The following is a 72,089-nucleotide window of genomic DNA, read 5'->3' as shown; positions in this document are numbered from 1 at the left end:
TGACTTCATCAAGTCCTCCGTGGTCTTCATCTCTGAAACATTGAAGGCCACCGTTGACACAAAGCTTAACTGAATAGTTCCCAGTGCCTTTCGATCAAGGACAATCAGTCCATGCTTCATCTGCCATTGTTGCGGGCTTCTTCGCAAGACCGCCTAATGACAAATAGAGGTCCTTCTGGTAGAGATAGTCTTCAATCTGCATCTTCCAATGTTGGTAGTTTTCGGCGTTGAACTTCTCAATCTTGAGCTTCCCTTCCTCCGCCATAACTCCCACTCAATTCAAGGAATCTTTTCCTTGAGATACTTTAGCTACGAGCAAACCTTGCTCTGATACCAGTTGTTAGGGAATAAGACGTAGCTAAGTAGATAATTGAGTAGATTACTTAATGGAGAGAGATGAGAGTACACACGATATACGTGGTTCACCCAATGTGGGCTACGTCCACGGGAAAGCAGCCACTCGATGGCTTTAGTACTTCAAAACAAGAAGTAGGTTACAAAGGGATTATACCCTTTTGGAGCTCCCGCCTTGCTTCACTCTCACCACCTCACACCCACCTTGTTGCATCAACCTCACATTCTAAAATGTGTGTAGAAATGACCTCCTTTTATAGGCCAAAAGGGCTGCCCTCTCTCATGAGAGGCAGCCATGTGTAGCCGCCCTTGTGTAGATAAGTCCAAATCGGACCCTCCAATCTGCCCATGTGTGGCCGCCCTTGAAGACAAGCCCGCTTTTGAATTCGGCCACCGGCCACCGATCATTGACTTCCGACCACCGGCCAACCGACCGACCGGTCATTTTCCAACCACTTTTCGACTGTCGTCCGGCCATAATATTCCGGCAAAAAGGAATATTCCGGCAAGGGCGTTATAATTTTGGTTTCCGACGAGTAATTTTATTTTTCGACGAGTTATTTTTCTTCATGCACGATGGCTTCTCCTCATAATGGGGGCCTTACAAATGTGCATTTTTAACACAAAAAATTACAAGGGGTAAATCAGGCTCCATACTTAACATTAGCTAGTTTTGGTGGAATGCAATTTCGGATCCACTTTTAAATGCTATCATGAGCAAAGAGTTAAATTTTTTTCACAAATTGATATCTTCTAATAGAAGATGGTTTTGAATATGACTAGTCCATGAAGTACTCTTAAAATTGCCAAGCCTATTATTACATGCTTCACATGGAACGTCAATCATGGGACCACATTATGCTCGATTGTCAAGCATTGGATTTGTGACCTCTTTTGCATGCGGATGATCTGGGCTTCACTCAACATAATGCTCGATCTACATATCGTGCTTGACTAGACCGCTGGTATCTTTTCAATATGCAATAGTATGATGACTTTGTATGTGATATGAGGATTGATTATACGCTTGGTCTTTTGGATCATGCTCCTGTATGCTTGAAGCTACATTTTGGCTCCTTTGCTGCAAATGACTCCCTACCCAAGAAGCAACTTTTACATGTGAACAATGCTTATCTTAAGCATGATCAGTTTCGCACTATGATTGAGACGTCATTCCCCCTTTGTCGTTCCAAATGCTCCTTGATATGGACACAACTTGGTTTCGATTCGTTATGTGCGTTCAGGATTATAGAAAGTCTTACTTGTCAAAAATGAGAGGGAAGTTATGCAAGCAAAGGATATCTGTCATAGATTGATGCAATCCGCCAACACCTCCTCTCTTGATGAGACTCAGATGGCTGAGTTGTTATCTACTCGCACGTTGTTGCGGCATAATGATGAGAGGAAACTGGCTAAATGGCAGCTTGCCAACAATCTCTTACTGACAAAGGTTGCAGTTCTAAGCAATTCTTCCAGCATTTGCATCATTCTAGGCAATCCCAAGCTATTAAGAGAATCAAACTTCCATTGGGGGAGTGGAATCCTCTTTATCGGACCTGGATCAAGTTCTACAGTCTTATTATCCCAAGATCTTTAAGGCTCCTTTACCTCCACACACGAAGTTTGCCAAGCACGTCGCTTATTTCTTTCGCATGTTACTCCCATTCTTTCGACACAACATGCACAAGACCTAGAGGTTGCTTTTACTGAATCGGAATTCTATGCCAGCCTGCTTGATTTGGGCCGTTGGAAAGCTCCTGATTGGGATGATCTTATTGTGGAGTTCTTCTTGTTTTTTTGGGAGTTGCCACTATTGATGATGATGAATACAACCTATGAGTAGCAATAGTTACCCTCCTCTTGGAAAGAAGGCCTCCTCAAGTTGATACCTAAGCAAGCACTATGTGAAGAGTTCTCTCATTGGAGACCAATTACGCTCATGCCTGTGGTATATAAATTGATGGCTAAAATGATTGTTAACCGTCTCAATGGCTTTCTACAGGAAGGCCCACATCAATCTCAATATGGCTTCATTCCGCGTCGCCAAATTACTAATATTCTGGACAATATCATCATAGGCATGGAATATTTGAAATATACTCAACATGATGTATTGGTCATGCAGGTTAATACGGTTCTTTGGGACTACATTGTAGAGGTTATGAAACAATTGGGCTTTGGGCCCAAGCTTTCCTAAATGGTCTTTTTCTTGTATGCGCATAGTTCTTCTGCGGGTTTGTTGGAGGGTTTTCTCACAGAACCTTTGCCCCTGGGATGATCATTAAGACAAGGCTTCCCTCTCAGTGCTTTGCTCTATGCAATTGCTTCTCACCCCTTACTTGTGTATCTTGATTTCCTGATTTCTTCTGGTCGATTGCATGGTCTCGCGCTGCTATCTAGCAAGCATTTTGTTCGTCAGGCCTATGCGGATGACTCTTTGTTTATGCCTCGAAATCACTATGATGATGTGGAACTCATTATGCAGACCCTTCACTTGTTTGGATTGGCGGCAGACCTCAAAGTCAATTTCCGCAAATCCAAGGTATTGCCTTTGAAGGAGTGTGATTGGCATAAGCTATTATGGCTAGGAGCGATTGTTCCTCCGCATGTCATAGTTCACCACCTGGGTTATCTGCTGGCTTGAAATATATCGGCTGCTCATAAATCGGATTGGGTGCTTCAACGTCTACATTCTAAGTTGCATTATCGGAAATTGTCCAGCTGGCCATTACATGTGCGTCTTTGGATTGTCGAATGCATTCTCATGGCCTATGTGCAGCTTTTCTTACCTTTGTTATCTTGGTCTCGGTTGTGCTTGCAGTCCCTCAAGTCTACTTTTTTGGAGCACTTATGGCATACTTCATTTCACAAAAAAGGTCTCTGACTTTTGTCTTTGGACAAGTTGTGTTCTCCCAAGTGCCTTGGCGGATTGAATATTTTGGATTTGCGCACTCATGTTCTAGCTCGAAAAGCTATGTTGTTACCAATCTTGGTGCAACAACAACGACCCTGGACACTTATGGTGTCGAATATGTGTGAGCATATTGTTACACCATCCTTTGGTCATTGGCATCCGACATATTGGGAGGTTATTTTTGGGCGACTTGAAGGACACATTCTAGGATGCCCCTTTACTTATTCTCTCATTGTGGACTGGAAGGTTGTCACCTCGCATATGCAATGGCATGGTCGCCAACACCTTCTTGGCATTGCATTGGAGCAAGGATTTCTCCTTGACTTTAGCTCAGTGGTCTCCGTGTCAGGCCTATTTTCTGTCACAAAAAAGGAATATACTAGGTGCATTAGGTGGTAGATGATACTGGTACATGGTCTTTCATTTCCTGATGAGGCATCTCGCTTTAGCTTGGGGCACCATTACTCTTCTCTCTGGTAGGAGATTCAAAGGTTGCTTGCTGATTTTTCCCTCGTTCCTCCTTTGAATGTGAATTCACGTTTTTATGATTGGAAGCTTGTTGATTTGAGGTTGGATTGCATTTATGTTGCCAATGTTTATGCTCTATTGCAATCTAATGTATGGATTCTGCGGCATGGTAATCAGATGTGGTCCCTTTCCAAAGCAGCCTTATGGTGGAAGCGAACTTTGGCTGGTATCTGGCGAAATCATCTACCTTTGAAGGAACGTATTTACTTGTGGCACTGCTTGGTTGGAGTTTTACCTGTTGGCAGCTTGTTGCGTGCTCGGCATATTGCATCTTCTCATTGTCTTAGATGTCATGATGTTGAGGAGACTATGTTGCACTTATTGTGGGGTTGTCGGTGCTCTCAGTCCTTCATTCGATAGGTGTTGGCGGTTGCATTTTCCCTCCGCCACTTTTCATAGGCGGTTTTGGCCTTTTCGGGAGCTTCGGTCTCTGTGGTCTCAGTTTACAATCTTTTTTGGATGGGTCAGATTTTGGGTTCTGTGGACCATCTGGCACCACCGCAACTCCTTGATGTTTCAAGGCATTGCTGTTGACCCGTTCCCCTACTTCAAATTTTCACTGGTCAAGCATTGCATTTTGCGTATGATGCTGGGGACATCACTCTTGATGCCCATAGGATTTACTTTTGACCGTTTCTAGCCCTTGGAGCCTTATGTTGCTCCACTTTTTGTATCTTTTCTACTTGGTGGGTTTTCCTTGCTTTGAGGTTTCCACTTGTAATTTAAATCAACAAGATTTACTCTTTTAAAAAAAAAGAAGTAAAGGGATCGCCTTGGGCACCTGTTGAGCACCCATGGGCTGTGTGTAAACACCCCGAACATATAGTGGGAATTGGTCACAGCCCTAGATCTTTCATTTCTCCTGGCGTAGGTGTGAGAGGTGGGAGGCGACAACGCTAACAGCGGCAGCCATGGTGACCCCGCTCGTCAAGCCCAGGATTGTGAAGAAGCGTGTTAAGAAGTTCAAGCGCGCTCAGAGTGATCGCAAGATCTGTGTCAAGGTACCGCCTTTCCTTTTCTCTCTCTGTGTGTGTGTGTGTGTGTGTGTGTGTGTGTGTGTGTGTTTGCTTGGCGGTTCTTATCATATGGGCAGAGAGAGAGAGAGAGAGAGAGAGAGAGAGAGAGAGAGAGCTCTAATGCTTACCTGTTTCTCGTCAGCCAAGCTGGCGCAGACCAAAGGGTATTGATTCACGTGTCAGGAGGAAATTCAAAGGGTGCATTTTGATGCCTAACATTGGGTATGGCTCAAACAAGAAGACAAGGCATGTGCTCCCCAATGGGTTCACGAAGTTTTTGGTGCACAATTCTGCTGAACTGGACCTTCTTATGATGCACAACAGGTTCGATTTCTTTGTCTGCCTTTTTTTTAATGAAAAGATGAACTTGAGACTTCTTTGCCTTAGGTAGCGGTGGGCTACAATATGTGCTGACGGTAGTTTTTTAACGTGCTTACGTGCTTGCAGGAAGTTTTGTGCTGAGATTGCTCACAACGTTTCCACTTTGAAGCGGAAATCAATTGTGGAGCGAGCCGCTCAGCTCAACATTGCAGTTACCAATGGTTCTGCCAGGCTTCGTAGTCAGGAGGATGAGTAGGTGCTGCCCGGTCCTAATGATCACAGCATCAAGGATGAGATAGTTTAAGAAATTTTGGAACTGTAATTTTGTGTTTGTGACAGCCATGCTCTGCTGTACTGGTTTTGGAATATTCAATATCAATGATCATCTTCTCGAACTGCGCAATTTAACTCCTTAGTTTTCTGTTAAAGCTTATTGTGAGCTGTGCAAACTTTAACGATTGATTTTTTTTGGGTGTATATGAAAGTGCCGTTTGTCGCATAAAAACTTACACGTAGAACTTTTATTATCTGTTTTTGCTTGTAGGTTTTATGGTGGTTTTGGTGCCTTTTCAGCTCTGGGACCTGGGCTCCTTTAAGTGTTCAGTTTTGGACTGGACTTTTATTATTTAGGTGTTGATAATCTGCTGGTTGCATTCTATCTGAGATTAGCTTTGGAAGTATTAATTGCAGTGCTTTTATGGTGGCAGAAGATGGCTGCCCTCGAGGTGATGGCCACATGCTAAATTTTCAAGTGATGCTTTTGCATGTTAATTTATACCCATAGGACAGAAATGTATGATGCTAAACTATTCTGAAGTTATCAGGCAAGTTGTGAGTTGATAACTATGGTTGATGTAATGTAGTGCTAATGATACCTTACCCAGGATTGAACCCTCGAAGGATTAGATCTTGAAACTAACCGAGACACAGTATCTGTTCATCAAGGATAATTAGCCTGTAATTACAACAAGTGTGAAACAAAGGGTGCCCCTTGCTAAAATATGTATGATGTGAACTTTTTATTTAAATAATCTATTTTCCCACACTTGTACTTGATCTTGATGCCTTTTTCTTCGAACATAGTTGGTTATTGCTCAATCTACAATGCATTACAATGGATCTGCTCCCCTTAAAATTCGAGCATTCTTTATGGGTCACATGCTCGCCTCGCAACTATACTGAATCTGGCATATTTTGGAATTGTGAAGGTCCTAACTCATATTATGGATCCCTTTTTTGCTTTAATTTTGCTCTAAAATTATCTAATTATGTGCATTTGGAAACTTGATTGCATTTATCTCTCTATGCAATCTCTACTTGTACTAGTAACAAACTTGTGGATTGGTGGTTCTCTTAACTTTGGAATTTCCAAGTTGATAAGACGTTACCTACTTGTTCCTGATTTAGGTGGATTCAGGTCACAATAAAGTATCGATGCTGGATTTCTGTTGTTTTAGAAGAACAACAAAAGTTGGGGGTTGCTTTCTACCTGTGGCCGCACTTCTTGTTGAATGATTTCTTTGGGAAATCGCTTCCTTATATTTATTGACTTCCTTACTACTTGGGGTTTTGGAACTTGAGGATCCTTGATCTTTTCTAGTTGGTTCCTGAACTGGTTTATATTGTTAGTGCATAGCTGATATGTGCCTAACCGATTCTAGAAAAGGCTCCTTACACGCCTTATGTACACACCTTGTTGCATAAAACTTATTATTGTAGTGGCCTATTGAATTCTTTGACTGAATTAAAATGTAGGCTTTCATTGATTAATACATTGTTTGGGCTTCATGAATGTTTAGGCTTGGTTTGTGACTCGAAACATGAGCAAAAACTAAAATAGCTTCTCAAATCATTATGAAAACATAATTAAGGTTGGATTGGACAAAATTAGTTTACTTGGGTTGAATAAATGATTACTTTAATATTAGGATTTCAAAGATCTTCTGGACACTAAGAACACGGTTTTAACTTGGAAACTTCAAACTTGAAATTGGATCTTACTATTTAGAGAATAAATAGAGCTTGTTGCTTTCTCACATTAAAGAAAAATACTTCCATTTGCATCAGAAGAGTTGATGGCCTTCCGATGCATTATAATTATATATATTTTTTAATCTATATACAAGGAGAACTTTTTGGATAATAGTTAAGTTAATAAATTTTAAGTAGGACAAGGATAACAATTGATAGGTTCTTTGACACTTGTAATATGTATTCAATGCTAACAAATCTGTTGTTTTGTTTATATGGATGCAAGTGAAAATACTATCTTTACTTAAAATGGTTTGGTTTAGCTGTTGACTTTGAAGATCCCTTCTAATTTCAACCTAAATGACCTCCACAACTCTCTTATTTTTGTTTAGGATCATTGGAATGATGTTTCATTCTTATTAAGATAAATCTAAGAGTGAGTCATTTTTATATAAATCATTGTCTAGTAATCTAAAGCCAGTTGTCTTTTGAACGTTATGTTCTTTTGTGTATATGTATTAAGTTTAACACACACACACACACACATGGGTAATACATGGACTTTTAAACTTCCTTGATATTTTTTCTCTCAAGTCTTAGCTCCTTTTTGTCTTGGATATGCTTGATATTCGCATTTTAAAGTGTCTAATGTAACCCCTTTGATTGTAGCTTGTCTTAAAGATCTAACTTTTTTTGATTCAAATTGGTGATTTAAACCCTAAACCTTTTAATAAGGATTCTATCATTATCTGTTAAACTTCTCATGCATTTTTTGAATTTTTTCCTACCTTGGGCTCTAATTTACGTTACTTATTCTTGTCCATGGTTAAAGACCTTCATAAAGGTGCTCTATTGATGGAATCATCCCCTACCTATATTCTTTGGGTTACTTCTTCTTTTGAAGCTATTCTTTGTTGTGGGATCCTCTAAGGTGGTGTACTATGTAATCATGTTAATGTATCATGTGAGTTCAGTAGGAGGGGGTTTTTAAAGAAAAAAATTTAGTGAAATTAACATAAATAAATCAACAAAAGGGAGTTTTATATTTCATTTTGAAAAAATCCTAAAATAAGGGTCATTTAATTCATTCAAACATGTTAAAAAAAGGTTTTTTTAAATACCCCTTGAATGCACACTTATATAAGGAGTTTCTCAACAGTGTACCCCTCGAGGGGATCCTATGACCCCTTGTGAATGTGAGTGCTTAAAAACCATATCATGAAATGTGACCCCTAAGCTTGGGTTAGTTAAGCCTAACAATGGGTGCTATCCCTAGAAAAAGGACTCCATAGAAATGCTATCTTAATTAGGTTTCTCCCCTATAAACTTTTGTGTTGTCTCTCTGACTCTTAACGAAGTTGCTTATTCTGGATGGGAACCTTTTCTTGGCCTTCATTCTCCTGGGCCACCTTTCCTTCCTTGGAATATGGTGACACATTAACTGCCTCGGCCTCAACTTATGACCTTACAGAACTTCTCTTTCTTTGGCATGCGTGTATACACCATGGTGACTTTCCTTAGGAGATGCCATGCTCTCATCCTTTTGTATACCTTGGACATTACTCTCACCATGTGCATTGTCGACTGGTTCTTCCCCCTGGGTGTAAGTATCATATCGTAACTTTTTTTTGGATTAGTGCTCCTTGCTTTGAAAGAGTCTTAAACTTCAAGGGATAAGCATCCCTTCTCTTGATCTAGCTTGATTTTTGTTGAATGAATCATTATGGCTATGGAGTGATGTACCAAGCTACCTTCCTCCCACAATGGATAGTCTAAACTTTGATGGCTATGTTGATGCTTTATGCATCTTCTCTCTTGCTCATGAAGGTAAGCTAGTAATGTTTTGTCTCCAATACACTCTATGCTCAAGCTTGAGGCTCACAATGGCAAGGTATTGACTAACTAGTACTGCTATGGTTGCCTAATTTTATCTCTATCTATTGTTAGTTGGGAATGTAGATGGAAATGCTAAATCTATGCTTGGTGAGGTGGTTGATGGTAACCCATACAAGCTCCCTGCCACTATTTAAGCTGAGGGGTCTTGATTGAGAGAGAGAGAGAGAGAGAGAGAGAGAGAGAGAGAGAGAGAGAGCACGTTTTGGTGTTGCTCTCTTGCTGTGTTTTGAGTATATTGGGGTTCACTACTCACTATCTATATGGAGATTGTGGAAGAGGCCTCTTCTTCATAGGTTTTTACTTTAAAACTATGTTTTGGGCTTAAGATATTTTTTCTTAGATGTTCCTTACTTTGACATAGCTTTGTAATGGTTTTTTCTTAGAAAAGGGGGGAATAATGCTTGATTGGTTTTGATACTAGCACTTGACTTAATGTATTAATGTGCTTTACATTTATGAGTGAATTTGGAGGCCTATTCACTTTGTCTCTTCTATTGAAATATTCCTATGGGAAAGGATTTTACACCTTTGCTTTGCTGGAATCTTACTGCATTATATTGTTCTTGGACTTTATATGTTTTGGTGTGATTCTTTTTGTCCATTCAAGAACTCTAAATGATGGATGGCCCTTTCTTTTGAGCACTAGACTGGTTTCTGTTTTTGAAACTAAGCATGGTTTTGGATTTTTTTGCAATGATATGAAGCTATTTCCCCTTCCTAAACACTCATGGAAGGGTGAAAACGTGTTTGACATCGGAGGTATAAGGATGATTTTTTTGTTTATTGATTTGTTTTGAGAACCCTCATTCTGGTGTCTTTTTAAAAGGACCTAAAAGTGGAAACTTCTTAAATGCCCCATCATTTTGATTGTCCTCTAAGATCCTTTCTGCTTTTGGAAACGACATGGTTGAGCTCATCTAAATTTAACCTTGTCTTGTAGAATCTAAGAGTATGGTAAAATTGTACCCTATTGCACAAAACTAATGATAATATGGTGCTATTGATATTTAGAAAACTTTCAAATTGGAGCCTAAAAGCATTACGTCATGTTTGTAGCTCAAACCCATGAAGGGGATAGCATAGGTTATGTTTTTTGTCCACAAAGCTACATTTGGAACCTTACTAGCATATTAGATAACCTAGTAATGTTTGACATGTTTGACATGCTATAGCTTTGCTCTTTGAATTTTGAATCTGATAACAATAAAAGTACACATGGGAACTATAACTTGATTTTTCTCAGAGTTTTTTTTGGGATCAATAAGCCTTAACAATATTCATATATGAAAATCTTCATGATTCTTTACTGCCTTTATCTTGGTGTGATGAAACCTTCCACTAAGGTTCATTAACTTACAGATCTCTTCTCTAACTAATAGGAGCTAGCTCGACTTTGATGACCTTTGGTACCCCAATTAGAAAGAGAACTAAGATCTAGTCAGCTGGTTCTTTACCTCACTAATTCTCTGTTGATTTGATAAATATCTTGCAACCCTAATTTGACTTTACCTCTCTGATGTAAATAGTCTACCTGGTTGTATGTTCTTAAGATTTAGTTACTCTCTTTTTGTTTTTGGGCTTCTGTTTTGTTATTCCAATTAATCCTTTCCATGAAACCCTTCATTTTTTACTGACCTTCTCTACATAATCACCTGCGTCTAGTTTCTATCTGTTTTGTATGGTTTACTGGTTCTGACTTGGTTATGGTGTGTTCTCTTATGTGACTTTTTGCTTAAGATTCAGCATAGGACCTGTCTTTCAAGAATAAAGAAGCCTTTGAGATGGGCTTATATGTTTCTGGATTTCGATTTACCTTGCTGGTATCTACCTTGATTTTGATTCTTCTTATACTCATAAGGATTGATGGTTGGTTTTATTGCTATACTTGTCTTGGACTCATAGAATGATGGCATTACCGGATCTCTTATGTTCTTTACTAGGATGAGTATGTTGGCGTGCTTGTGGAGACCTAAAGTCATATGTTGAGATTTTATTTTCTAATTGGTGTTTGTTCTTACATATAGTTTTGAGAACTTTCATATGGAATGATCCAAAGACTCATATTGTTGATTTGCCTTACCTTTTCATAAAATCATCGAGAACTTTTGATTTTGTTGTTTTGCCTTACCTTTTCATAAAATTATCGTTTTTTTTTTGGTTGCAAAATCATTGAGAACTTAAAACATGATGGGTGAGCTTGGTGGATGAATGGGCAAGTTAGGCTCTATGATGAATGGAAGTTACTTTGAATATACCTTGAGACCACTCTAAGAGCGTGTAGTGAGGGCTGGTCAATTAACTCATGTAATCAAGTTTTCAAACAAAAGAAGGGGATATTTAGAACATATATAAATTTAAAATTGACTCATACTTGAAGCAAGGGTAGCCATATATTAGAGAATGTTTTGGTTTTTTTCACAAATTAAGTTTCAAAAATGTGTTTCTTTTGAAAAAAACATAAAAAAGCGAATAACAACTTGATTATTAAAAGATTTCTTAAGCCATTCCCATCACAAGGGGTAATGGCCTTTTGATGGAAATCAATTAAATAAAGGCTAAAAGAAGAAGAAGAAACATCCTTTACTTCACCACAATTTTTTTAAATTTAGGACAATACCTAATCTAATAATTTTAAACACGATATGGATTACATCTCTATCCAAGCTAACAAATCTGTTGCCTTCTTTATATGCATGCATGTGATGATTATATTTTTGCTTGAACATGCTTAGTTTAGCTTTAGTATGACCCTAAAGATGAAGGCCCGATTCATCCATATAATTTATTTTATGTCATGATGTAGATGATAATGGAATTGATTCCTCATTCTAGTCATATTGTAAAAAATGGTTTAAATGCAATTTTTTTGTGTGAAAATACCATCTTGATGTCTACAACCAATTTTCTTTTGAGCAATCCATTCTTTTGTGTATAACTATTCTTTAAAAACACACACACACACACACACACACACACACACACAAGAAAAACAATCTATAATTGACTTTAGGGACATATGAGGCACATAGTTCAAAGAGGTTCTATCAAAGTGTAAACATAGAGATGAGGATGATCTCCTCGGGAACACCGTAGGTTAATTGTTGAGAGATCTCCCCACTTTGTTTTCGAGGATTGAAATTCTTCTTGGGGGGAGGATACATAGCTGGTAATGTCTATTTGTGATTGATTGGGCATCGACATTGGATTGTTTATGAATTCCTTGCAAATGAAGACTATAATTTTTCTGGTGGTAGACCCATAACAATGGGCTGACACTTTGATTTGGAAACTAACCTTTAGATAATCATAGTGTAAAACGCAATCACTTGCTGGTGTAAAGTCGTGTTTCTTTGTTGATAGGGACTTTTCTTCTCTTTCCACTCCACTCCCAAGTGATGGCCTTGCAACTCAACCTGACATGATTACATTGCAACCACAAGAGTTAGAACGACTTTTTTGACCTTGCTCTTACGTGCTTAAATAGGCGAACAAGAGGTTCTTGCTTTCGTAGGACTTGAGAGACGACTAGTTGTGATTAGTGAGAGCGAGTTATAGTAACAATTTTTGCCCCTGTATGATCACATTTGGCATATGATAACAAAAAACAAGAATTACATATCTATTGATAAGGATACAAGATGGTCCTGGTTTTCCTCTATTGGAGAAAAATTGAGTGCTTAATTTGAGGATGGATGACTTGTTGAGTATGTTCATTGAGGATTTTAGGAAGAAAAGGGATTCAACCTTTTTTTGTTTTCAGTTCTTAAGAAGTAATTTAACTCTAAATACTTTACGTGTATTTGAGTATTGAAGGGTCACATTTGACAAGGTTATGGTACTGATGATTTATCTTGAGACAGTGTCTCATGGAGACAACAAAATTGTGAACTCTCCTCACTCCTAGGGAAAATGAGAGAAAGAAGGTGAAAAATGAGATAGCAGGTTTAACTCTCCACCCGACCTTAGCGTATATAGGAAAATCACTTGCTCTTTTAGGAAAACCAACTTGAACTTGCCCTTGAGGCTCCCATTACCCCTCTTGTACAATGTTTGCAAATTTTTCTTTTTATAAGAACCCCTGAGAATAGGCTATATTTCTAGCTACTGCAATCCGGATAATCATGGCATCTTTATCCTTGTGCGTTGCACACACTTGACATGCTTATCCATCCAACCTACTTACACACTTACACTTGATCTATCTTTAGGACCTATGCCTTGTCCAATGACCCTCGCTATTCCTATATCTTATAGATTTGCTAACTTTTCAATGCTTGTGGCTTTATTACAAGATGTCTAGCATTCTCTCCCCCATAACCTATAAAATTGTCCTCCATGATCAATTTGTAGGGTGTAGTTTGAACATAATTTTTTTTCTAGTGTGCTAAACACGTAAAGAATTAGTTATGGTTAGCTCACCATTTTCTAGCTTGGTTTCTTGTCCAAAGTTGGACCTAATATTGTCCCTTGCAATATCTACTAATTATATAGCTACATTTGATGACACTTACAAACTAGTAGTCAATCTAACAACCCCAAGAGAGATCATAAATTCTTCAATAAAAAGAGTTTGAATGATCCTAATATTTCTGATATCTTGGAGTACTTGTTAGTCTATGACTCTCTATGGAGTGGAAAGTCTCTTACTATTTTCTCTATCCCTTCAAAAGATGCATTGTCCTCAATGATAGCTAATTACCTAGAAGCTTAAGTTGCCAGTTAGGTACAAAGATACTTGATAGATGTGTCCCATAACACACTGTAAAGCAATCCACGTAGTTAAGTAAGCTCGTTTTTCAAAGATTTTGGTTAGCTAGACAAAAAAATGGAAATAAGAATCCAACAAAAATTCCTATCTAGGTACAAAGATACTCGATAGATCTCTCCCATACCACATTGTAAAGCAATCCATGTAGCTAATGTTAGTATATCTACAATGCCCGCTTGCCAATTTTGCCCATCATCATGTTTGTTGCACAGTTTTTAAGGCCCCCGGGGATATAAGGAGAAAAGTGCACATATATTTGGTGGATTCGGGCTTGCACGTTGATGAGGTCTATTGTGGATGGTCCGTATCTAATTTTGAAGCCCCACCTTGGGGTTCGAGGAAAACATCCCCGATGAAAATTTTGAAGGAATATTCCTAGAATATTCTCTATCATATTAGGCCATGTGTAGATGCCATTAGTACTATGGCCGATGGCCACTGGTAGTGGGTTGGCATAATCGATATCGCACATGCTATACACGCGTGCACATGCACGCACGCACGCGCACACACACACACACACACACACACACACACACACACACACACACACACACACTTACACACTTCACCACCTGCAAGTAATAATTTTTTCAAAGCTTAGTTCACACTTGCTGGTACACACACACACACACACACACACACATATTAACCACTTGCTGGTAGCCTTTTTTAAGCATCATATTTAGGAGTATTTTGCTTGTTGATACTCTAGGTTCTATTTAAGGGGACCTACTACTCTTGAAACATGGGATAGGACCCTTAGAAGAATATGATGGTTACAAAGCGTGAAAAAATTACTTATTACAAACTTTTACTATGTTGTGAGGCGCTTGTATTTTAACCTACCGTGCATTGCGGGTGGCTACTCTTCCACATTTCCCCAGGGGGAGCTCGATCTACTCACGATATGCTGCAGGCGATTAGCCATGAGTGAGGACGGCCGTCCTTCTTCTATTTAAAGAGGTGAGGGCGTATTCTGTCCCTCACTTAGCTTTGCGTGTGTTTTACTTGCATCAAGAGTAAGGACTATGTGTTTTTTCATCTCTGTTGCACCAAGCATGGAGCTTAAAACTCAGCCAACGTAGGCTGGTCACTAAGCTTAACATCAATAATCTCGCTACTGTCATTTTTTTGATTAAATGGTAAAGTGTTGTTCCATAAAAATGCTTGTACTTAGCAAATGGTGTACTTAAATAGTCGGGATGATCATACTTAGCATGGCATCATATAAGTGATTGAACCTCTGTTTGGTGGGCTCTATTCCTCGTTCTACAACATGGTAAGGACCACTATAATGGTCGGCTTTGATTGACATTACATGGTAAAGATGCTTCCTTTTGGGAGCATTACTATGGTACTATTACTGAGTTTTTTCCGAAGCTGGTCATTATTTAACTGTAGGTATGTAATTTTTTTTTTAAAAAAAGGGGGTTTTTCATACCTGTTATTCACGGTTTTTCTATATCCGATATTCACTGTACTTAAATAGTCGGGATAACTATACTTAGCAGGGCATGATATAAGTGATTGAACCTCTGTTTGGTGGGCTTTGTTCCTCGTGCTACAGCCTGGTAAGGACCATTACAATGGTGAGCTTTGACTGACATTACATGGTAAAGGTGGTTTCTGTTGGGAGCATTACTATGGTACAATTACTGGTTTTTTTTCAAAAATGGTCATTACTTAACTGCAGGTACATTAATTTTTTTTAAAAAAAGGGGTTTTCCATTGGTTTTTTTACTATTAATAATGGCACTTAAGTGAAAATCTTTTTTTTTTTTTTGAGGGGCATAATCAATCATACATCCTGATGAAATTAAAACCATCGTGTGGTGGGCCGTGGTAAAATATGGCACTTTTGAGGAGTAACGTTCCTTGCTGTTTAAACTAGGTATAATACTTCATATGGGTTGGCTAAGTCTATATAGTAAGGCCGCTACTGCTTATTGTGGTGCAACATTATACATAGATTGGTGGTTAGCCGATTGGCTTGTGGCATACTAACTATACCTTTTTGAAAACACACACTTAATTTGTTACACTTGGTCTAGCTAGATATCGTGTTTATATCTAAAGATCTTTGCTAATAGGCTTACTCATCAAAGAATGAAGGTAAGTAACATTTGAGAAAGGAGAAGGACATAAAACCCTAATTAGGGTTAAACTTTATCTGTAAATACTAAAAAACTTATTGATTATTTTTAAAAGAAATATCATTTATATTGCTTTTGCTTTATAGCAAAGTGAATATGAAGCTTCATCAATGGAGCTAGTTCTAAAGGTAGTATGACCTTCTAAAAAACCTTACACTTTGCGTGATAAAATAAATACTTTAGACTAAGGCTTGAAGTTTTTTTTAAAAAACTTGTTAAATATGGACATGGATAACAACTGGTATAGTCCACTAGATACCTGTAACACATATTTAAGGCTAACATATCTGTTGTCTTGTTTGGATGGATGCAGGTAAGGACTCTATCTTATCTTTGGAGTTTTTTTTTGGCTTTAAGCAGTTGTCCTTACATGATTACACACACTTTTTGGCAAGGGAAGTACTTATGATATCTGTATACTGAAATGAAACGTCATTCATATAAATATTGTACAAAGATGATTCTAAGACTGAGTTATTTTTGTACTTATCATTCCTTCTCTCTCGAGCCAGCTGTCTTTTGAATGTAAAAAGTTCAATTATGTTTTATTATTTATGGTAAAACAACTACACACACAAAAAAAAAATCCTTCACTGGACAAAAAAGCTTAGCTGATAATTATTTCAGGAGCCCTTCATCTACATCTCTATTAAACCACCCATTATATGATCACACAAACAAGTATCACAATAAAAGCAGGTGTTTGGACGTTCTGCTAAAGGTAGGACACGAGTTGCCAAGGCTACCCCATACTCCTGAGTACAGGGAGTACTGTTAAAATATCCTCTTAGTTGATGACCATAACTACGGCACAAGAAAATCTTATGAAGTGATAGGAATTGAGCTAGCAGGTATATCCGCTTAGAAAAACCTGGCTTCAGTGAATGTTCTATGTAATAGTATTGTGGCCCTAGGCCCAGAGCCTCAGTTACCATCGCCAATCTGATATTGTTCCTAAAATGCTCGCAACCCCAAAGGGTTACACGAGTCAATCGTTCCTGATATGTCCACCATTTAGTTTGGGAAACAGAGGTTCCTAATTACGGGAATAGATGAAGTTCATAACGGAGTAAAGTTGCTCTTCGAGTAGATTCACCTGATTGATAAAGGTGAGCTGTTGCTATGGAAAATACCAGTTCTTGACTATAAGCCATAATAGGTTAGATACACCCGAGGAGAAAATAAGCTGATATGTTAAAACTCGAATAAAGTTACTCCATACTGATACTATGGACGTGGTTGTGTTAAAATGTCATTTGTCTTTTATAGACCCACCTTATGACTTCGAGTCAAAATTGGAAATAATAAATGATTACCTAAAATTGCTGTCTCTTTGTAATGTAACTCACACTGTTAAGATTGGGGCATGAATATTGTACCCTAGTGGAGGGGATTGTAGTAGCGTGTGTGGTGCGACTTTGTCTGGAACAACCACATCTCTTGCTGGGGAAAATCCTTGAGAATTTGGCCCGTATGGGCGACCGCGAGTGTGGGTAGCCTGTCCGAGTCTGTGGTGGCGGATCTTCTTTTGATTTGCATCAGCAAATATAAAAGCCCCTTAAAGGTCAGTTCTCATACTCACTTAGCATTGTGCGTTGTATTCACTTGTGTGTGTACATTCAAAACTGTGTGAGTAAGAAGCTATTTACTACTGTGTGCTCGACATGCCAAAAAAGAATGGGAAGGAGATTGTGGAGGCTTCTCCGTCTCCTAATCTACAGGTTAACAGAAAATATTTCTTGCTCTCAAAGATTGTCAATGGATACTGTGAAGCTTTGCTTTGAAAAAACGAGTTAATAGACTTTTCTTTATAAGTAACCTGTTCCGGAAACTGTTCTTAATGGTTTATGGGGAGAAATGTATGTGGTAGTGTATGATTACTTTGGGACAGATGGGAAGTTGAGATTCTCTTTGACTAATGATATATATTGTTGTAAAATAACCATATAAAAATATATATAACCATGTTCTGGAACATGGCTCTTCCTGGTTATGAGAAGAAGTGCGAATGGCTCATGTAAAACTAAGAACTACCAAGTATTTTTAATGATGGAAGTAATAAATCTGGTTTTCCTAAAATGGGCTGTAAAACTGGTTGTTTTGAGGAAAAATTTGTCCTTTATACTTTTTTGAAAAAAGGTAGACTGCCAGGTATGAAGGATATCTTAACATATGGCTGCATGGAAAAGAGGATGGTGTGGTATTTAAAGGAAATGGTTTGTATATATGGTTGATTTTGGTAAAATAGCTACTCAATTGGGTAATGTACTTATGAAAGGGGTACTGCAGATCTAAAAATAACCAGAATTTCACAAAAAAATGAGTTGGATAAGATCTGTTGGATAGTTTGGTTACATTGCTGAGGTACTTTGGGTAAGAGGACAGACCCTGGACTGATTCGATTTCTAGTTGGGGGGCCTATTTTATTGAATTTGCTAAAGATTATTCTGAGGTCATTGAATACAGGTTTCGAAAATGTTGCCCTATCTTCTGATATTACAGTAGGTAGTGTGTGGCATCACATACCCGATTGTAGGAGTAAATATTGTTTTTGCAAATTGACTCGACCTTTTTTACCATAATACATCACCTACAAGTAAGATTGATTTGTTTTTTTAGTCCGGATGCCTATCTTACTGAATCGGCTAAAAGTTATTTTGTATTTACTGAGTACTGGCTTCTGATATGTTGCCCTATCTCGGATATTCTATAGAAATAAGGTGGCATCACATACCGGATTGAGGTTGAAAAAAGGCAGGTTTCAAATTTACTTGATTTTTTTCATCATATGCTAGGAAGATTAGTGATAGTTTCCGGTAACCTATCATTGATTCAATGTGGTGACATATTTCTGATGGCCATGGTTAGGTTGACCCTTGGTTATTCAATTTAATATGCTTGCCATCTTCTGCTCGCTTCTTATTCTCACTCAAGTATATAGGAACTGGTCCTTACCTACCATCTTGCAATATATACAAAAAAGCTTCTAGTGGGTTGGTTTAAAAGGTTCTCGATACTAGGAAAGTCATATATTTCCCTTTGGCGGATCCTGGCTGGTTACTCTGAATTTTTTAGAACAGACGATTTAATTTACTGATTTAACTAAAAGATACTCTGAATTTATTGAATACTTCAGGGGTATTGCCCTAGTTTTCGGATATTTGGTAGGAAATGATGGCATCATATACATGAGTGTGGTAGATAGCTGGTTTCAAATATACCTGGACTTTTTATACCATAGTACTTCACTAAATGGGAATATTAGTGAATGTTTCCTATTACTGCTCACCTAGTCAGCATACACATTGATTTTAACTAGCCATAGTTTGTTGGCACCTCGAATATTCAATAATATTTGTTGGCCATTGACTGCTGGTTTTTTATTTTTCTCTCAAAGTATATGTTAACTGGTCTTTTTCTAACATCTTGCAGTATATAACACAAAATGCTTCTAGTATGTTGGTGTTAAAAAAAGGGGGGGTGCTTGATATGATGAGTATGTCATAAAGTTTCCCTTTATCCGAGCCTGGCCGGAGACTTTTAAGATATTTTTCGGACGGAGTCTGAGCGGGCTCTTTGTGACTGAGTTGTCCAATGTATTGTGGTATACATTTGTTAGCTGACATGTGGCAGCAGTATGATTGACATGACATGATAGCAAGGTTATTTGTTGATAATGTTCATGAATTTAGCTAAGATAGGGGTATCTCAGGTAGGTAAAGTGGTAACTACTGAGTTTTTTTGGGGGGATATCCCAGCTTGATTATAAAACTGGTTCCAACAATAGGATCAGTTCCAAAAGTTGTTTATAAACAAGGAAGTGGTAAGTTTAGGTATGGCTTAAGATTGCTTATACATAAATCAATGGAATACAAGTCGCTCCTATCTGGTTAGGGATGAAGGACTGGTAAAATTTGATATTCTCCTTAACTCCTTTAATCTTAAGGATTGGTAAAGAAAGATTTTTATAAAAAACAATAAAATCAGATTTATGGCTGCTCTATGGGGTTGATCACTTTCCATATCAGATTGGCAGAAAAGCCAAGAAATTTCGTTTTTCTAAAAGAAACTTTTTTCTCTAAAAGAACAAATTACAAATTAAGAACTATGGTTTTTTTATGGTGACATGGATAACAACTGGGATGCCCAGCATCACCTGCGTACAATCACGTGCTAACGAATTGTCTTCTTGTGGCTATGGGTGCAGGTGAGGGCTACCTTCCTTGATTAAAACATTCTGTTCTTAACATATGGAGGATCTCTTAATGTGAAGCAAAAGTTCCCAGACTTTGGGCTGGCGGTTTCCCGAGCTATATTCTGTTTTCTTCATTACCTTGTACAAAATTTATTTTCAACTGCAAATAAATGATTGTAAAAATCCATTGTACTTTTCTAGAATTGTTGGTCTGTGAACAATTAGTGTTCGTTTGTGTGTATATATATATATATATATATATAGATTTAGAACTGCTACACACACACACACACACACACACACACACACACACACACACACACACACACACACATCCCTATCTACCACCCACTTGTAGCACTGTATAAGGAGGCCATCTCCATGAACCATGACATCCTATGTTGAAGGATAACTAGCCCCTTTTATTCCTCCGACCTACTAGCTCTAGTTATCTACATCGCCATCTAAGCTCTACCTTGAGAGCGCATGGGTGAATGACGCTATCACTTTGCAATAGTGAAAATTTTAATTCATTTTGTTTGAGAGATTATTGAGGATAAGATTGTGGAGCTAGAGTAAATATTGTCCTACTATAGATAATTGTGCAGATATCTTCACAAAAGCTCTTGGGAAAGACCAACTACTTTGAAACCTTCATCATCTCATAGTTGGTGCATGGCCAATGTAAACCATCTTCGGGTGTTCATTGAGTGGGGGTCTTAGTATACCTTCAATGCCCACCTGTTAATTTTTCCCAACATAATGTATGTTGCATAGTTTGCAAGGCTCCCATATGAGGAGAAGCCAATAGTGCACACTGATGAGGTCTTTATTTGTGATTGTGGATGGTTTGGAGCTCATTTGGGAGCCCCACCTTGGGGTCTACAAGCAACGCTCTCGAAGAAAAATTTGAAGGAATATTCTTAGAATGTCCTTGTGTTATTAGGCCATATGCACATGCCATTAATACTAAGGCCGATGGCTGTGAGGAGTAGGTTGGCACTACCACACATGCCACACACACCTCTATCTACCACCCACTCATAGCACTATATAAGGAGTCCATCTCCATGAACAATGGCATCCTATGTTGAAGGATAACTGGCTAGCCCCTTGTATTCTTGCCTACTAGCTCTAGTTGTCCATATTTCCATCTAACTGAGAGCGCATGGGTGGATGACACCATCACTTTGTAATAGACTATAGTGCTAATATATAATTTGATTTTCCACTAATCTACTTTGCATCGTATCTCTCTCTACTCTCCTTGCTATAAGATCCTAGTTGTTCTACATTTCTTATAGCTAATTGAATCTTGAGCTCATATTCTTTTACTTTCCTTAGACATCTTGTCTATGATGGTCTAGATGAAGATGCAAAAGAAGTTTTTGTATCCCCTATATAAGATATACTCAGCATGCCGGAACCACAACTTAATAGAGTATCCCACCTTATTCCCTGTTAAACTTGCCTTTTTCTTGGGTATTCTTACCCTTGTACTTCCTTGGATATTTTTATATGAGAATTCTATCAAGCAAAAACTAACAATGTTTGGTTAGTTACTGTTCTATGCACATGTGCCTTCCCTTGAGATGTCTTATCTTGTAGAGTTTGGTAATGAGTCAATGTGAAATTTCTCACCCACCTCTATTTACAAAATGCAATTGAAAATAGCTTGCACTCGACTCCTAATTGAGTTGATGACTTTGTGAAATGTTGAAGAAAGAAAACACAATCTTTAATCATTTGATATGTGTTGCAAATCATTAGAACGAATACCCCTTTTACTAGTACTATGCTAGAGACTCTACATTTTCCTTGCATGTATGGTTTTTGCAAGTATCCGAGAAACATCCCTATAACCTTGTCAAGTTTGATTATGAGGGACCAACTCGATTGACCCTAACTTGTATCCAACATCCTAATCCTAAGAACCAAACCAAGGGACTAATGTTTAGGTGGGCGGCAAAAATAGGAGCCTCCTACATGAGTACCAATTGATTGCTTGCTTTTCTTTATTGTTGCATAAAGTCTACCCAATGATCTAGGAAATTTTGACGTCAAGTTCCGCAATGGTACTCAAGCTACAAATTTCATATGCGATTCATATGCAAGCTTGCAAATGATCCTTATGAAGAATATACTATCCTTCCTTGTGTTCAATTGAACCACATCAATATTGTTTTTTTTTTTTGAAATCCATTGATGAGTACTACCGAGGAAACATCTTCTCCTCCTTGTCTCACACTTTCATAGATATACTCTCCATGCCACAAGGACTTGACACTCTTCTCTGCCTTGCCCAACTACTTAAGTGCCTAAGAACCCTTGGCCCATAAGAAGGCCTTATTGCTTACTTATGCTCAGATAATTGGCTTGTATCTATGTAACCAACTTTAACATAGCACCATTAGATGCAGCGAGTTATTTCTGTGAAGCAACTGTCCTCATCTCTAGAGAGAAAAGGTCTAGTATACATGCAATGGGAAAGTTATCATTTGTCTCTCACTGTGGAGGATGAGCGACCTACCCCTTGAATATATCAAAGTATAAAAAAACTTTAACCATATGTGATACCACTTGCACTGTCAATTAAATTAATATTACCATGTTCATTTTCTCTCATGTGATCCTTATGTACCCATACTCGAAAAAATTCTTGGTGAAATAATCTAAATCTTTGTAATGAATATGGAGTGCGATGATGTTTCTTGCAAATTCAGGGGAAAAATAAGAAACCCATATTGAGTGTTTCTATTCTTTATTAGGCACGTGTAGCCCCTTTTCTATGCAACAACGAGATGCTCTTTTGCACATGTAGTTACGACCTCTTGACCTTGACCTTGGTCCATTGTTCCTCCCATATCTATGCCAATAGATGTGTCTTATCATGAGTAAGTCTTTACTCCATACCACTTGCACTTATACATATATTTGAAACATTAGAGAGAGAGAGAGAGAGAGAGAGAGAGAGAGAGAGAGAGAGAGAGAGAGAGAGACTGAATGATAATGAGTAGAAAAGACATGAAAATTTATGTAGGTGGTGGCTTATACAACCCCAATGACGTCAAAGTGACATCAACAAATCTGATACTTGCAAATGGTTAAATTGATTGGGAAGAGGTTATTTGGTGTGGGACAAACTAAACATAAAGTTGATGATATGTTTACTTGTTGCCCATAAATGAGTGGTATGATGCTGTTTATGAATGATGGCTTGAAAATTGTTTAGATGTAATAATAATCTAAAGCCTTGTTTTCATGTATGGTCCTGATGACTTGGTTTGAATAAGCTTTAGGTTCTTAAATTTTAATGACAATCAATCAAAAAAGATATGGAGATAATGTGGCCCGAGTGTGATAAAGAAGATGATGGATTGAAGGCTTTTCTTTTTGGGATACTAGAATTGGGTCCTATATAAACCATGCAAAAAAACTTAAAAACTATTCATCTAAGTTAAAAAAAAGAGGCTGTCTCTGATTCTCTTAATATTTGGTTGTGAAGATTGCAATGAATAGCTCTTCACTAGGCTCAATGAGTAATTTGAAAAATATGATTGGATTTGGGAAGTGAAAAAGAATGAGAATGATAAATGTTTTTTTGGGGTATTGGAAATAGGTCTTGAGCCTCATCATCAATAGAAAAATGTGACTCGGTACTAGATCAAAGAGCTGTGGTATTCATAAACATCTTTGAATAATTGTATGAATGGATAATTTTGATAAAGCAGACTTTGGGATAATACTAGCTTGGCTTGCTTGGATATTAGTCCTTAGACCCATCGTGAAAGGCTACTCAAAAAAAATTAAAAAATGGGATTTTTCAAGCTTTATTTTGTCGACGCATTAGAGGGCCCACAGGGGGAGGTGCTTATCCCTTCCAAATATTAGCTATGAAACATGGTCGGGGGCAAGGGCTGCGTACCATTGGCCAAGAGCAACGCGTAGGCATCACCATGACCACCTAATTGATGCACCACTGGGAACGACTGAGAGAACTTGTAGCAACCAGCTAGGAACCTCCTTCTCAGGTGACCCACCCCAGGAGGAGGATGCACTTGAGTGTCCAAAAGGCAAGAGCCCTTGCAATGTGAACACCAAATGAGCACAAGGTGTCCCTCTAGAGGTGACCCAACGGGGGATTTGAACCCACAATCCGTAGGTTGAGAGGCCAAAGCCTTACCATTAGACCAACTCTTTGGGGACATGATTTTTCAAGCTTAGCTACTTGAAAAGTTCATGCAGGTAGTTTTCTGAAGCATGGTCTCTAAATGATCCTGTTTCCACTTAAAAACGATTCTAAATCTCAAATATTGAATGCATCATGAAACCTATTTTTCAAAAGTCACTTAGGCTTTGAATTTTCTAAAGAGTAACTCTGCATGAAAGGGAATTAAACTTGAATCAAATTTGATTGAAAGGCTAAAGATGAACACTTGGGTGACATCTATAACATTGGGACAATTGCAACACCAAGTGAAGACTAATCAAAAGGTTTTTCTTTGTTGGTGGATGTAGGTAATAGGAATCTAGACTGCTAGACTATGAAAGATGATACTTTACTTCAGCAATGTTTTTGGTCGTTTGTGTACACTATATAAGTGATGACATCTTCACTAATTGTACAATATTATGATAAATAAGAATATCGTACATACACTTGGTCTCTTGAACACGGTTTGATACAAGAACACAAACACACACACACACACACACACACCCTCGTCACTAATTGACACCTCCCTAGGGAGGTGGGATCAATGGCCCACAGTAGGCGTCATGAGGCGGGTGCAATCCGGGTCGTCCGATCGTCATTTGAACTAGGTGTGAACTAAGAGTGAACTCGGAGATATGTGCACACACCAAATTTGGTGTGAACTCGATGTGAACTCAACTTGAACACGGTGTAAACTGGAGAGGGTCTGCACACCACACCAAATTTGGTGTGAACTCAATGCGAACTCGATGTGAACTAGGTGTAAACTTGTCCGCGATGCCATGATCTATAAACTTATCCCACACACACCTTTCAACAAGTGCACGTTAGCCTAGTGGTTAGAGTAAACTCCGTGGGGGAGAGGGTAGAAGGTTCAAGTCCCGGATCCAAGAAAGTGGGAATCTTTTGCATTCCATAGGCAATCCAACGGTCACAATCAACCGGTGATCGTGAGCCATTGATGCCACCTCCCAAAAGGAGGCGTCATTTAGTAACGAGGCACACACACAACCCAATACTCAAAATATTCCCCCAAAAGCTTGAAAAACCCACATATGAGAAACTTTAGAGGTAAATTGACTATATTTACTATATTTTTCTAAGTTTTACAAGTTTTCTCACCTTCAAATTCAAAATTTATAGGTAAATCTCAAAATTTGTAGGTGGGATTACACTAAACGTACTTTTTTTCAACACTGACACACTCATATCATAAATCCACAAATGCATGCAACTTGAAACCATGTGGCATTATTTGAGAATTTGACATGGGAAAAGAAATCATGATGACATCCTTAGTCAATGGATCTTGGATAAAAACACAAAAAATACTTGGATAGTGATGAGGGCTTGCCTAACATAGTGCCCAAATGTTATATCGATGCATTGATTGCATGATGTGCCCAACAAGTCATTAACAAGATTTTGACCTAAAAGGTCATTCCTTGGATTGCACTCATTGGAGGGTATATCCAACGTGAGTAGGGTAAATAAGCTCTAGGTTGTTTTCACTAGATGCAACGTAAGGGCCTCTGTCCACTTGCAATCAGTTGTGCTTACCGCTTGGATATTCAAAGAGAGCAATGACACAAGGGCTTGCCAAAAATATTTTTCCTAATCGAAGGGAATAAGGGCACACTTAAAACTCTTCCGGTTTTAGGTCAAAATTTGAAGCATTTGCCGGTAATTACACTAAAACTTGTTTAAATTTTGTCGATTTCCTTCAAGGCGAGCTCAGAATCTAGTCAAGATTTTGCAATTTTAGCTAGTTAGAAATACACTATACCCGAGTTTTTTAGAGAACATTGGAAATCACCGCTCTTTTTTTTAATGAGTCTCCAACTGATTTGTCATATTGCGAGGATCTTCATGGATGTGGTATGCTATGGTGTCAATGCGATTATGGCATGAAGATTTTGCAATGTAAAGGTTGGTTGGTGGGGTTTGTGCATGGGGCATAGCTTTGCTTGCATTTAATGAGTTATCACCAAAGTTGAACCAAAAGTTTGCTTCACTAACCTCTCTTATTGCTGCAAGTAAAAGGTTGGTATATCACCTTGTGTATGCCACTATGGCAGGGTTTAAATTCATTTTGGCATGCTGCACTAGTTGCATCTTCTTGATAATTAATGCTCGAGTGGCCACATGTTTAGCCTTAGCACAGGGACGTCTCAACAGGTGGGTCAGCAAGCAGAGTAGGATGTATGTGGCCGACCGAAAAGAAAAGAGCTTTTGAGCACATTTGAGTAGAAGATTGGTGCAATCAATAGGACTCGGTGTGCACCTTCAAAATGAAGGGGTCTTTCATCCACCCTCTTGAATTTAAGAAGCTTCTCAAAGTGAGGAGCATGTGGAAGCCCTCATAGCTTCAAAAAACCAGTTCTTTGGGTCTGAGATGACCAATGGAAGAGGCATGAGCTTTGCTTAAACAAGACGGACAATGCTGCTTTCTTACATTCTTCATCAAACATGTTGCCGAGTCACAAAAATTAGCTTGTAATTTTTGCGATATTGTGTCCCGAGAAGGGCAAACTGATATGCCCTTTCATAGGGACCCCATTAGGTAAGGGTAGTTCCCAGTGCTTGCCAACATTGTGTGGCATGTGAAGAGAGCCTTACAAACTTTGCAATGATTCAATCAAAACCAAAATTTAGCCTCTCATCAGAGCTAGAAGAAAATCGTTCATAAAACTTCGTGGCTAAAATGTGGTTAAACTGACTGAATTTTGAATTTTCCCTGCAGAAAACTGGCTAAATGTTTAGCACGGAGACAATCAAAAGTATTGATGAGACTAAATTAAATTTTTTTGCATTGACAATGGCTTCTAACTCCTGTACAAAAAAGACAAAGTATTCATGAGACCAAATTGAAATTTCTTGAATTGATGTACAAAAAAGCATCCAGATTTAGTGAAAATGCGGATAAGGCAAATGAAGGTGAAAATTTTTCAACATCTGTTGGTGTCTACACATGTAAAAAATTTGCAGGTTTCCTTCAAGGTGAAGCTTCGTATCTCAACGGCGACTGGCCAAAGAAAATGAATTCTAGCCTGTACAGGTTATGGCAAAAGTGGCTCTTCTGGTCCAACATGCTGGTGCCAAAACTTCCATGAGTTAGAGACCTTGTAACTAGGGTTAGTTGTTGGCTTATAATGTACATGGATGGATATGAGGGAGTTCAAATTGTTTACAAACTCAAAGAGATGTAAACATCCGCACAATGTCAACACAATGACACGCAAATGAGTGCACATACGATGTACACACCTCTACACACACAATTTTGACACTCTGGTTGGAGAAGTGCACTTGTTTTTCCCTCGAATACATACACTCAAGTCTACTCCTCAGTAACCGGCAAAACTCTGTAGTAGCCGTGTCTTGATGAATCTGGAGAGGAATCACTCGCATGTCCGTTATTTGCACGTCTGTCGTGTGAAATCGAGTTGTTTTGTCGTGGCAAATCCACTTGCATTCCGCCAAACATTGGCCGCATGTAAGCATCATCAAATTTTCGCCAAAAGTAGTGCACTGTTGAGGTTGGAGCCCTAAGGAGCATTTGTAAGCTGCTGGGTCTTGTGGAGAAGACGTTTTCGTCAGATGAACCATCTCCTAAGAGGCGTCTGTCAATATCATCGTATTCAAACAAGCTTTTAGCATCTGGAGAGACGTTGCCAGACCTCATATGATGAGGTAGCAACCACTCAACAAGAGGCCTGGTTAGCATTCCAAAGACCTGAGACAGTGCAAAAATATATATCAGTGGGTTGTACATGAATATGCACGCAAATACACATGCATGCACCGAATTTTTATTATTATAAGACAACATTTACCCCTTATGCTATGTCTCACATGCCTTTGTAGTATGATCGAAACCTCTCTGAAGGTCCATCTCATATAAAACATTTGCTATCTAATAAATGTAACCACAGATCTATGGAAACAAGGTGAAAAATCACACTGGCCAACATACGAGGGTGAGAGAGTGTGTGTCACCCCCTACTTAATGCCCCTCTTTATAATCTCACAAGAAATAGTTTCCCATCATTAATTTGCCATGTGGCACTAGTCGACGAGCTTTATCCAATGGTCCACAATTGCTCTCAAGAATTCAATGCTTTCCTAAGGCCATGAGAAGAAGAAAACAATCATGACACACATGCACCAGCACACACCTCTCCTTGTTGGGCTCTACTCACATCACACCCACCCACCTACCCACCAATCATCACCACACACCACACACATGCATAATGTCTCTGATTGATAGGTTACCACAGTGCTAAAAAGTACGACGATAACGGTACTGGTTATCACTGTAGCATGGACAGGGCTTCTCGTCACGCCAGCATTGGTAAACTGAGTCATTGCCAAGGAAAAAAAGAAAGTAATCAATCATGGAGTCATTGCCAAGAAAAGCAAGTATTAAAACATACAAAAGCATACCTGATTGTAAGCAAGCGCTATAGAAACAGCACCCCTCATCAAGCCAGCCCACCAAATAATCACCTATCAAGGAAAAGGAACCTTATCAAGCCATTCATTTGCACAATTCATGAGCATCCATCTATGCTCTTTCAAAGGTTATTCTTAAGACCTGGTGGCGAAAGCCGATTCGTGTGCCCGAGGTTCGCCGCATAATATTCGAGAAAGTAGATAAAGGGAACACAAAGGCAGCTCTCCCAATGATGACAGACATAAGCAACGTAGCTGAGAGCTCGAGAGAAGTGGCAGGACTGCATGATGACACAAGTCTCAAGAGATATTAAAAGACTTTGCAAGGCCTAGCTTTACCGTAGACAACTTTTTTTTGTTCCATTGTCCTTGTCATGTTGAGTGAATGGCAACCACAGTAGACCAAGCATAATACACATAAGGAAAAAACTGTGTGTAAGAGTCACTCACCCCACATTGGTCTTTTTCCATTTCTCTTTATCCAAGGCATCCATTCCAACATACAAAAATATAAATGTTTCTGTGATGAAGGAAAGAGTTGCAAACATGTGCCTGCATTTCAAAAAAATAATTAATACTAGTGTCAATTTCATAACCTAATTAGCTGCACCGCTAAACTGCTCACTTTAAAGAGTTCTGTAAACTTACCTCGTTGTTATCCTGGAACTTTGTGTCACGTTATGCCAAGTGTAATGTGACATAACAATGCCACATAAGAAAACAGTAAGGATACCACTTAGCTTTAACAACTGCACAATGACTGTGTTAATGCAATATATGGACATATATCATTGATCAGATTTAAAAAGCTAACACAAATAATGTACCTCAGCCAGCATGTATGAAAGGTAGGGCATAAGAACCATAATTGCAATCTCCCGATCAGTTGAATGCCTGTTCACATTTTCAATTGGCAAATATGTATGAGAACACGCATCCATCTCCTTATTGAGGTTGACTGTTGCTTAATGACATAAAGGAAAGCCCACACTCATGTATGTATGTAAACAACTATTTATATACTAGTTATGTAATGTATGTATGTAAACAACTATTTATATGCTAGTTATGTACATACATTGATGTATGATATGGAAGAACAAAGTTATACTCATGATATGAGACACTAAGTAAAGGATATTCCAAGTGTGTCACATTGCCGGTGAGGGGAGCCCCAAGTGGGGAATATTCCATAGTCTTGAGTAAATTCCGAATAGAGTTAATGTTGCGCGCAAGAGGCAAGCATTTGAATTAAGATGGGTTCTTAGTAGCTTTGAGGAAATGCTACTAATTTCCAAAAAAGCAAGTTGCTGTTGGTTACTTTCTAGAAAAGCGATCAAATTGTAAACAGGGTAGAGGTCTCCCTTGGAGTCTCCTTCATGTATGCCTAAGGAGGTCAAAAATCTGCCTCTTTAGACTAGGCCCTTGATGCTCAGCTGTGCTCTCTCCAAAGAGTGTAACCCACAACTTGCGAATCTCTAGCAGCAAGTATAAATCAGACATCTCTGTTCTGACTGTAAAAAGTGGTCCAAATCACAAAATGAGCAATGGAAACGTCCTCTCACCTCGTAATAAACAAGACAATGGCATAAAAAATGCTCCTCAATCTCTGATGCTAGCCATGTGAGAGATGCATGTCCATATATACAGGGTGAATGATAAATCCATCCTTAGGAGCTCAAAGAAGATGCTTGTTGTAGAAAAACATCTTTGTACCTAGTATCATGTCACAAGGTGGTGAGGTGGGAGAACATCTTTGTACCTAGTTCCCGTGAAGGTGTAAGCCATAACATGCTAGTATCATGTCACAAGGTGGTGACGTGGCAGAACATCTTTGTTGTAGAAAAACATCTTTGTACCTAGCTCCCGTGAAGGTGTAAGCCATAACATGCTAGTATCATGTCACAAGGTGGTGATGTGGCAGAAAACTAACCAACAAACAGTAGATGGCCGAGGGACTAAAACCTCAAACTAAAGACAAAGAGAGTTAGGATTAAAATCCTAACCCTGATCAACTTGCAGAACTTGGCCGAGGACCCTAATTTCTAAACCCTAAAAGCTGTATGGACAAGAGGCTCGGTTTTGTGTTGACTGTTGTACGCAATTCTGTGATTTGCACTGGCTGTTTTTGGGAGCCAAATTTCAGCCTATTTGCTTTTAGGATGTGAAGCTTTTCATAGAAGTGCTTTTGAGAGGCCAAGGGCCTTTAAATATATACACGGGGAGCCTCCTTTTGACATTCCCAATTGTAGGAAGCAGAGGGGTTTCCCACGAACCTATAACCTGTTGAAGCAATATAATGAAATACCGAATTTTGGATACAGCCAACACAAGAGCTGGGCACGAAGATGGCTTTCTACAGAGAGCATCTCCTCCAACTTACAGAGGATGGTTTTGTCACGAGGCCCAGATACATGGACACCCACGTCTCATGGGATACGATGTGCTATTGGCCAGATACGCACATCTTCACACTAGCTGCAGATCGAGACCGAGAGATACAGTGGAGTACCAACAGAGGCCAGGACATGCCCCCTGTGTGACATCGAGCGTGAGACAGAGTTGCACTACACATGCCACTGCCCTGTCTATTACGAGATACGAGGCCGCTTCCATTGCTTGTTCAGAGAGGGCTTTGGACCATTCTCTAGAGTCATGCGGTACGAGGATCAGAGATGCCTGGGTTTGTTTTTGCTCGAGCTGCACAGACACAGAGAGAGCCTAATGAGAGGAGAGGCTAGCCAGTCGCAGAGACAGATCACAGACTTCTTTAGAGCTGCCACCACTGGACACCCGGAGGAGTTACTACCACAGCAGAGCTCGTCGCTTTACACCAGAGGCATACGGATCGAACGAGCGACTGAGATGGGGAGATCCAGACGCCCACGACTGCGGAGGACTACACAACATCGACGGAGGCCGCATCAGAGGATTCGGGTCACTTTGGCTCGACATGCAGGACGCCCGGTCAGAGTACTGACCATGGAGGAGATTGATGAGATCCACCAGCGACCAATGCTGGATCTCCTGTGATCTAGCTATCCCTGCTAGCTGTTTAGCTGCTTAGTCCACACCTAGCAGTTTAGGATTCCATAGTATTTTATTTTGTACATTTTGTCATTCTGTCATTTTATCATCTTGTTACTTTGAGTTTGTATCAGATCCACCACATTGTAACTTTCTGGTCTCATAGGTCACTTTGGCCTTTTGAAGACGTTAGTATAACATTTCATTTCTCTCTCTCTCTCTCTCTCTCTCTCTCTCTCTCAGTTCAATTGTTTTGAAGTGCTTAAAGTCTGTTCTAGTTTGTTCTTTTCAGTTGGCACGTGGTGCCCTCCCATTACAGTGATATCAAAGCTTCAGGTGTCTGCTTTTCTCAAAGCATAATAGTCCCTTCAAGAAGAAACAGAGGAAGATGGTGCTTCTTGATAATACAGAGTACCTGCAGTTCCTTGACAAACTCTACGACATACTCTCGAGGCACCCTTATCAGAACCTCCTAATTCTGTAGAGCTTTGAGCAGTTTCTGAACTACATGTTGCCACCTCTGTTGTTCCTCCTCCTCCGGCACTAGAATGCACACAGGCCTCTTCTTGAAAACCTACACAGTCTTCTATTCCGATCGGGGGAGTTTTTAGGAACATGGTGCTACCCGGTGCAACCGCCTTTGCCACTACTTTTGCCACCACCTCCCCCACCAACACCTAGATACAACGGTTGGAGTCTGTATGCCTACCCGTACTATCCCCGTCCTGGATTTGCACTACATCAGCCCAAGGACTTCAAGGATGGTGGATATGCAGTGAAATTTTTCACCTTTTCAAGTGTGAAGATAGACAAAAAGCCTTACAATTCCTGCAACAGCTTGACAATATCTATGCCTTGGGGAACTACATTGAAGAATCAAAGATCTCTAGAGCTGCAGGTTTTCTCAAGGATAATGCTTTGCAGTGGTGGAGTTCTATAGCTACCAAGCCGCATGCTCCAAGGACTTGGCAAGCTTTCAAGAATATTTTTCCCCGGGGCCACATGACATCCCTATTTGAAGTACACCTTGTGGCAGAATAGGGAAACCTAGAAAATGCTTGCCACGAAAACCATGAAAGACTACAACCAGAGGTTCCTAGATGTCTACATTCTAGTGTCTTTCTTCACGAACTGAGTAGGCCGAGGTGGGCCGTACTCTTCCTTTGTTTGCTCATGAGAATCTTCTTCGTGATCTCCTCCCGCATTCGCAGATGCAGAAGAAGTCGAATGTTTCTTATTGGAATCCATAAGTGCCGCAAGAAAAGGATCTGATTTCCCGGTAGAAGAGAAATCGGCCGCGCTCTGATACCAATGTAACAAACTTGGACACCCCAAACTTGGACACCCGAAGTCAAGATTCTACCGCGATGCAACAAAGATTCACTTCAAAACAGTTCACAAAATTGACATGGCCCGGCATAGTTTCGTGCCCAGAGGTATTGGCCCCAAAGACTGGCGCCCCTTTCAGTATTTCTTTTTGTATTAATCTCTGTTCAAAGTACAAGAGAGCGGGTAGGTGCTCACTCTTAGACTCTGCGTCCAGATGTCCTGAGAAGTGAGGCCCTGCCCGCTTATTTATAAGTACAAGGGATGCCCAAAAGCAGAGCCCCAAAAATCTCTAAACTCAAAAGCAATTTGCCCAAAAGCTGCCATCAACTTGCGTATTTTCATCTAAATGCAATCGCGAGCAATAGCTTAGGAATGAATCCGTCGATTCAAGATAAGAATCATGAATTTTGTTTGAAATTTGAATGAATGATGATGATGAATGATTCCCATACATCAAGATTCCCATATAAATGAGATGACTGGATATTGTGGTGAGCGTATCAAGAGTTCTTGCGGGATGAGATAGCTACACAGGGATCTAGGTGCATCGAGACTTCTGGACAATTGAGATGACTAGACCGAATAATTGAAACACTATGTTCAGTATGAACTAAGTGTGTAATTTGTGAACTGCATGTTCAATGAATGAAGAAACTTTAGAAATAGGAATTTCCAAAGATGACTCTAATTTATGTATGAAATTAATGTTTTTTGGAAGATCCTGCTATTTGTGAACAGATAACAGGTGAAATCAAGAATGAGATGATGACGAATTGGGAGCAATGACAGCTCCATAATAAACTCAATCACGATTCGAGATAAGAATTATCACTTTTGAATGATGATGATGAATGATTGAATGAAACTGTGGAGCGCATCAAGAGTTCCCAAGGGATGAGATGGCTACACAACAAAAAGATGACTAGGACTAAATGATTGAAACACTTTGTTCACTATAAACTTAGTGTCTGATTGATGAACTGGAATTCTCCGAAATGATTACTCACACATGTCATTGTGTTTGAGTGCACGATTGAAAGATGGAATGATTAACGAAATGACTGCATCATTTCGATCTTGAGAAATCTATGGACATGATGATCGCAATAAGGATTAGTTAATGCAACATTAGTAAGGTCCGGTGTGGATCTAGATGCGATTGCTAAATACGTTGCTAGTAATCATGTTCCTAGATCAGAATGGATTTTATATGATATGATCCGAATGTGATGTGACTGTTGTCTTTGTACAAGTGCTCGATTTGTGTTGTCTAGTGCGTTGGTACTTAGAGTCAGTGTCTATTGAGCTGGTTTATGGCTTATGCCTGATTTTCCACGCGTAATCAAGGGCGATTACAATTTTTTCAAGAGGGAGGTATGTCACAAATTGATGATGTGGCATCCTTGCCCCTTGACATGGACAATAATACAGATTTTTGCAAATGATGTGAACATCAATACGGAATCCTGTGAATTGCAATGGCATGTTGACATGGCAGCAATACGGACCCGCACGTTTTGCGTTGACATGCCACGTCGCAGGCAGTACGGATTTCCGCAATCTGTGCTGATTGCTTTTGGGGACAGTTTTTGGACCAGATGCTTTTGGGATTGACTGCTTTTGAACTAATGGCTTTTGGGGCATCCCTTGTAAGAATAAATAGAGCCCTTGGGGCCTCACTCTGCAAAGCATTTGGACGCAGAGTCCGTGAGCAGAGGTCCCGCGGGAATTGTACTTTGCTCAAGCATTTATATAAAAATAGATATCGAAAGGGGCGCTAGATTTTGGGGCCAATACCTCTGGGCACGGAACTACGCCAGGCCGTGTTGACTCAAGGGAATTGTGATAAAGTTATGAAGTACTTTTAAGTGATTCCCTTCTGTGTCGTGCTCGATTTCCGACTTGGGGTGTCCAAGTCTGTTACAGGTAACATATAATTCAGAAATCGTTGAAAACTTTGCAGCATCGGGAGATTCTGCTAAGGATGCCGCAAAAAAATGTTGCAAAGCTCGTCGAGGAGAAACTGCAAGTATTCTGCCAAATCCATGAACGCCATGTCTTGGGTTCCTTATGGCTTATGCCATGTAAGACAAAGCGATGAAGACGGGAGCGCGCCCAATGCGCGATGGAGGAAGAGTGGGAGTGGCTAATAAGTCTGGGGTTGGGACGCGAAGATTCTATCTGCTCTTTGGTGGAACCAGTATGCTTTCAAAAAAGCACACGATTGAAGCTCTGATACCACTGTAACAGGGACGGGCACCACGTGACAACGTAAAAGAACAGACTAAACAACTTTAAGCACTTCAAATAACAACTTAACTGAAAGAGATAGAGAGTTCTCGTGTGTCCGAAAGAGATATAGAGTGCACAACACACGAGACATGGAGTGGCGGAGTTCCACCCCAAGAGAGCATTGGCCCCAAACCTTGGTGCCCCTTTCAATATTTCTTTATATTTCTTCAACTCAGTACAAGCCGGTACTCCACGCTCTGCACCTTCACACGGAAGCGTACCAAAGAATGAGCCCATGGCACATGTTTAAAGGCCCTTGGCCTCTTAAAAGCAGTTTACATGAAAAGCTATAAACTCAAAAGCATATGGTCCAAAAGCAGCTTGCCCCAAAGCTGCCAGCGCAAAACAAGGGATTCCATACATTACCACGTTAGCACCTATCAGTGCAAAACACGGAAATCTGTACTGTTGCCACGTCATCAGTGCAAAATCCGGAGATGCCGTACAACTCTCACGTCATCGGTCCAGTACCGCAATGATTTTGTGTGTATGTGAGCTGCTTTATTTTATTATTATGCCCCTGGGCACTTGGGCCCCATCAGACGGGGTCCCATAAGTTGGTGGGAACTTCTTCTGCTTCTTCTTCTTCTATTGCCCCTACTTCTTAAGGTTTAGGCCCCTTGGCCGGGATGTGCAAGTTGGCTCAGTTCTTCAATGGCTTGACACGTCAGCAGATTTCTGGTTCTTCTTCGGCCATTGATGTTGAAGTTGCTTTGACGGAAATTGAGGCTTCTTGGGGTTTTGATGGTATTTAGGAGTGCTAGCTGTGGTAGCAAGTGCTACAAACTTAGTGGTCCTAGCTGTAGTAGCAAATGCTACAAATTTAGTAGTCCTAGATGTATTAGCAAGTGCTACAAACTTATAAAGATCCGGAGCTTTGCTCTCGTAGAGTCTCCTCTTGCTGAATGTGACAAGTCAGTGACGTGGCACCACCAAGTTCCGACCAATGGAATAGATCCCAGCTGTCACAACTCGGTGACGTGGCTGGCCAGTACACACACACACACCCTCTGACTGCTGCAAAAAATTACATTGAAATGCTGACGTGGCAAGCCCCGGAAATCGCGTAATCACTGACACGCGGCAAGCTCTACGGATGCCGCGTTTTGCGGCGGAAATTGCAGCAGCAGGAAAAAAAAAAAAGCAGCAACAGTTTTTGCTTTGTTTTTGGCCATGCAAGTTGCAAGAGAGAGGGAAAGCTTTTGCTTTATTTTTAATTACCCTAATCGCTTGTGAGGAAAGCATTGGAAGTGCTTTATTTTAAAAGCTTTTGATTTTCAGCTTTTTGGCTCTGCTTTTAGCATCCCTTGTAAACTCTTTAAATAAGGCCTGTGTCACATTGGGACAGGGAGACGACACTTTTCCTTGAATGCACCAATCAGCTGTTGTGCCGACGCATCGCCTTGTCACACTGGGTCGCTGGCCCTTTTTTCACAGCTCAGCTGGTTGTCCACCTCAGCGGCACACTTTCCTCAAAAGTGTGCCGGCCTCCCTTGCCCGCCCAACTTCGGCGCACGCACTGTTCTTGCAATTTGATTGGACGGGGAGCAACTTTTTTGACTTTATCACCTGCACTCAGTGTGGCAGGATTTCCACCGGCTGCTGTAAGCAGGACTGCTCTCACACAAGGACATGGTGGTCAAGGCCATCTAGCTCACGAAGGACAGGCGCCCCAGTGTGACAAGGGCCTAAGTAGATTGGGCTCTCACTTCTCAGAGCATCTGGACGCAGAGTCTGAGAGTGAGTCCCGGCTACTCGCTTGTACTTTGAGTTGCAGATTAATACAAAAAGAAATACCGAAAAGGGGCTCCAATCTTTGGGGCCAATATCTCTAGGCACGGAACTCTGCCGGGCCAGTGTCGAATCAAGTGTGAACTATGAACTGTTTTGAAGTGATTATTTGTGGTGTCGCGGTAGATTCTCAACTTGGAGTGTCCAAGTCTGTTACAGTGGTATCAGAGCACGGTCGATTTCTCTTCTATGGGAAATCTGATCCTTTTTACGCGGCACTTATGGCTTCACGCAGAGATCAATCGACTTCCTCTGCCTCTGGAGATGCGGAAAGAGATCACAACAAAGATTCACGCGAGGAGTATGGCCCGCCTCAGCCTACTCAGGCGGAACTCGAAGAGATGGAGCGTCGACGATTGATCGGTGATGCGACAAAGATGATGCTTAATTTTGCGAAGGACCCGAAATTTGCAAAATATATGAGCCGGACTTCTTTCGATGAGGTGCACTCACAGTGGCGGCAGACCACAGAACCACCCCTCAAACCGGCTCTCAAGAATCTCCTACTTCGAGGATATACACAGAGCAAGAATTAGAAGAGGTGGTTGATGCAAAAATTACTCAGCTTTTTGACGCGCAGAACAAAGCTAAAAAGCACGACAAAAATCAAAAGAAAGGCGCTGACTTCCCGGGTTATTTGGGTCGTCAGTCTACTTTTGAATCGGCAAGAAAGTAGAAGAAGCGTGTTCGATTTGAAGGAGTATCCAATTCTTCTTCTTCTTCTTCTTCTAGCTCTTCTGACTCGAGTGAAGAAGACAGAAAAGGCAAAAAGCGAAGCAAAAAGCAAAGCTTCGGAAAGGGCAAGAAAAAGGCAAAGAAGCCTAAATCTTGCTCCGTGGTTGACAGTTCTACAAAGGACTCGTCTTTAGATAGTTCGGACTCTGATGACAGTAGCTTCTATGCAAAGAAGAAGAATTTTTATAAAGCCAACAAGTATGACTTTCTGGAAGACAAAAGCAAGAAAGTCCGAGAGTTTAAGGAAGGTGGACAATCAATTAAATTTGACACATTTTCTGGGTATAGAGATGCTTCGAAGGCTTTGTCTTTTGTACAGCAGTTTGACATAGCTTTCTCAGGAGGGCGTTACTCAGATCCCTCTAAGATTCGGAGAGTTGCCTCTTACTTCAAGGGGAATGCTCGAACTTGGTGGCCCATGCTTCTATTAAACAAGACAGCACTAGTTAAATGGTTGAAATTCAAAAGGCTTTTTCTTTCTTCACGGCTGACTCGAGAGTATGAACGCGACACATGAACTGCTTGGAACCATCTTCGGATGACCAAGAAGGATATAGTGGACGCTTATTGCGAGAGATTTTGGAGCTCTTTTCTATCCGCCTCTTCATTTAAGAAGATCTCGTTCAAGGAACAGACTGAGCGGTTTACCTTGGGTCTTCCTACAGAGATCCAAGATCACTGCTTAGAACAAAATTCAGCTTTCATTCAGGAGTTGATGAGTCATGCGAAACGGGGTTTTGCCATTAACTCGGGAAGTTTGACCTACCCCACAGATGAAATCATGACGCAAAGAGCCGAACGAACTTCGACAAATGAAAGTAGAAAGAGGAAGAGCAATCCAGAAAAGAAAGAAAAGGATGCATGACCCAAACTCACTCCTCAACAGAGGGCTCTCTACATCAAGGAAGGGAAGTGCTTTGGGTGCGGGGAAACTGAGCATATCTCCGCGAAGTGCCTTAAAAAGGCACAGAAAGAACAGAACGACAAGGACTACGAAAGGCCTGAGAGTTTGAGAGCAGCTGAGGATCATGGAAGATGAAAACAGGACTGGTTCCAGATTGCGTGGGTACTGATCCCAACACGATGGACGAGAGTACAGAACTTTGCCGAGCTTGGGGCAAGGTAAAGGACCAAGAAGCGTTGATCTTCTTTGATGGAGGAGCCAAGGCCAACTTCATTTCACCGTAATTGGCGGCGCGGCTCGAGATCACTCCCGATCGAATGGGACCACTTGCAAAGGCAGTTCTAGCGGCACCCGGTAGGGACGTAGCCATTACACCTATCATTGGCAAACTTCGGTTGCATTGTCAGGGGTATTTGGGGCATGAGGACTTCTTCATAATGCCTTTGGAAGGTTGTGATGTTCTCTTGGGAATTCCCTCGTACCACAAGAACAACGCCGTGGTTGACTATCGGGCGAGGAAAGCGACTTTGACCACAGAGAAGGGCAGAACCATTGTACTCGATGTAAAACTTAACGGCGAGATCTTCATATGACCTCACGCTCGCTGCTGCTGTTCCCCCTCGTTGCGCCATCGCTCCCCCCCCCCCCGGCTGCCCTCGCTGCCTGCCTTGCCTGCCCGCGCTACCTATCCCTGCCCCCGCCCATTGCTGCCGCCCGGGCCACCACTGCCGCCCCCGCCGTCCCCACCCGCTGTGCTGCCTACTCCCGCCTTAGCCTGCTCCAGCCTTAGCCGCTCCATCCCGACAGCTCCCTGCAAATCGGCTCCTTCAGCACTGAGTCTCCCTTGGGGCAGTGCTCTGCGCGCCTATTTGCAGCGTCCTTCCGCCGCCCTCTTCTTACGCCACAGTTGTAGACACAGATGGAGGCTCCAGCTTCGTCACAGAGGGACTCGCCCGAAGCCTCCTCGCCCGACCCCACTGAGCCCACCATTCGACTTGCTCTCTCGCCGACAGAGCAAGCGAGCCTTGCCGCAGAGGTAGAGCGATTGCAGGCGACTTCGGTCATCGGCAAGATTCTCAGCACCCGACCTAGCAGAGGAGAGCTACGTGACCTTCTCTAGGCCCGCCTTCTCGCAGAGGTGGGCAAGATCTTGGATGTACACATTCTCGGACGGGGTTACTATTAGATCGAGTTTGAGACCTCCGAGATGGCGTCCAAGGTCATAGCTATGAGTCCACTGGCCATCCGAGCATCACGTGCCCACTTTCGACAGTGGAGACATGGTTTTGACCCGGCTTCGGATGTTCTAGTAGAGGAGGCAGACATCCCCATCTCGGTCTGCTTTCCGGGTTTACGGAGGGAGTACTTACCACTTCTATCCAGGATCGGCTCAGCCATTGAGATTGTCCTGGAGACACCTCGTATGGCAGCATCAGTAGCTGCCAAAGCAGCTGGCATTCCCTCAGTTCGAGTTTTGGTCAGAGACACCCACACGCTCCCGAAGGTTATCCTTTTGCCTCGGGTGAGTGGAGGTTGGTTTAGACAGAGTGTGGAGTACTCGGGCCTCCCAAACCAGTGCTTCATTTGTCGACAGATGGGCCATCTAGCGAAGGCCTGTCTACGGAGGAGGCCGTGACCTGCACCACAGCCTCAGCCCCAGCCTGCTAAGGCTGCCCCGCAGCCACAGTCAGCGACACAGCACACACATGCAGAGCCACCCTCTGAGCCCGGGGCTCCAGCGGAGGAGGGGTGGCAGCAGGCCCGTGGTAGACGACGACAGGGGTCACAGCGTTAGCCTGGCACTCAGAGTGGCCCTCAGGCGCCTACTGAGCAGTAGTGGGTTCCCACGGGGAACCGCTTTGATCCTCTTGAGCAGGAGGAGATCCCTGCTCCAGCCCCCACCTCCGCTTCACCCTCGACAGCCTCTCCCCCCCCAGAGTTCCCCCCCTCTTCCTCATCCTCCCCCCCGCCTTCTGCTCCCGTCGCTTCTCCACCTCACCCCTCTACCTTTGTTGCCCCCTCCCGCCCCTCTTCTCCACGGCTTCCCCCCAGCTTCTTCTCCCCCCCCTCCTACTCCAGTTCCACAGTTGACCTAGGGGGCAGGGCCTTCTCCGGCGGCTAGGAGATCTCTTGGCAGCGCCTTTGCCACGAGTCGCCTAGCGAGAGAGGGTCAGCCTTTCTTACGGCCCCCTCTGCAGCTACAGACATCTTCCCTTGCAGCTATCCCTCATGGTCTGACGAGCATTGATATCCGGCGCCGTTGGGACTTCTTCGACTACGGCTTCACTTGTTTTCTCGGCGATCCCTTAGCAGACCATGAGGTAGCCTGCTTCAGGGTCCATGCTTTGTTCCTTGCTGCTAGGGGGACAGAGGCCTTGGACTCAGCAATTGGTTTCTCCTTCCCCCTATGTGGCAGGGCCAAGACAGAGTGGACCCTCGACTCAGTGTTAGGATGGTTGCATACACAGGTCCTAGAGTTCTCTCACTACATGGGAGAACTTGGAGTTACAGACATGCTGCAGACTTTGTGGCCATTGGCCAAGTTTGCGGTGACACCCCCAAACTCAGTAGGATGTAGGCACATTGTGGTGTACTTCTTTGCTGATACGCAGTGTTTGCCATGCTATGTATACATTCATGAGGACTCCTGGATAGAGGAGGTTGCTTTACGCACGGCTCGATCTGCTTGGGCTTGGGCTAGGCACTCACTGCAGTCACGCCTATCTAGAGGACGCTCGGATGCAGATTACTCCCTATCCAAGCCAGCCTCGAAGATAGCCCGTCTAGCTGCTGCGGCAGCATCTGTTCTCTCTCGCTCCCCATGAGGATCGTCTCATGGAACGTGCAGGGACTAGGTGGGCCCCAGTTTCAACGTCAGCGGGGCCGATTGCGTCAGGAGCTTCAGCGTTGCCTTGTGGGAGGAGAGATTGATCTCCTTATGCTTCAGAAGCACCATCTGTGTGAGAGCCGCATTCGGTGATGTGGTCAGATTTTGTGTGGACGATATGATACCTTTTGGTCAGTTTCTTTTGGACGTGGAGGCATCTAGGGTGGGGTATGTATGACCATTGCGGACTCATTGCAGCAGGCCATTGTGTGCAGAGGGATTATTGTGTCAGGAAGGGCTCAGTGGATTACTATGCAGGTTCAGGGTGGCCTTGTGGGTTTCCTGAACATCTATGCGCCCAATGTGGCGCGTGCTCGTGCAGAGTTTTGGTCACAGATTGTTGAGTCTTTGCCACAGGCAGATCATTGGTGCATAGGAGGGGACTTCAACATGTTGGAGGACCCTTCTGACAGGATTGGTGGCAGCCATGCTACTGTGCATGGAGTCGAGTTGGCAGCTTGGGAGAGGTTGTGTATGACTTTGAGGGTCTCGGATACATGGCTGCACTTTGGTTTTGTGAGACCCCCAGACAGTCTTTCCTTCTCTAGATCTGACCGCAGAGTGGGAGGAGTGAATCTATCGCGGATAGATCGCTTCTACACTAGTGACCACTTCAATGACTTGGGAGGATTAGTGGGCATCCTGGCAGGGACCTCCTCCTCGGACCATGCACCAGTGATCCTCACAGTGGCAGACAGGCAAAGGAGTGGGAGAACGATGCTCCGCATCCCAGAGAGGGTCTTGTTGGACTCAGCACTCAGAGAGAGGGTAGAGGCTCTCTGGACAGAGGGCATGGACAGACAGGATTATCCTGCAGATAGAGTGGCCTCAGGCCTAGCTCAGATTAGCCATTTTTTTCTTCAGGATTCTTTGGCTCGCCGGGCTGTAGCGAGAGAGGAGGAGCAGCGTCTTAGATGGGGCATTGCTTCATTACAGAGGATGTAGAAGCAGCATCCAGACAGTCCATGGTTGGAGAAGCAGTTACAGCAGGCTCGACAGGAGCTTGCTAGCACAGAGGAGAGGCATCATGAGTTTGCTTTCCACTGACAGGCATCTTAGTGGACTCAGGTGGGTGACAGAGTGATTGGTGCTTTTTTTGAGACAGTGGGACCTCGGCACTCGCATGCCAAGGTCAGTCAGTTGAGAGGCTCGATGGGTCAGTTGCTTGTGAGCCAGAGGATATGCGTGCAGTTGCTACTGACTTCTACCGTGAGTTACTGTCTGCTGAGCCCCAGTCAGAGCGGCAGGATGCATGCAGGGAGCAGGTTTGGGCACAGATGCCTTGTCTTGTAACTGAGGAGATGCGTCAAAGGCTAGAGATGCCACTTCAGCTTGAGGAGCTGCACACGGCTCTTAGGGCTCTCCCCCGTGGTAGCTGTCCAGGTGAGGATGGGTTGACTCCCAGCTTTTTCTTTAAGTACTGGGACCTGCTTGGCCCAGATCTCTGTTGTGCTTTTCAATACATTTTGCACACAGGAGTGATGCCTGACAGCATGAGTGAGGGCCTGATCTACCTCATTCCCAAGGAGGGTGGCTCCTTGGATGAGATTCGACAGTGGCGCCCCATCACCATCCTCAACTCCGCCTACAAAATTCTTGCCAAGGCTCTGAGTTTGAGGATTCAGCCACTTTTAGAGAGCCTTATACATGGGACTCAGACAGGTTTTGTCAAGGAACGCAGTATCCTTGACAACATCTTTACTTTCTGGGAGGCTTCTGCCCTGGCACGGCTCCGTGGTGAGGACCTCGTGATTCTTCTTCTCAATTTTGAGAAGGCATACGACAGAGTTGACTGGGACTTTCTAGAGGGCACTCTGCGCAGGATAGGCTTCTCAGATGCTTGGATCAGAGGGGTGTCAGCCTTGTACAGACAGGCTCACGGTCAGGTGCTTTTGGCAGGAGGTAGAGGTGATCGCTTCATGCTTACACGCTCGGTCAGATAGGGCTGTCCTCTTGCCCCCTTTCTCTTTCTGTTCTATGCGGAGGCGATGAGCAGATTTTTGGTGTCACAACAGGTTGGTTTACGGGGCTTAGCACTTCCTATTCGGGGAGATGAGCTACTGGACGCTGAGTTTGCCGATGACTCAGCCCTGTACTTAGATGGCCAGGAGGCCAATCTTCATAGATTTGAGCAGGCTTTGGAGACCTTCTGTTGTGCATCGGGCGCACTGATCAACTGGAGAAAGACAGTGGCTTTCTCGGTTGGTAGTGCTCCTGTGCCAGACTGGATGCCAGGAGAGGGTTTCAGATGGATTCCCCAAGGGACTGCAGTTCGGTACTTGGGTTGTCAGGTTGGTTTGGACTTGTCTCCCGAGCAGCAAATTGCTCCCCTTCTCCTGTCTATCAGGAGAAAGTTGTTACATTGGAGCTCAGCACGACTCTCTCTAGCTGGCAGAGTAGTAGTTGCCAACCAGGTGTTGTTGGCGACTATGTGGTACATCACTTCCTGCTGGATCTTCTCGAGTTCTTGTATCAACCAGGTAGAGTGGCTGATCAGGAACTTTCTTGGGTTAGGACGTGACACTCAGATAGCCCGAGCCAAGGTGGCTTGGCAAGTCATCACGCTTCCTTGTTATCAGGGAGGGCTTGGGATCATTGATCCAGCACGGCAGAGCAGAGCCCTTCTTGGGAAGTTCATAGTCAGAGGACTTCTTCCAGGTGAGGAGCCTTGGAAGGAGTTCTTGCTATAGAGGCTTCGTGCCAGGGTGCCTCAGTCAGGAGGCCCTTGGCAACCTTCAACCAGATGGGTCTTTACAGAGATGCGCAGAGTTGGTTTGAGCAGGAGATTGGAGGACCGCTTCGCTGTGAGTTTGCTTCGTTCTTGGGAGCTCTTACGGCGTGGCCTGGAGCAGAGACAGCCGACGTGCACGGAGGAGCGCCTACGGCAGCCCCTCGTCCGGAACCCCATGGTTAGCACTCAGAGAGGCCACTTGGTTGGTAGTCGGCCTCATGTTTCCTGGGATCCTATGGCAGCAGGTCCAGCGCGCTCTCTAAGTGACTGTCTAGAGTTCACAGTTTTGTCAGAGGAGATGCAGGGGTTCCAACTACAGGGCATGAGAGGGGTGCAAAGCATGTGTTAGGACATCTCACAGTCAGTTCCAGCTGAGTGGCTCACGCCTCTCAAGCCAGTAGCACCCCGGTGGATGGGAGCCTTCACACGACTGGAGGTTCTCATCTCAGTCAGGGCCTGCTCAGAGACTTTCCCAGCCCTATTCTTCGAGCTTCAGGGTGGGGGACGACTACAGCGAGTTGCAATAGAGGCCCTGCAGGTAGCAGAGTGCTGTTTCCAGAGGATCCAAGTAGTGTGCATCTGTGGGAGGACTTGCGTCATAGACCCTGACCCAACAGCTCTTGAGACTGGACACTGGAGGCTATGGGCTTGGGAGTGTTGTCCACTGGCACGAGTACAGTGGGATCCTGGTGAGTGGCTATGGAGGGACCCCTTCTCTTCTGCAGACCACCCAGGAGTCCCTTTCTTTCAGTACACTTTTCGGCTTGGACGTCATATACTTGCAGCACAGAGAGAGGCCCGCCCCGTTGCAGCACGTCATTGGCAAGAGGAGGGTCTCACAGTCGAGTTCTTGGCAGCCTTTTGGGAGAGGCTGTGGGACTCCAGACAGCCGAGGCGTGTCACCTTGTTTCAGTGGCTGGTCGCACACAGAGCTACAGCAGTAGGGAGCCGGCTAGTGCATAGTGGTCTCTCGGCCGCATGTGCAGCTGTGACCATTTGGTGGAGAGTCAGTGTCACTGTCTTTGGGACTGTCCCTCAGCCCAGCAGGTGTGGCTACTAGTTCTTCGGCTGATGCCTACTCTCTCCACGGCTCGACAGTACGCTTGGGGGGCAGCGGCTTGGTCCACTCTCACGGGCCCGGCACTTCAGTTTGAGCTATCTTCCACCAGCAGGATGATAGTGATACAGGGGGGGCGACCTACACTCCAGCGTGCTCCAGAGCTTACTCCACAGGAGTGGTGCAGTGAGAGAGAGGAGTGTTGGGAGCTCATCAGTGGCCTGACACTTTGGTTCATCTGGCGGGCCCACTGTTTCCGCATCTTTGAGGCTCGCCATGTGCCACCGGCAGAGACTGTTCGTGACTTTTGGCTAGAGCTCATCCATACTCTCAGAGGAGAGCTTGAGGGACTATAGGGCAGCTCTGACCGCATGCAGGAGCGCCGCGAGGCTTTCCTTCGACTCTGGCGCCCTGGGCCTTTCTACACCATTGTCCAGGGTGTGCTCAAATGGCACTACCGTCCACCTGTGTGGCTCTTCCCTCCTCCCATCTCTTGATTTAGCCTCATTGTATATATGCTGTTTTTTCATTGGGAGAGTCTCCCCATCATGTTTGTTGTAGCCCTCTCTTGCAGAGGTGGTTGTAGCCCTATGGGCAATTTTCATTAACTAATAGAAGGATCTTCTTCTCCGAAAAAAAAAAAAACTTAAGGGCGAGTCTGTCCCTATTGTATCGGCTTCGGCCATTTCTAAATTAATGAGATGCAGTCTGTTTGTTTACTCGATCTTTTTGAAAGAGTTGAGTGATGAGGATAGGACAAATATGTCTGAACTTGATAAAGAACGCCAAGATTTTCTCCACGCTCATGTCAATTGCTTCTCAGAGGGCCTGCCAAGCGAGTTACCACCCGCTCATCTTGAAGATCATACCATAGATTTGATACCTGGAAGCACACCACCGAACCACCTTACCGTGTGAGCCGAGCCCAGAATGAAGAAATTATGAACCAAGTGAAAGACCTCTTGGAAAAGGGTCTTGTCCAGCCTAGTACTTCACCGTACTGCTCTCGAGTGTTGTTGATTTTGAAGAAAGACGGATCTTGGAGAATGTGCATCGATTATAGAGCTCTCAACAAAATCACCATTAAGAACAGATTCCTGATTCCTAGGATCGATGATATCCTTGACCAACTACAGGGATCCTCATGTTTTAGCAGGATCGACTTGGAGAGCGGGTATCATCAGATCCGAACCGCGCCGGGAGATGTCTACAAGACAGCTTTTCAGACGACTTTTGGGTTATTTGAGTTTTTGATGATGCCTTTTGGCCTAACCAATGCTCCAACGACATTTAACCGGATGATGGACAGGATTTTTCGAGAGTACAGACTATTTGTTGACACTTTCTTTGACTACATCATTGTTTTCTCCAAGGATGAGGCAAAACATAGACAACATCTGCTTCAGGTATTTCAGGCATTACGAGATCACAAGTTGGTGATTAATGCAAAGAAAAGTGAATTTTTCCTACCAGAGATACACTTTTTGGGACACATTGTGTCAACAGGAGTGCAGATGGACCCGACCAAGATAGAGACTATCCATGATTGGCCCGATTTGAAAAATGTCCATGAAGTTAGAAGCTTCTTGGGATTGTGTTCGTAGTACAGGCAATTCATTAGAAATTTTGCAGAGGTTGCTTCCCCTTTGCATATTTTGACATAGAAAGGAGTACCTTTCTCGTGGAGACCCACCGAGGTGACTGCCTTTCAGATATTGAAAGAGAAATTGACTACGGGACTAGTTTTGAGCCGGACTTGCAGAAGTCATTTGGAGTATATTGCAATGCTTGTGGTCGTAGTCTGGGTGCGGTCTTAATGCAAAAAGGCCATGTCATTGCCTACGAGAGCCGATTGTTCTTAAGGCCGGAATTGAGAGCACAGATTTATGAGAGAGAGCTTTTGGCGGTTATCCATGCTCTTACTCAGCGGCGGCACTACGTACTCGGAGCGGATTTTACTGTCTTTACAGACCATCAGAGTTTACGCTACTTCTTGTCACAGAAGCAACTATTGGAAAAGCAAATGCGGTGGGCAAACATCTTGTCACAGTTTCACTTCCAGACTGTCCATGTGCAGGGACATAAGAATTTGGTGGCAGATGCTTTGTCTCGGAAGCCGTTGGTTCTGGCTATTTCTGCGATCCATCATAAAAGCTTCGAGGATATGGTCGATCAGTATGCCACAGATACAGATTTTACAGACATTTTCACACGGATACGGGATGGGGAGATAGTAGCGGGATATTCCATTCGGGATGGCTACTTGATGAGGAAAACTATGTTGTGCATTACACAGCCGTTAAGGGAAAAGGTTATGACCGAATGCCATTGTCCGCCTTTTACAAGTCACCGCGGCATTGCTATCACCTTCAAAGGGGTAAAGAGATACTTTTTTTGGCCGATACTCAAGAAGGATGTGGATGAATTTGTGCGCAATTGCTTGGTATGCCAGAATGTCAAGTTTGACAGGCATAAAGCACAGGGATTGTTACAGCCTTTGCCCATACCCAAACGCCTCTGGGAAAGTATTGTAATGGATTTTATTTTTGATCTCCCGAGAACACAGAGTGGTCACCATGTTATCTGGACTGTTATTGACAGATTTAGCAAGCAGGCTCATTTCATTCCAGTGAAGAAAACAGTCAAGTCAGATCACTTAGCGAGACTGTTTGTGGCCCAGATTTTTAGATTACATGGCATGCCTGAGACAATTGTCTCCGACAGGGACCCCAGATTCACGAGTTTGTTTTGGAAGAAAATTTGGGAGAACATTGGCACGTGGTTTCAGTTCTTGTCATCTTTCCACCCGCAGACTGACGGGCAATCTGAGATTGCCAATTCAGTGGTTTTAGATTTATTGAAGTCTTATATCTTGGATCAGAAGACTCAATGGGCAAAGTATCTACCTTTGGTGGAATTTGCCTACAACAACACGATACACTCTTCGACGGGGAAGGCGCCATTTGAGATTATTGAAGGTGCTGCGAAGGTTCGATCCTTCTTAAGCACGAAGATAAGATTTTTAAAGCCGATGAGTACACGCACGACTTGGACACGGCTTTTGCCAAGGTCCGCAAAGCTTTGCAGAAATCTCAGGAAAGAGAGAAAAAGGCAGCAGATCATCATCGTCGCGATTTGAAATTGAAGGAGAATGATTGGGTGCTCTTACGTTTTGAGAAGGCACGCCTGAGAAAGAAAAAGGGAAAGGAGAGGCTTTTTCCAAAGCTTAGTATGCGATACTACGGACCTTTCCAGATCTCCGCAAAGATCAATGATGTCTCCTTCCGACTGAATGTCACAAAGTGATGACGTGGTTGCTAGAAACCTTAATTCTGCTGAAACCCTAACCCTAAAACCAGAAACCCTGATTCTGCTGAAACCCTAATCCTAAAATAAAAAACCCTAATTCTGTTGAAACCCTAACCCTAAAATCAAAAACCCTAATTCTGCCCTAACCCTAACCCTAACCCTAACTTTGATTTGCTGACGTGGCGGGCTGACACGTGGCCTGCTATACGGACACCAGCATGATTTTTGGAAAGCTGGGCAGATTTTGGCTTTTGCTTTTACTCAACGCAAGAGATGAGAGAGAGAGAAGCTTTTGCTTTTATTTTATAAAAGCATAGAAAAATGAGAGAGAAAAAGCTTCTGCTTTATTTTAAAAGCTTTTCATTGGACAACTTTTTGGCACTTGCTTTATTTTATAAGCAAGAGAGAGAAAGAGCCTTTGGTTTATTTCTGGGCTTTTGATTTTCAGCTTTTGGGGCTCTGCTTTTGGCGTCCCTTGTAACTTTAAGTAAGTGAGCAGGCCTCTCACAACTCAGAGCATCTGGACGTAGAGTCTGAGTGTGAGCGCCTGCTTGCACTCTTGTACTTTGAACTCAAATTAATACAAAAAGAAATACCGAAAGGGGTGCAGGTCTTTAGGGCCAATATCTCTAGGCACGGAACTCTGTCGGGCCAGTGTCGAATAACTTGTGAACTGTGAACTGTTTTGAAGTGGTTATTTGGTGCTAACGCGGTAGATTCTTGACTTGGAGTGTCCAAGTCTGTTACAGTGGTATCAGAGCACGGCCGATTTCTCTTCTACGGGAAATCCGATCCCTTATTTTTTTTTCTGCGGCACCTATGGCTTCAGGCAAAGATCAGTCGACTCCCTCTGTATCCGGAGATGCGGGAAGGGATCACAACGAAGATTCACGCTAGGATTATGGCCCGCCTCAGCCTACTCAGGCGGAGCTCGAAGAGATGGAGCGTCAACGATTGATCGGCGACGCAACAAAGATGATGCTCAATTTTGCGAAGGACCCAAAATTTGCAAAAATACATGAGCAAGACCTCTTTGGAGGAAGTGCACGTGCAGTGGAGGCAAACCACAGAACCACCCAAGAAACCCCCTACTCCCAGGATGTACACAAAGCAAGAATTAGAAGAGGTGGTTGATGCATGAATTGCTCAGCTTTTTGACGAGCAAAACAAAGCTAAAAAGCACGGCAAAAAGCAGAAGAAAGGCACTAACTTCCCGGGCTATTTGGGTCGTCAGTTGACATTTGAAAAGGCAAAGAAACAGAAGAAGCGTGTTCGATTTGAAGAAGTACCCAGTTCTTCTTCTTCTGATAGTTCTTCTAGCTCATCTGACTCGAGCGAAGAAGACCGAAAAGGCAAAAAGCGAAGCAAAAAGCAACGCTTCGGAAAGGGCAAGAAAAAGGCAAAGAAGTCTAAATCTCGCCCCGTGAGTGACAGTTCCACAGAGGACTCGTCTACAGACAGTTCACACTCTGACGACAACAACTTTTATGCAAAGAAGAAGAATTTTTACAAAGCCAACCAATATGACTTTCTGAAGACAAAAGCAAGAAAGTCCGAGAGTTTAAGGAAGGTGGACAATCAATTAAATTTGACACGTTTTCTGGTTATAGAGATGCTTCAAAGGCTTTGTCTTTTGTACAGCAGTTTGACATCGCTTTCGCGGGAGGGCGTTACTCAGAGCACTCTAAGATTCGGAGAGCTGCCTCTTACTTTAAGGGGAATGCTTGAACTTGGTGGTCCACGCTTCTATTAAGCAAGACTGCGCCAGTTAAATGGCTGAAATTCAAGAGGCTTTTTATTTATTCTTGGTTGACTCGAGAGTATGAACGTGATATACGAACTGCTTAGAACCATCTTCGGATGACCAAGAAAGATACAGTGGACGCTTATTGCGAGAGATTTTGGAGCTCTTTTCTACCCGCCTCTTCATTTAAGAAGATCTCGTTCAAGGAACATATTAAGCGGTTTACCTTGGGTCTACCTACAGAGATCCGAGATCACTGCTTGGAACGGAAGTCAGCTTCTATTCAGGAGTTAATGAGTTATGCGAAACGGGGTTTTGCCATCCACTTTGGCAATCTGACTTACCCCACCGATGAGATCATGACACAAAGAGCTGAACAGACTTCGACAAATGAAAGTAGAAAGAAAAAGAGCAACCCCGAAAAGAAGGATGCACGACCCAAGCTTACTCCTCAGGACCAGGCTCGCTACATAAAGGAGGGGAAGTGCTTTGAATGCGGGGAAACTGGGCATATCTCCACGAAGTGCCCTAGCAAGGCACCGAATGAACAGGATGAAGAAAGGCCAGAAAGTTCTAAAGCAGTTGAGAGACGTGGCAGAAAAGGCAGATAAAAAGCAGAACTGGTACCACATCGCGTGGGGCCTGAACTGAATCAAATGAATGAAAGTACAAACTTTACTGCTTTTGGGGCAAAGTGAAAGATCAGGAAGCTCTTTTGAAGAAGCCAAGGCCAACTTCTTGAATTGGCGGCTCGATTTGGAATTACGCCCGATAGGCTGAGGCCACAGGCGGAGGTAGTTCTAGTGGCATCCGGACGGGATGTTGCCATTACACCGAGCATTGGCAAACTTCATTTGCAATGACAGGGGTGTTTAGGGCACGAGGAGTTTTACGTATTTTCCTTCGGAGGTTGTGACGTTCTACTCGAAATCCCTTGGTACCACAACAACAATGCCGTGGGTGACTACCGGGCCAAGAAAGCGACTTTGACAAATGAAGGTCTCAAAGATTGTACTTGATGAACTTCAGTTTCTTTACTCTTTTTTTTTTTGGGAGAGAACTGAATGATGGATAAAGGTCGAATATGTTTTGGACCTGAACAAAAGAACGCCAAGATTTTCTCCTCACTCATGCCGATTGCTTTTCAGAGGGCCTGTCAGGCGAGTTACCACCCGCTCGTCCTAAGGATTATACTGATGGCAAGAAGCACACCACCGAACAGGCCACCTTACCGTGTGAGCCGAGCCCAGAAGAGATTATGAACCAAGTGAAAGACCTCTTGGAAAAGGGTCTTGTCCACCCTAGTACTTCACCGTTTTGCTCTCCAGTGTTGTTGGTTTTGAAGAAAGACGGATCTTGGAGAATATGCATCGATTATAGAGCTCTCAACAAAATCACCATCAAGAATAGATTTTTGATTCCTAGAATCGATGATATACTCGACAGATTATAGGGATCCTCGTGTTTTAGTAGGATTGATTTGAAGAGTGGATATCATCAGATCCGAATCGCGCCGGAAGACGTCTACAAGACAGCCTTTCGGATGACTTTTGGGTTATTTGAGTTTTTGGTGATGCCGTTTGGCTTAACCAATGCTCCTGTGACATCTAACCAGATGATGGAGTGGATTTTTCGAGGGTATACGCTATTTGTTGGCACTTTCTTTGACGATATCATTGTTTTCTCCAAGGATGAGGCAGAACACTGAGATCATTTGCTTCAAGTCTTTCAGGCATTACGAGATCACAAGTTAGTGATTAATGCAAAGAAAAGTGAATTTTTCCTACCAGAGATACACTTTTTAGGACACATTGTGTCAGCAGAAGGAGTGCAGATGGATCCGGCCAAGATAGAGACTATCCGTGATTGGCCCGATTTTAAGAATGTCCATGAAGTTAGAAGCTTCTTGGGATTGTGTTCGTACTATAGGCGGTTCATTCGAAAGTTTGCAGAGGTTGCTTCCCCTTTGCATATCTTGACACAGATAGGAGTCCCTTTCTCGTGGGAACCCACAGAAGTGACTGCCTTTCAGACTTTGAAAGAGAAATTGACTACGGGACCAATTTTAACTTTGCTGGACTTGCAGAAGTCGTTTGTAGTATATTGTGATGCTTGTGGTCGTAGTCTGGATGTGGTCTTAATGCAAGAAGGACAATGTCATTGCCTACGAGAGCCGATTGTTCTCAAGGCCAAAATTGACAGTACAGATTTGTGAGAAAGAGCTTATGGCGGCTATCCATGCTCTTATTCAGTGGCGACATTACCTACTCGGAGCCGATTTTATGATTTTCACAGATGATGCGAGTTTACGCTACTTGTTGTCACGGAAGCAGCTATCAGAAAAAGCAGATGTGGTGGGAAAACATCTTGTCATGATTTACTTCCGGATTGTCCATGTGCAGGGACAGAAGAAATTGGTGGCAAATACTTTGTCCCGAGAGCCGTTGGTTCTAGCTATTTCCGCGATACATCAAAGGAACTTCGAGGATATGGTCGGTCAATACGCCACAAAACAGATTTTGCAGATGTATTCAGTTGAATATAGAAAGGGAAGATAGTAGTGGATTATTCCATCGGGATGGCTACTTGATGAAGAAAACCATGTTGTGCGTTACACAACCGTTGAAGGGAAAAAGTTCTAACCGAATACCACTGTCCGCCTTTTACAGATCGCCGATGCATTGCTACCACCTTGAAAGAGGTAGAGAGATACTTTTTGGCCGAGACTCAAGAAGGATGTGGACGAGTTTGTGCGCAGTTGCTTGGTATGCCCGAAGGTCAAGTTTGACAGGCATAAAGCACAGGGATTGTTATAGCCTTTTACCCATACCCACCCGCCCTGGGAAAGTATTGCAATGGATTTCATCTCCCGAGAACACAGCGTGGGCACGATTGTTTATTGCTCGGGTCTTCAGATTACATGGCATGCCTGAGACGATTGTCTCCGACAGGACCCCAGGTTCATGAGTTTTTTTTGGACGGCTATTTGGGAGAATATAGGCCCGCGGTTGCAGTTCTCGCTCCACCCGCAGATTGACGAGCAATCAGAGATTGCTAATTTAGTGGTACTGGCTTTGTTGAAGTCTTCTTGGTTGGATCAAAAGACTACTTGAGAAAGGTTTTTACCTTTGGTGGAATATGCCTACAGAAACACGTTTGATTCTTTGATGGGGAAGATGCCATTTGAGATTTTTGATTTGCTACGAAGGTTCTATCCTTCCTTAGCACGAAAGATAATTTCTTTCTTTGAAGCCAACCAGTTCACGAGGGACTTGGTCCGGAAGGCTTTGCAGAAATTTCAGGAAAAACAAAAAAAGGCAGCAGATTGCCATTGAAATTGAAGGAGAAGGATTGGGTGCTCTTACATCTTGGGAAGGCACGACTGAGAAAGAAAACAAGGGGAAAGGAGCGGCTTCTTTGTAAGCTTAGCATGACATTGTGTGGACCTTTCCAGGTTTTCCGAAAAGATGAATGATATCTCCTTTGGGCTGAAGCTGCCAGAATACTTGGAGGATTCACCATGTTTTTCATGTGAGTCTCTTGAAGCCTTTTGAAGGCGATGTGCGTGATGATGAACAACCCGAAATGGACGAAAACAAGCAGATACTCGTTCCAGAACAGACATTGGCACAGAAAGAAAGTAAGAAGGTAAAGCGAACTAACAATTCTTGGTTAAATTCAAGACCTACTTCGCATTGGATGCGAAGCGAATGGAGGAGGAAGACCTAGCAGATATTCCTCGGAATGTGAATCTTTACCTTGAAGCTTTTGGTTTAGCATAGTCTACTCCAAATGGAATCCAGAATTCAGCTTGGCCGGAGATTTGGTGCAGTGGGTTTGCACAAGAGGGGAGTTACTCCGCTCCTTTGTCAATAGATGCCTCGATTTTTTGAATACTAGAGTCACAGATGTCTCTTTGAGCTTCAGGGATACTAAGAGCTGACAATATTCTGCTGGATGACTTTATGAAATGGAATTCCTGAATATGAAACTGAATTGTTCTTGACTTGTTTTTAAGTGCAGGAACTGATAGACGAAATGACTACAGCATTTCGGTCTAAATGATCTCGAATAGACATGGTTGCAATAGGGGTTAGTCAATCGGGCATCTATGGGGTCCCGACTCGATCTAGATGCGATTGCTAGCTACATTGCCGATAAATCATGGTCTAAGATCCGAATGAGTGTTGAATGTCATGTGATCTCCTGTGATGTCTAGTGATGTCCTGTGATGTGACTGTCCATTGGTACATGTGCTAGATGTGCGTTCCTAGTACGTAGGTACTAACAGTCAGTGTCTGCTAAGACGGTTTATGGCTTCTGTCTGTTTTGCAGGCGTATTCGAGGGCCATTACAATGCTTTCAAGAGGGGGTATGTCCCAAAGTGATGACGTGGCTGCCATAAACCCTAATTCTGCTGAAACCCTAACCCTAAAATCAGAAACCCTAATTCTATTGAAACCCTAACCCTAAAATTAGAAATCCTAATTCTACCCTAACCCTAACCCTAACTTGATTTGCTGACGTGGCGAGCTGATACGTGGCCTGCTATACGAACACTAGCGTGATTTAAGGAAAGCTGGACAGATTTTGGCTTTTGCTTTTACTCAACGCAAGAGATGAGAGAGAGAGAGAGAGAGAAGCTTTTGCTTTTATTTTATAAAAGCATAGAAGAATGAGAGAGAAAAAGCTTTTGCTTTATTTTAAAAGCTTTTGATTGGACAGCTTTTTGGAACTTGCTTTATTTTATAAGCAAGAGAGAGAAAGAGCCTTTGCTTTATTTATGGGCTTTTGATTTTCAGCTTTTGGGGCTCTGCTTTTGGCATCCCTTGTAACTTTGAATAAGTGAGCAGGCCTCTCACAACTCAGAGCATCTGAGCGCCTGCCCGCACTCTTGTACTTTGAACTCGAATTAATACAAACAGAAATACCGAAAGGGGCGCCAATCTTTGGGGCCAATATCTCTAGGCACGGACCTCTGCCGGGCCAGTGTCGAATAAATTGTGAACTGTGAACTGTTTTGAAGTGGTTATTTGGTGCTGTCGCGGTAGATTCTTGACTTGGAGTGTCCAAGTCTGTTACACTAAAACTGCTTGACACTTGGAGGATTCACAATGCATTTCATATGAGTCTCTTGAAACCTTTTAAAGGTGATGTGCCCGAAGATGGGGAGCCCGATGAGCAACCCGAAGTGGAAGAAAACGAGGAGATCCTTGTTCCTGAACAGATATTGGTACATAAGGACAGAAGAATAAGGGTAAAGTGAGAAGGCGGTTCTTGGTTAAATTCAAGAACTATCCTGCATTGCATGCGAAGTGGATGGAGGAGGAGGACCTAGTAGATACTCCTCATATTGTGAAACTTTACCTTGAAGCTTTTGGTTTAGCATAGTCTACTCCAAATGGAACCCCGAATTCAGCTTGGCCGGAGATTTGGTGCAGTGGGTTTGCACAAGAGGGGAGTTACTCCGCTCCTTTGTCAACAGATGCCTCGATTTTTGAATACTAGAGTCACTGATGTCTCTTTGAGCTTCAGGGATACTGAGAGCTGACAGTATTCTGCTGTATGACTTTATGAAATGGAATTCTAGAAAATTTGAAACTGATTTGTTCTTGCCTTGTTTAAGTGCAGGACCTGATAAACGAAATGACTGCAGCATTTTGGTCTGAATGATCTCGATAGACATGGTTGCAATAGGGATTAGTCAATCGCGCATCTATGAGGTCTCGAGTGGACCTAGATGCGATTGCTAATTGCATTGCCGATAAATCATGGTCTGGACTCTGAGATCTGAATGAATGTTGAATGTGATTTGTCATGTGATGTCAAGTGATGTGACTGTTGGTACATGTGCTAGATGTGTGTTCCTAATGCGTTAGTACTAATAGTCAGTGTCTGCTAAGACAGGTTATGGCTTCTGTCTGTTTTGCAGGCGTAATCGAGGGCGATTACAATGCTTTCAAGAGGGGGGTATGTCACAACTCGGTGGCGTGGCTGCCCAGTACACACACATACACCCTCTGGTTGCAACAGAAAATTACACTGAAATGCTAACGTGGCAAGCCCCGGGAATCGCGGAATCACTGACACGTGGCAGGCTGTACGGACGCTCGTGTTTTGCGACGGAAATTGCGGCAGCAGGAAAAAAAAAGCAGCGGCAGTTTTTGCTTTGCTTTTGGCCACGCAAGTTGCAAGAGAGAGGAAAAGCTTTTGCTTTATTTTTAATTACCCTAATAGCTTGTGAGGAAAACATTGGAAGTGCTTTATTTTAAAAGCTTTTGATTTTCAGCTTTTGGGCTCTTCTTTTAGCATCCCTTGTAAACTCTTTAAATAAGTAGATTGGGCTCTCACTTCTCAAAGCATCTGGACGCAGAGTCTGAGAGTGAGTCCCGGCTACTCGCTTGTACTTTGAGTTGCAGATTAATACAAAAAGAAATACCGAAAAGGGGCGCGAGTCTTTGGGACCAATATCTCTAGGCAAGGAACTCCGCCGGGCCAGTGTCGAATCAAGTGTGAACTGTGAACTGTTTTGAAGTGATTATTTGTGGTGTTGCGGTAGATTCTCGACTTGGAGTGTCCAAGTCTGTTACACCGGCCAAGGGGCCTAAAGCTTAGAATGTACTGCTTTTGATTTTGGCCAAGGGCCTTTAAATATGTAAATAGGGGTCTCTCTCCAGTATGATTCTACCGCGTGGAGAAGCAGAGGAGAGCCCCAAAGCATTGTACCTTTGCGAATTATTAATAAAGAAATAAAGAAATATCGAAAGGGGTGCCAGTCTTTGGGGCCACTGCGGTCTAGGGGTGGAACTCCCCCACTCCATGTCTTGCGTGGATTCTCTCTCTCTCTCTCTCTCTCTCTCTCTCAGTTATTCAAGTTGTTTTTAAGTATATTATTGTTGCCAAGTATGTAGAGTGCAATTATCTTTGTGTTTTCGTCCGATCACTCGTCAGAATTGATTACACTGAATCTTAGCCACCAAACCTTGAAGTTGCAGGTTCTCCACAATGGCTTGATTAGTGATTAATGCTCCCCAAGAAGCGGGTAGAGCAACAAGTAGAAGCATAGTCTATAATTGCACGGGATCTCCAATCCAGAGGTTAGAGCTCATCAAGTAGAGCTTGCTAGCTATCAAGGAACTTGGCACTAGCTTCATTTTCCTACATGTTGGTGTTGACAATTCTCTTGATCAGGGAGATTTGATAGATGAGGTCAGTGTGCTTATAGCTACGCTCAAAAAATTGCCAAATGGCTTGAGCGTCGGTAAGATTTCTTACCATTTGCACTTCCATGTCATGGAAATGCTGTATGAGCTCCAATTGGTAGGTGTGATTTGGGACTACTGCTAGGTGGCTATGATCTAGTAGAAGTAGATCTTACTGATCTAGGGTAGGTGAATCTAACTAGATCCATATCTAGGTGAATCTAATCCATCATTACATAGAGAGTAGGCGATCATGGACATCCCTGTTTCACCCCTATAGTGTGGTGTAGCTATATGAGAGAGAGAGAGAGAGAGAGAGAGAGAGAGAGAGAGAGAGAGAGAGAGAGAGAGAGAGAGCACCTTCCAACATATAGTTTCTTGATGAGGTAGGCGCTGAGAAGTCCCGCCTACAAAAGAGTAACAATGAGCCTCACTTAGAAATCATTTGCACTGGCCTGAACTTTGGTGACAAGGAAGAGGAACAAAAACAAAATCTCGTGTTAAAATACTCACGCTTATTCCCAAAACTGTGCTTGTAAAGAAAAGATAGAAGAACTTCCCCACCAATATGAGAACTTCAACTGCATTCATCTCAGAAAGGTTTAAGCTTTGAATTGCATTAAATAGCACAACCGAAGATGCGTCGTTCATAACTCCTTCACCAAACACCAAGCTGTAGAGGAGAGGAGTTTCATCTTGAGATAGAAACTGCAGAAAACAATCACATTCATCAAGCACAACACCACACTTGAAACTAATGATAGCCAGAGATACTAGAGAGCACACCTACTGATGTTAAAAGAAAAGCGTGCATATGATCTAAATGCCATTCTAGCCAGTGATTTGATCTAAGGTACACAAATGCAAAACAAACGCCAAACACCACGTGCTCAACATCGGGGATTCTCACATTACTTTACTGTTGATAATTGCGATCAGTTTTTGTACAATTTCTTAATGTGAGACTAAGGCATGTTGATGGATGAAAACTTGGATTATTGCGCATTCTAAAAAAATTTCCTTCACTATATAGTAACGTATTTAAAAACTAATCCATAAGGTAGCTTCAAATGTCTTTAACCACTGAAATGTGTACATGCTAAAACATGGGCTATTTGTCTGAAGTGTTTGCATCACAATTTACAAGCTCGCGATGTTGATATTGGTTCATTGTATTTCACAAAAGGAGATCGACATTCACATAATGCGTTATTTGATTTTCAATTCTTCCATTGTTACACTTAAAAGAATATTTAAGGAAACATTTGACCACTATGATATGTATTGATTCCCTGATTGCTTGACAGCAGCATACGACAACAAACATCAATAGTATAAAAAAAAAGTGGAGCTTACTTGCAAAGTGCACACAGAATCTGTAGCTGAAAAGATAACTCCAAGGGCTGTGTGTAACAACAACAATTTTAAAAACCATGAAGATTCGGCCTCTAGAATAGTAGACATTAAAAACAATGCTGTACCTAAGTAGTTCTTGTATGAAAGTGGAAGACCAAGCTTTGGAAAAATCCACTTGCATGCTGCATCAAAGAAGCAATCAAAATTAGTAATTTGCTATATTAATATGATAATTGAACGCAAGGAATGTGAACTTGCATGTACAAATAGTACGTACTGAAAGCGATTATGGTAAATGAGATGAACACGCCGATCACACCGAAAAGCATAATTGCAACAAAATTTTGGAAGAATTGCTTTTTCTTGACCTGGAACCTACAAATCCAGTACAAAGAGAAACTATGTAAGTCATAAAATAAGATTTATATTAACTTACTGAGTTGGTGTTTAGAAGAAACATAAACCACATATAGGTGAATTTTGTCAAAAGTTTCAAAAGTAAAACAAGCCTGCACTACTTCCTTTTCTGTTTGGCAAGTTTCCTTGCTTGTCCCTAGCCTTCATTGATTTGCAGTAGATGAAAAGTCTAGAACAAGTAGACGAAAAGTCCTACAACAATTTGTTGATTTTCATGGAATTAACCTTAGGAATAGGATCCCATGAAGCTGAACAAGACAATGCCCAAGCATTTGAATTCTCGTCTTATGCAAGCGAGACAGTCTTAATTTTTCACCTGTTAAAATCATTGCCTTAAGTTGGTTGACTCGATGATAATTTAGAATTGACAAATGGCTTGCACAAGTTCCCACTTAGACCATAAGTAGGTGAAATTACTGCATCAAAGGGTATGCAAGATCTTTTCCTAAAATTGATGGTAATCTTGAACTAAGAGAGAGTGACGTAAAAACCTCGAGATTTCAAATAGGAGGTTCTGCAAGCTTATATGGCTCAGACAGAGCTTATCTTTAGCTTGTGGCATAAACCTTTGAAGTTCACTGATGGAAGCAACCATCTATTTCTATGACACACCCTTATCCTCTTGTTATAAGTGACATACATTCATTTACCCTGGAATTCTACAATTTTAAAACAGCTCTATTCATTTTTGGGCCGTATAGGGGAACAGCTAGCCTCTGTACTTCCCACCTGTCAAAGCATGTCACTATTGCTGTTCGGCAACTCCTCCTCCCTCCGCTACCCGCTCATTTATTTGTAGAGTAGGCTTGATTTCTCGTGGGTATTCTTACGAATGGCAACATCCCTTGCATCTAGTGAATTGGGATGTTCACAAATTTATTCTCCTATGGCAAAACCACTGCTCCATATTCCCCAAAAAAGATAGGGGGATTTAAAGATAGAACACCGATTTTGTTCCAATTCTATTCCTAATGTGCAAAGGATCGATACAGATCAGAAGAAGGGCAAGAGACAGTTTCTCAAGGGATGGGGATGCTTGAACAGTCAAAGTGTTCTGATCCTCTACGACCCTGTATATACGGACAATTTTACCTCAATTGATACAGCAGATCGGCTGTGGGCACTCCAATTGTAACTTTAAGTTCTGTCTTTGAGGGGTTGACTACTAACACAACTCCAGTGCAAGCTCAACTTAATCTTCGGATTGGCAACTAGAAAGATCGAGAAATAGACACGGTAGTCATTCCGTAGACGATCATCGTCAGCTGATCCTTATGCATAGAAAAATTCATTCAACTCTACCCACTAGTATCATCAAAATGAGACAATATTCTGTTGCAAACTCTGATTCAAGCCCACAACCACGTAAGTTTTTTGAGGAAAAATATGAAAAGCTTCTTACCTTAGTATGAAAATGTAAGAAAAGCAACTAAGCCTTCAAAATGAGAATGCAAGATTCTCTTTGATCAAACTGTCAATATTATCAGACCCACTTTTGCATGCTAATTCAGTGCAAAATAACACACAGCACTGTTACACAAGTTTGAAAATTTAAGAAACAATTGTGCTAATTAGAATTACTTACCCGGCATTGAAAATTATCGGTGGGAGAAGGTAATAGAAAAAGAGATTCTCATCGAACAACAAAATATGTGAATTTTGACCCTTGCTCAATAGGAAAACTACCATTCCAGCACAAAGTCCCTACAAAATTGACATCACAAGAGTTGGTCTTTTTCTTTACAGCTTGCCCACACAATGGTGTCAATTAACCATGGCACTCAGATACTACCACCCAAGAAAATGTAGAAATCATAAAGATCACATTTTCTCTTGTTTTGATTAAACAATATACCTGGTCATAGCTTGAACAAATTACCAAACACCCACTCACAAAAATCGTTGCTTCTAATTGGGTACCACCAACTAAAACTTTTGTTTCCTTTTTTCTGAGGTCGGGCATCGACAAGTAAAAGGTAAATTGAGTACTACTTAAAGCACATTGGCATTGCTCCCGAGCAAGCCTTTGAAACCTAACAGCAACTCTAGTTATTGAAATGGTTTAAAGTTCAGGGTTTAAACTTAAGAGATACTTTACTATCTTTCATTTTTTGGAATTGGCATCGTTAATTTTAATACTATTATAAAATATGACAAGCAACAAGCCCATGATGGCTCACTTCATACCAAGCAATTCCGCTTTCCGCATGCAGGCATCCTAGGAAAATTTGAATGTAATTAATAACGATGTCACTGAAAATCAAGCGATCACTATTGGATTCAATTTGAACATTAATTTGGGTATTATTGCTTACAAATAGATATAAAAGAACCTTAATTATTTACTGTCTTCGCAACCCGATTTCAGATTATATTGGACAAAGGCACACAAGCTACATTGATGCTCATGTAGGACGTGGTCAAAAAAATATGATAAAAATAAACAAACCAACAACCTTAGTTGCTTTGATAAGCAATTCTAGTGTAACGCGAATCAGATCCACATCACTCCAAAACGTTTCAGGGCCGAAATGAAACATTTACCACCATTGAAACATGGTGTTTCACCATGAGCCGCTTCAGTCTAATGATAGAGCACAGTGAAATGTGTGACCAAAACGTGCATATAGTATTTTGGAAGGCCCAAAATCCCCAAACTACGGTAACTTGCTATTAGCAAAATGGCATGTCGGCAAAAAATTTCAAGGCTCAAAGCATTTCACCTGCCCGGGCCGACCGAAACGCGTTTCAAGGTGACCATAAACACAATATTAGTAAATATGGGGATGTGCCAATATAAGTTTGAATTGAGACTTCCGATAGAGACTTTGGAGTCTTCATAATTAGAACATCACAACTCCAAATTGATTATTCCAATATTGTACAAGAATGGAAAATTGAAAGATTCCCAGATTCACTAATATGGTGTACTTACTGAGATTTCTTCTTTTACAAGCAACTTCTCATGTCAATGAAAGATAAGTAAAACGTCAGTTCAACATGACTTGCAATTATACTTACTATTTTATTGTTGTTAAATGATGGTTAGTCATTAATTGTACTATTTAATTGCTGTTTAGACGATGATCAATCATTAATCGTATGCATGTAACTTACAAAAGAAAAGGTCAAGAAGAGAAGCTTACAAGTAGGAGTGAGGTGATCGATTCATTAACCCACTTATTTGTATGAAGAAGATGACCTATCAGCATGGATGCTAGTAGAAGACCGACTGTGAGACAAATTTCAACAACCAAGCTCTCATTGTTGGTTTGCGCCAACATTTTCGCCGAGTAGAGATATTGAGCTATCAATTGCAACATGGCTGAGAGTATGGTTTTCCTCTGTAGTTGATTCAATGCTTCCGTCTTGGTTCGATTAATGGACGTGCGCCTATTAGCTCCATTGATTGATTAAGTCATAACCATAATTAGCACTGATTACCTCCATTAATTAACTGAGCATAATCATAATTACCAATCGAGAGATGGCAGCTACAGAAAATTGAATCGAGCGACTGCTTGTATGGCTTGCTTGTATGGCTTCCGTGATGGTTGCAAGCCGAAAGATGAAATACCTGAGCGCTGAGCGCTCGCAGTTTCTGCATGCAGTATAAAGAGGAGCTGGTGGCGGCTGCTGAAAAGAGTAATATTTTTGGCCGTAATATTGAAGCGGGAGCCTTTGGTGGATGAAAGAAAGCACCGTAAACTTTGGACCTTCTCGAAAACAAAGTATGTTCCACCCACACACTTACACACAAGAGTCAGGACGTCTTGCGTTCAAGACTGGGACATATTCTTCATATCTCTTCGAATTGTTCATTCAACTCTAGAAAGTCGCTTCTTCTTCTACTTTCTTTCAGAGTTCCCTCTTTAAGAACGACGTTGTGATAGATCTTTGAGGTCTCTTGGGATTGTTTCAATGACATTAATTTTTTCTTCCCTTCTTTCCTCTTTCAATACACATGCAATTGAGGGCCAAGAGGGACAACAACACACCTCTTGAGAGGGACTAGTCAACCTCCTTAGCGACACGGTTTAAGGGGTTGAGAATGGAGCTCTAGTGTCCTTTCCTAATTATAAGGGCGATCTCATGGTCATTGGCGGAGGCCGAGGACCTTGGTGGGAGCCCTTATTACAGAGAAATGGACACTACAGGTCCTTTCCCAGTCGCGTAAAGGTCCAGGGGAGGGGCCCAAGAGTGTTCTCTGAGCCTGCGCAGGTTTAATCACTATAGGGACTATTTTTTTTCGGCTGTTGACTTGTCATCTCCAGTGATAAGCGGGTGTGTGGGATTCTCCATTGGCAAGAGGTGATTTTCATGTTGCTGATTTGGCATGCTAAAAGTGGCCTGCAAGTTATGTGTGAAGCCTGGCATTCTGCGTGCTGAGTTGGCAAGCATCCAACAGATGCATGGAAGGTTTCCTGATAGAGGGCTAGCTTACTTCAAACAAGTCTAGGAGAAAGAATTTGTATAGTGTGGGTTGTTGTTGACTCGCATCTTGAAGCTGCCACAAGAATACATGAGAGAGCATTAATTGGAATGGACACAGACAACTAACAAGTACTGCGGGAGGAGAATTCAAGATGTCTACAACATAGCATAGCGCTTTCTAACAAGAGAATGGTTCGGCTCCAACATCTAAAGCAACATAGCTCATACAATAAAGTGCTTTAGAATAAGAAAATGATTGGGCTCCAATACCTAAAGCACCATAGCCAATTGGGCTCCCAATTCAAGTGAAATGACTTTAAAAACCACTAAATGACGAACTATTGAACTATTTGGTGATGTTTGTGAGGTTGTGGCTCCTTGTAAAAGCCATGTCTTCTAAACTTTATGATATTCTTTTTGGCCATGGTTCGATTGGTGCATGGTGTTGTTGTAAGGTCTTTTTTCTTAATTTAATACTCTCATATAGTGTGAAATTGGAAAAAAAAAAAGCAATGCAATATGGAAGGAGGGTATTGGGCACTATTCTTTGGTCCCAATCCCACTTTGGATCCAATTTTCACTTGGCAAAGAGCCCTGTGGGCGCTCAAAGGAGTGGTTATCCCTATCACTACCTAATGGAAGAAGAAACAAAAAGGAGTTTCCTTTTGCATGTCAACCTTTTATTTTAATAATAAAAGTTCTCTAATTAGCTTGATTTGAATTAATCACCTTTTGCATGTCAACCTTGCCATCGTATAATTCATCACATAGGGTAATAGGGTGTTCACTTTACATATGCAGTCATTGGGGTACTCAAATGCTTTCCCCCCTTGCATGTTAAAATGTTGCAAGATCTTGTGAATATACTTTTCCTATGATAGTTCAAGTATTCTAGGCTTACAATCTCTCTTGATACGCATACCAAGAAAGTGATTTGAATCGCCTTAATTTTCATGACAAACTGCTTGCTCAAGGAATCCTTGAGAATGCAATCTCATCTTTTGACTTTGTGGCTATAAGCATATCATCCACGTACAAGATTGGAATGATGAGGGAACCATCGTTCAATCTCCTTATGTACAAGCAGTGATCCTCTTGTCTCTGTACTTAACCTTGGGATTGAATGTACTTATCAAACTTGATGTACTACTGCTTTGAGTCTTGCTTTAATCCATAAAAAGCTTTCTTGAGTCTACACACCAATTCTGCCCTTGTTGGCTTTTCAAACTTGATGAACCACTGCCTCGAGCCTTGCTTTAATCCATACAAAGCGTTCTTGAGTCTACACACCCTTGAGAATGCAATTTCATCTTTTGACTTTGTGGCTATCATCCACGTACAAGATTGGAATGATGAGGGAACCATCATTCAACCTCCTTATGTACAAGCAGTGATCCTCTTGTCTCTGTACATAACCTTGGGATTGAATGTACTTATCAAACTTGATGTACTACTGCTTTGAGTCTTGCTTTAATCCATAAAAATCTTTCTTGAGTCTACACACCAATTCTGCCCTTGTTGGCTTTTCAAACTTGATGAACCACTACCTCGAGCCTTGCTTTAATCCATACAAAGCTTTCTTGAGTCTACACACCAATTTTTCCCTTGTGGCTTTTCAGGCTTTATCTCAAAACCTTATGGCTGCATCATGTAGACATCTTCTTCAAGATCCCCGTGAAGAAATGTCATCTTCACATCCATTTGGACCAATTCCATGTCCTCTATGGCTATTAGACCAAGTACAAGACGTAGTGTAGTCATCTTGACCATTAGAGAAAAGATCTCATCAAAATCTACGCCTTTCTTCTACTTGAATCCTTTAGCAACCAATTTAGTCTTATACTTAGTCTCGAGATCTTCTGCCATGTACTTCTTTTTGTACATCCATTTGCAAGGCAATGCTTGTTTACCCTTTGGTAACTTTGTCAATTCCCAAGTCTCATTGGCTAAGATCGAGTTATACTTAGATTGCACAGTTTGCTCCCACTTCATGCTATGTTCCATCTGAATAGCTTCTGTCATAAAATCTAATATCTAACTAACCCAAATGATTTTCTCATATTAAATTGATCACTTAATGTGGGAGAATAAACGGGAACAAGTGTTAAGATATAGGTATGTGCTTATAGATCTATCTCAACACGGGGCCAATGGTAAAGGGGCCCAAAAGGGAGATGGTCTATCAAAGAGCAAGGCTAACCAATGGAGCATAAGACCTTAGGGTTAGCTTCATTGAAGACCTCCAATAAATGTGTGTAAAAGTCCTTTGACCTTAAGTAAGCTAGGGCTGAGCTTGAGGTGGGAACCCGGCCCAAGCTCGAGGTGCTTGTCATGCTTGAGGTGTTTTTCATGCTTGAGGTGCTTGATTAAGATGCTTGAGGTGCTTGACTGGCTCCATGCTTGAGGTGCTTGACTTGCTGCATGATTAAAGTACTTGAGGTGCCTTGAGAAGCTTGCCTGAGATGCTTGTGGGAACACCCCCTAGTTCAAGTGCTTTGTCATGCTTGGTGAGTAAGGTGCTTGATCACCTAAAAGTCAAAAGCATTCCTACAAGAGGGGGGGCGAGCCCTTTTCCTAGGGGCTAGAGAGAGAACACCCACTCACACACACAAGGGAAGCCCAACTTGAAGAGGCAGCAAGGACACATGTCAGGCCCCTACCCATGTTACCTTCATGTGTTGCTTGAAGCCTATTGGCTAGGCTTCAAAGGGGTCCAATGATAAATTACATGAATTATCTAATTGTTTTAGCATTTATCAAGTCCTCTCTCTCAAAGGGGAAAGGGGGACACTTGTCCCAAGGCTACCCATGTTGCTTGTAATGGCTCTTGCTTGTGATTGGCTAGGCCTGGAGGGGTCCAATGAGCTTCAGGCATGAGCTACAAGGGGGGGTCGACCCAAGCAAGCTAGGGGGGTGCCTAGGGGGTATACTCACCCACACACACTCACAAGCACTCTCATTGTGTGATATGAAAAGTGCAAAGAGCTCCCTCTCCAAGCAAGTAGAGGTTGAGAGCCTACACCAACACTCTTGGCTATGGAGTGCAAATCCAACCAAGAGCCATGCTTCAATGCTTAAGCTTGCCATATCCTTCTTCTTCATTACTATGCTATTATGTATGCTAGCAACAAGAGTATGATAAGTGAGGAACTAATTCTTTCTCCTACGAAATGTTTCTTCTTCCTCTTCCCTACCCTCATTCCCTGCTAGCTCTCTCCACCTTCGAAGGTGTTTGAGGTCTTGGGACTGAGGCTTGGGATAGTTAAAGCTTTCTTCAAGTTTATGTTATGTTTGTGGTGCATGAAGCCTTTCATCTTCATGGCATCACCTAGGTCACAAGGAACACAAAGAATGTATTGTAACAAGTCTCTCTTTATGGGAGAAATCATAATACAAATGCCTATTGGAGGGGGGACCGGCTCCACATAAATCCGGTCCTCAATTGTTGTCATGTTCTCTAAACTCTCTCTCTTGCAAAAGTATTGTCTATGCCAAGTTAACTAATTGCTATGATTATGTTGCTATCTTCAATTATGTCTACCCGCTATGCTCACAAAATCATTTCTTGAAAGTACTCTCATTAAATTCCGCTATTCTCAAATTGAATAGGCAAATTCCATTACAGCTTCTTTATAGCAAGTGGGTTCACTGCAGTCAATGACTAACAAATAGTCCAATCTTGGCTCAAAATGATCAGGTGCATGTGATACATGAGTAGATATTCTAAGTACCTGATTGTTGGATTTTGCTCTCTTTGGAGTAGCATTTGGTTGTGTACTAGTGGAAGGTGCATCACTAGCACATCCAACATTCTACGTAAGTGGTGGTAAGGCAACATCCTCAAACCTTAGTTTGCGATATTTAATCTCTTTCACTTTCTATCTATGCATCTTAGACTCGTTAAATATCACGTGTGAGCTGTGTATAGCATTATTAGATTTTGGGTGCCAGAGACGATATCCCATCTCTCCGTCTAGACCATATACAATGACAATGCAGTTGTGTGATTGGAAATCTAGCTTTTGCCTAAGCACTTTTGGCACATGTGAGAATGCCTCACACCCAAATATATGTAACCTTTCGTAATTAGGGTGTTTGCCCATCCACATCTCCAGTGGAATCTTATGCTTTAGTGGTGCACTAGATAACTGGTTCATCAAGTAAACAACCGTTATAACAGCTTCCCCCAAAAAAAATCATGAGGTAAAGTGGTTGCAGACAACATAGAAATGACCCATTCCTAGATAGTTCTATTCATCCTTTCTACCACACCGTTTTGGGCAGGTGTGTAAGGCGTGGTGAACTGTCTTCTAATGCCTCAGAGGTTATATACTCACCTCCATTGTCAGTTACCAAAGCTTTAAGCTTTCTACTTGATTGGTTTTCTATTGGTAAGCACTTTTGAAAGACACTAAAGATTTTGCTCTTCTGCTTCAAAAGATAAACCCACACCTTTGTAGTAGAGTCACTTATGAATGTTAGGAAGTATAGTGGCCCCCTAGAGACTTAACATGCATAGATCCGCATAAGTTTCTATGAACAAAATCTAGAGGGGTTCCTAACTCCTTGTGTAAAGGTGACGAGGTCAACCTAGTCTATTTTCCATAAATGCGATGCTCACATAAAGAAAGTGAGAGTCATTTAACATAGGGATATAGCCAGAACACTGCAATACCTTCATTCATTTCTGACTCATATGTCCCGGCCAGCTAGAGTCACAACTCTATAGACGGCAGCTCAGCTAACAATAGAATTCTCTTTCACCTGAAGAGACATAGAGTGAATACAATGAGCCAGACTTGTGGCCTCTAAGCATGACCATGTTTCCTTTCTTGATGATCCAAGAACCATGTGCAAAAATAGTAGTACCCAAATCGTCTAATTGCTTCATAGGAATCAAACTCTTTATCCATTTGGGTACGAACAAGTGATCTTCATTAAACTCTTGTGCATGTTCAACACCTTCCCACATTCAAATGACTGCTTCCACTCATTTTCAACCTTGGATTTAGACTTTCTATTTGTTTGAGATCCATTTCATAATGTGTATAGAGCCCTATCTGCATTTGCTTTGGTATATTAAAAAAATATTGTAGAAAGCAGTTCCAATGGACTCCAATTTCTAAGGTCTTCCTTGGGCCTCTTGTTAAAAAGGGACATCCTTTGAGGTAGATTTTTCACCACTAGTTTAGTATCCTCTTTGTTTGTGTACAAGCCTCTGTTGGAACCCTAGCCCACTCAAGGCACATGTAGTGCTTGAAGGTTAATATAAATTCTCTCAAGTCACAATTGTAGCTCACTCAAGGCACATGTAGTGTTGAGGGTTAATATAAATTCTCTCAAGTCACAATTGTGAGTATGGCTCAAAAAAAAGGGGACATACCTTCTTTTCTATTTTTTACAAAACTCACAATAGTGAGTGTCAGTGTATTAATCAAAACAAAAAATTACTAGCTTCAAAAACAAAAAAGGTGCATGCAAAGTAAAATAGAATGACTAGGGCTATATTGGACAACACATGATAAGAACCCTCCCCGCATCTCAAGTCAGGGCTCCAGTCAATCCAACAAAAGTTGCCACAAAAAGATCATAATCCCAACTAGCACAACCATGGTCCAAACACGGGAGGCTAGCCTATAACCATAGCTTAACAAAAGCACGTGCAAAGATAATAACCAAAGACCCGTAGCAAGGGAGCCACCACTCCAAAAATCTTTGCCATAGAAAGTGGAGTGCCCATACCAAGGACCACAGAGACATACCTTCAACACGAACCAGATGAAGCATGCGCAGTTGAACCGAGAGTCTGAACTCCATCACCCTTTAAGAAGGTCCATGCAAATCAACACATTGGAGGAAAACACAATCGATCCTAGAAAATCCGAACGTAGGCTATTTTGGTGAGCCAGGCACTATTTTTGAGCAGATTGGGCCTTAAAGGGGAGCAAGCCCTTCTCTAGCAGTGTGCAGTGCCACGAAGGAAGTGCATCTACCACATACGCTTCTCAGCCAAGCATGGCCAAAAACCAAAGACTTTCAAGACTCTGTTGCCTCCCAATGAGGAAGGTGGGAGGGAGGCCTCTCCCATGGCAAAAAATTAGGCAAGGTCAAGCTGCCAGACGCCATGCATCCGATTTCTCACAGTGCACTCCCAGGGTAAAGATCAACGAGACATACCCTTTAATAAGCTTGAATTTAAACTCCAATTAAAACAGGACCAAGCTTGGACTATCATGACCAAGGATATGTTAGATGCAACTAAACTTGGTTTGAAAGGTGGTAAGTGGAAGGAGTACAGTTGCACGACAAAACCTTCGCCCCGACATGGGCTAGTCTAAGTCTGGGGGGGCATCTCAAGGGAACTGGTAAGGAAGTGCAAAAGAGTGGGGGGAAGAAACCAGGTACTTCAAGAACTCCATCTTCACTAGTCCCCCTGGCTCTCTAAACTTGTAGGACCACCACAAAGACCCTATTGGATAAAAACTGCCACAAAAAGGAATAATAAGGGTCCGAATTGGCTAGCTCACTTATGAGATGATAACAGTAAGAGCTAGAACCATTGACCTTTGGCAACCCAATAACAACTATATTGTTAGTTAACAGAGTGATAAAAGAGATTGACAATGTTATAATGCCAATATGTGAATCCGGATTTGAGTGGAATGCGTGGAGATAGCCCAAAAGTAGGCTTTTATGGAAACCCCATATTAAAGGCATATATCATGCAATTTATGCATGAGAATGATTGGTCTATCCCCCTCAAAAAAATATGGAAGAGACAATGGACGGAAGAACGGTGGGGGGGAAGTCATGGAGAACATCTGGAAACCAAAGTGGTCGTAGTTTATGAAGATATTTTTATGGAAGCTGATGTGGGATGCTCTATCGACATGCATAAAGATCCAGGAGAGAGGAATTGGGTCCGATCGATGCTTGGGGTGGAGGATAGCTAGAGGATTTGGCCCACCTATTCATGGAATGTTAGGCGATCAGAGGCCTGGTAGGGAAAATCTGCAAGTAAATCCAAAGGACATGGCAGATCAAATTCTTCAAGACTGATTTGTTCCTTGGTACCAAGAAGTTGGGAAGTCCTACTCTTCTCATCTGCACGCAAACTGTCAAGTACTTCTTCTTTCACCATATATGGCAGGCAAGGAACCGGCGTGTGTTTGAAGGAGATCTGGACGTGGCAAGCTTCTCAAAGATTATACAAGAAAGCAAAGTGGTGATATATATGCTCGGACGCAAGGAAGATTCGGATGACTGATCTAGGGGCTACCCATGTTGTGTTGTCAACTTGCGATACGTAAAGCCTAGAGCTATAGTCCACCTACTTTGTTAAGCCGGTGATGATAAGCCACGATGAGAGGCAGTTGACATCCAACTTACAACACATCAAGGCTCGGCATGAGCTTGAGGTTGGCTTGTAATTTTATGATGCGCTTAATACAATTCACTCACAAATTGTGAATTTTGCACACACATAAAAACTCCAATAAAAGCCCTAAGCAAAGTCTCTCAAAAGAGCTCAAGTTCATCTAGTAAAGCTTTGCATGGGTCCCTCAAGGACTGAGTGCACCTTTGCTTTAGGGAATCACTTTAGATCTGATTTTGAAGCTTCCAAAAACAAGTGTTTTTCCATCATAAAGATTCCAACGAACATGAACAAGTTTACATAAATTAAAAGACAATGATCCTTTCTTTGTTTTCTTCAATAATAAGTGTTCGCTCTTTACCTCTCTCAATCCATTCATTGTTCAAACATTAACACCTATGTAGCAATTTGTGTGTCATATGAGCACAAATATTTCCATACATAAATACATTCATTTGTGTATGTATCTTTGTAAGCATATGTGACCTTCTACACCAACTTTTCCACCAAAAAAAATCTTTGTTCTTGACCTTATCTCACACCTTTATATAACTTTTTGGCTCTCTAAAACAAGCCTCGGAGAAGAGGACAGTTATGAGTACATTTCATATAGTGATTGGACTTACCTTTCCATGTGAAAGCATTGAAATTTTCTTTTGTGTTTAATTTGTAAATGGCACTAGCATGGGTCCCTTGATTTCAAGCA

The 72,089-nt window shown here is 42.1% G+C and overlaps 2 protein-coding genes across 2 annotated transcripts; one reads left to right on the top strand and one right to left on the bottom strand.

Annotated features, from left to right (window-relative positions):
- Positions 1 to 4,638: 4,638 nt before the first annotated feature.
- LOC147451119 (large ribosomal subunit protein eL32z-like) lies at positions 4,639 to 5,528 on the top strand. Its single transcript, XM_086520084.1, has 3 exons — positions 4,639 to 4,797; positions 4,955 to 5,136; positions 5,260 to 5,528. The coding sequence occupies exons 1-3, from the start codon at positions 4,708 to 4,710 to the stop codon at positions 5,387 to 5,389; spliced, it is 402 nt and encodes a 133-aa protein (XP_086376210.1). The 5' UTR covers positions 4,639 to 4,707; the 3' UTR covers positions 5,390 to 5,528.
- A 21,664-nt stretch (positions 5,529 to 27,192) lies between these two features.
- LOC147451118 (sodium/hydrogen exchanger 1-like) lies at positions 27,193 to 63,320 on the bottom strand. The gene is made up of 15 exons (XM_086520864.1): positions 63,052 to 63,320; positions 62,721 to 62,967; positions 61,160 to 61,278; positions 59,435 to 59,532; positions 59,283 to 59,339; positions 59,158 to 59,204; positions 58,315 to 58,509; positions 58,162 to 58,208; positions 29,621 to 29,687; positions 29,442 to 29,542; positions 29,244 to 29,345; positions 28,936 to 29,074; positions 28,785 to 28,847; positions 28,614 to 28,697; positions 27,193 to 28,071 (listed from the first exon to the last, which is right to left on the bottom strand). The coding sequence occupies exons 2-15, from the start codon at positions 62,895 to 62,897 to the stop codon at positions 27,676 to 27,678; spliced, it is 1,692 nt and encodes a 563-aa protein (XP_086376990.1). The 5' UTR covers positions 62,898 to 62,967; positions 63,052 to 63,320; the 3' UTR covers positions 27,193 to 27,675.
- Positions 63,321 to 72,089: the final 8,769 nt, after the last annotated feature.

The sequence above is a fragment of the Adiantum capillus-veneris genome, chromosome 9 (assembly GCF_014529385.1).
Source record: "Adiantum capillus-veneris isolate H3 chromosome 9, ASM1452938v2, whole genome shotgun sequence".
In the NCBI taxonomy this organism is placed as follows: domain Eukaryota; kingdom Viridiplantae; phylum Streptophyta; class Polypodiopsida; order Polypodiales; family Pteridaceae; genus Adiantum; species Adiantum capillus-veneris.
The sequence above is the reverse complement of the archived record's forward strand: the minus strand, read 5'-3'. Positions and strand labels throughout refer to the sequence as shown.

What these genes read in the sequence shown, in the direction of transcription:
- LOC147451118 (XM_086520864.1), bottom strand. Translation starts at nt 62,897, where the DNA reads ATGTTGCAATTGATAGCTCAATATCTCTACTCGGCGAAAATGTTGGCG. An exon ending in TTCATACAAGAACTACTTAG is followed by an intron (nt 59,205 to 59,282) that starts GTACAGCATTGT and finishes TGTTACACACAG; the next exon opens with CCCTTGGAGTTATCTTTTCA. An exon ending in GAATCGGCTTTCGCCACCAG is followed by an intron (nt 28,848 to 28,935) that starts GTCTTAAGAATA and finishes TTTCCTTGATAG; the next exon opens with GTGATTATTTGGTGGGCTGG.
- LOC147451119 (XM_086520084.1), top strand. Translation starts at nt 4,708, where the DNA reads ATGGTGACCCCGCTCGTCAAGCCCAGGATTGTGAAGAAGCGTGTTAAG. An exon ending in ATCGCAAGATCTGTGTCAAG is followed by an intron (nt 4,798 to 4,954) that starts GTACCGCCTTTC and finishes GTTTCTCGTCAG; the next exon opens with CCAAGCTGGCGCAGACCAAA. An exon ending in CTTCTTATGATGCACAACAG is followed by an intron (nt 5,137 to 5,259) that starts GTTCGATTTCTT and finishes ACGTGCTTGCAG; the next exon opens with GAAGTTTTGTGCTGAGATTG.